Source organism: Humulus lupulus, chromosome 5 (genome assembly GCF_963169125.1).
Source record: "Humulus lupulus chromosome 5, drHumLupu1.1, whole genome shotgun sequence".
NCBI lineage: Eukaryota > Viridiplantae > Streptophyta > Magnoliopsida > Rosales > Cannabaceae > Humulus > Humulus lupulus.
The window spans coordinates 26,124,868-26,196,956 of NC_084797.1; the positions used below are offsets into that span (position 1 = coordinate 26,124,868).

At 36.1% G+C, this 72,089-nt stretch overlaps 4 protein-coding genes across 6 annotated transcripts; 1 reads left to right on the plus strand and 3 right to left on the minus strand.

Moving 5' to 3' along the window:
• Positions 1-35,670: 35,670 nt before the first annotated feature.
• On the minus strand, positions 35,671-37,845 carry LOC133834655 (pentatricopeptide repeat-containing protein At4g21190). 2 transcript variants are annotated; one of them, XM_062264329.1, is made up of 6 exons: positions 37,634-37,845; positions 37,301-37,408; positions 37,093-37,191; positions 36,766-36,909; positions 36,465-36,677; positions 35,671-36,209 (listed from the first exon to the last, which is right to left on the minus strand). In XM_062264329.1, exons 2-6 carry the CDS (start codon positions 37,406-37,408, stop codon positions 35,841-35,843), a joined length of 933 nt encoding a protein of 310 aa, XP_062120313.1. In that variant the 5' UTR covers positions 37,634-37,845; the 3' UTR covers positions 35,671-35,840. The 2 variants fall into 2 exon arrangements, with proteins under 2 accessions (XP_062120313.1, XP_062120312.1); XM_062264328.1 differs by having other exon boundaries at positions 37,301-37,434.
• Positions 37,846-40,189: 2,344 nt separating this feature from the next.
• On the plus strand, positions 40,190-44,285 carry LOC133834659 (uncharacterized protein At3g49140-like). Its single transcript, XM_062264332.1, has 11 exons — positions 40,190-40,433; positions 40,526-40,619; positions 41,069-41,288; positions 41,573-41,675; positions 41,790-41,857; positions 41,983-42,141; positions 42,262-42,384; positions 42,668-43,009; positions 43,402-43,554; positions 43,698-43,793; positions 43,975-44,285. Exons 1-11 carry the CDS (start codon positions 40,379-40,381, stop codon positions 44,077-44,079), a joined length of 1,518 nt encoding a protein of 505 aa, XP_062120316.1. The 5' UTR covers positions 40,190-40,378; the 3' UTR covers positions 44,080-44,285.
• A 133-nt stretch (positions 44,286-44,418) lies between these two features.
• On the minus strand, positions 44,419-45,773 carry LOC133834660 (protein SAR DEFICIENT 4). Its single transcript, XM_062264334.1, has one exon. It carries the CDS (start codon positions 45,570-45,572, stop codon positions 44,571-44,573), a length of 1,002 nt encoding a protein of 333 aa, XP_062120318.1. The 5' UTR covers positions 45,573-45,773; the 3' UTR covers positions 44,419-44,570.
• A 5-nt stretch (positions 45,774-45,778) lies between these two features.
• Positions 45,779-50,093, minus strand: LOC133834658 (uncharacterized). 2 transcript variants are annotated; one of them, XM_062264331.1, is made up of 14 exons: positions 49,988-50,093; positions 49,694-49,836; positions 49,441-49,595; positions 49,181-49,324; positions 49,016-49,067; positions 48,732-48,906; positions 48,445-48,527; positions 47,861-48,073; positions 47,277-47,393; positions 47,017-47,173; positions 46,788-46,895; positions 46,606-46,671; positions 46,338-46,512; positions 45,779-46,204 (listed from the first exon to the last, which is right to left on the minus strand). In XM_062264331.1, the coding sequence occupies exons 1-14, from the start codon at positions 50,040-50,042 to the stop codon at positions 46,150-46,152; spliced, it is 1,698 nt and encodes a 565-aa protein (XP_062120315.1). In that variant the 5' UTR covers positions 50,043-50,093; the 3' UTR covers positions 45,779-46,149. The 2 variants fall into 2 exon arrangements, with proteins under 2 accessions (XP_062120315.1, XP_062120314.1); XM_062264330.1 differs by having other exon boundaries at positions 49,181-49,327.
• Between the last annotated feature and the right edge of the window lie 21,996 nt (positions 50,094-72,089).

The window sequence follows — 72,089 nt, forward strand, 5'->3', positions numbered from 1 at the left end:
TTCCTAAATTCTTGGACATGCAGTATAAACGTGCGTGTTCAGACATCTCACGCCTGATTTGGGCCATGCGGCCCATTACCCATCCTTACCTATTGATTAGACCTCACTTCACTGTAAGGTTCAGGAATTAATCATCAGTGTCACAGAGATGACGTGAAGGATAAAGAGGTCACGGGATGACCCCATTACCAACCCAGATATCATCTTCCTATATATACCAAGACCCTGGGTAGTGCAAGGGGTTGGCATATTTTTGTAAAGAAGCACTTTGTAAGAAATAGTCAAGAGATATCAATAATATCGACTGGTGGACTAGAGGGATTTTAACCTTCGAACCACCTAAAAAAAAAGAGGAGTGACCATCTTCCCATGCTATTAGTTTCCCAAGTCTAGATTGCAATTCTTTTCATATTACGGTTTACCAATTTGCACTAATCCATCCTACTTATTCGTATAATTATCTGTTGGCGAAAAACCGCGTCAACATTACCCTAATAGGTGTAATGACCCGACTAATTCTAGACTTCGGACCATTAAAAACTACTAAACATAACTACTCATTTGAATACATATATAAAAATTAACATAACTTTATTTAAAACCCAAAATATTGTGCCAAATACAAAGTAAAATATGGGTACCCATTGTTATAAAACATAAAATATAAACTTTAATTGTTTAAATACTAAATGTGAAAATACATCAAAACATAATTTAAAAGACTTTAAACAACGTCATCCTCGATCTTCACGAAGTCCATTCAATCCATTTATCCTCAACACACATGCCAAGATGCCATGAATCCTTCCCTCCTTCCATGTTCATTTTCCTGCATCATTCTAAAAAGAAAGGAATGAGCCTAATGCCCAGCAAGGAAAAATCTACTAACAACATATATCATAAATCATAAACATAAGACTATATCATAAACATATACTATAAAACATATGACTATAAAAAACGTATATCATATAGGACTACAATATTAATGGCCATTAACTCATTAACATGGTATGTGATAAAACCATCTAGGTCCTCTGTCTACTAATCGAGGTAGGTTAGATCACAACTATAGTATATGATAACCCATCTAGGTCCTCTGTCTACTAATCGAGGTAGGGAAAATCATAACTCTAAACCATGAAAATGATAAAAATTATTGGGGTTTGCTAACTAAGCAAGTCATATGCCCAAGTGACTACAGCATAAATTCTTGGGGCTTGCTATCTAAGCAAGTCATATGCCCAAGCGACTACAAAACATATATATACATATACATATCATAGCTTAAAACATATCATAACATAAACATATAAACACATATAAACTAACATATTTTCCTTACCAAGAACCGGGATATGGAGACAAGAACAGGATTTGGAAAATTCCTAAAATCAACAGTAAACCATGAGTTTCTAAAGAAAAAGGAGATGAAAAAGAGAACTAAACCATCCAAGTTGAAACTTACCAAAAAGAACCTTAAGTTTCAAGAAACTTAAACATCTAACCAAGAATCATAAACAAGAGTTAGGATCTTAAAGAAAATAAAAGAAAACTAAAGAACCATGAAGAACAAAACTTAAGGATAAGAATACCTTGGATGAACTATGACTTTGATCTACACCTTGATACCAAAATAACACTATATCTTACTTCCCAAGTGTTTAGAAAAGCTTAGATTGGAAAAGCTTTTAACCCAAAACCCAAGTGTTTCTCTTTATAGTAAACATAGCAGCTTGGAGGCTCTAAACAAAGCTTGAATGATGAATGAAATGGCTGAGTACTAAGTCCTATTTATAGAGTTCAAGGAGTGAAACTAACCCTTTTTAACTTGAATAAATAAAAGAATATAAAATAAAAAAGATTTGAATTTTCGTTCAACAGATGCCCATAACTCGGTCAAAATCATTCAATGGAAGGTCCAAGTGGTTAAGGCTGTTTTTAAATTTAAATCCTCAAGATTCCAAAAATCACTCCCAGGGGCAATATATCACCTACCTTGGGCAATATATCGCCTAGACCTATATCCCGAGCCCCGTTCATTCGTTCGTGCGAAGTCGACATGTTTTCCGTATCTCCCGTAGGCGATATATCGGCCTCTATAGCAGATATATCAAACATGTATTTGCACTTTTTCAGCATATTTTTAATTGATTAAACAACTTTGACTGAGTAAAAATGTGATCCTAACCGCTGCTGGAAGGTTCTAGAGCTTCTAGATCTTTCTTTTCATTAAACTATTCATCAAAAATACTTAATTCCTTAATAAACATGCTTGTGACAAGTGTCATGCTCTTATTAATTCTATCTAAACCTTAGGTTATAATAAACAATATTTCTAGGACCAACAATATTAATCAAACCTTATGTTATAATTAATATTTCTAAACTATAGGTTAAACTTATAAAATCCATAACTGTTGCTATGAGTTTCCAACTAAGTCCCGGCTTGAACCAAAATCCACGGAAACTATCATACTGCAAACTACTACTAACAAATATCTAGCTCAGTAAAATTATGGGACACTACAATAGGTTCTAAGGCAAAACTTAGTCTAATAAAACATAACTCGGACCTATCAGTTATGATTTCTTATGAAAAATTATATAAGCCTTCTTTTATAATTAAGGTGTGTTTCTATACTTAGAAAATTTAGCCATCTTTATTATTTTCTAAGTCTGTTTCTAATCATCCTATATGACTTAATTCTTAGGCTCGAAACTCATCGTTGTTCCAAAGTTAACCATATTGAGGGAGGGCTAGGATCAGTAAAATCGTTCCCACTACTACGGCCTCCTAAACTCTCAATACAGAACTCGATCCACTGATTTGTATCCACCCTCACTGAACTTAGTCATTATTAATTGAATTTATTATTTATTATGATTGTAAAAACAAATCAAACTCATACATGTCATTCAAAAAATAACAATTTATTCATTTGGAAAAAGGTTTTCACTAAGTGCAATCATAAATGCAAAAATAAATAAAGAAATAAGTTAAACTAAAAAAAATATAAAAAACTATGGTAGATCTAAAAATAAGGATCTTCTACATCTGACCCTTCATCTAGCATATCATCATCTATTTCTTCATAATCATCATTATCTTGAGCCTCAAAACTACCTCGGGGAATATTCATCAAGATATTATGCTTTTGTTCATTTGTGGATTGAAATTCAAACTTATAGGTGAACCTTAGTATAAGAAAATAATATCTCATGGCTACCGGTAAATCATCCTCATCATCTATAGTCTCCCATATTTCTTCTAATGTTGAAACTACAAAAGGAAAATCTTTAAAAAGCTTAATTACTAGGACATATTGTTTTTTAGCTCTCATCATAATTTTCCTATTGATTTGAAGGTGAACTATCTCTTTGTGAAACAAGATCAATCTTTGAGTGATTCTTTCTAGCACTCATATTGTATTCCTTGGCTCTCTAATCCTTTTCAATGCCTTAATGGCTCGAATATCTTGATAGGTCAAAGCCCCATTCATTCTTAACTAAAAACATAATGACCAAAACGTTAACTATAAACATAAGCATACTATTCATAACATAAACACTTACATTGGCGGTTAGATCCAGAGCTTGTGCGTGTGTATCAAGGAGAACTTCATGCATATGAATTGTGGCTCTAATACCAACTGTAATGCCCCAACTAATTCTAGACCCCGGACCATTAAAAACTACTAAACATAACTACTATTTTGGAATACATACATACATAAAATATTAGAACTTTATTAAAAATCCAAAATACGGTACGAAATAAAAAATAAGGTATGGGTACCCATTGTTTAGTACATAAAACATAAAAACATAAACTTTAATCAATCGTTTAAATACTAAGTGCAGAAATACATAAACATAAATTAAAAGACTTTAAACAAAGTCATCCTCGATCTTCCCGCAGTCCATTCAATCCATCCATCCCCAATACACATGCCAAGCTGCCACGAATCTGTCCCGCCATCCAAGTTCATTTTCCTGCACCATCTAAAATAAAAGGAATGAGCCTAATGCCCAGCAAGGAAAATCTACTAAAAACATATATCATAAATCATAAGACTATATCATAAAACATATACTATAAAACATATGACGTAAAAACGTATATCATATAGGACTACAATATTAATGGTCATTAACTCATTACCGTGGTATGTGATAAAACCATCTAGGTCCTCAGTCTACTAATCGAGGTAGGGTAAATCATAACTCTAATCCACGATAATGATAAAAATATTGGGGTTTGCTATCTAAGCAACTATAAGCCCCAAGTGACTACAAAACATATTTATGCATATATACATATCACATATCATAGCATATAAACATATCATAACACATCATATCAATACATATAATCTAACTTATTTTCCTTACCAAAAACTGAGCTATTGGATATAAGAACGAGATTGGAACACTCCTAAAACCAACAATAAAAACCATGAAAAGAAAAGGAGATGAAAAAGAGAACTAAACCATCAAAGTATAAAATTACCGAAAACCTTAAGTTTCAAGAAACTTAAACACCTAACCAAAAAGTCATAACAATAAGTTAGGATCTGAAAGAAAATGGAAGGAAATAAAAGAACTATGATGGATTAAACCTGAGGATAAAAATACCTTGAATGGACTATGACTTTGATCTACACCTCGATACCGAAATAACACTCTATCTTACTTCCCAAGTGTTTAGAAAAGCTTAGATTGGAAAAGCTTTTATTCCAAAACCCAAGTGTTTTCTCTCTAGAGTAATCTTAGCAGCTTGGAGGCTCTGAAGAATGCTTGAATGATGAGTGAAATGGCTGAGTACTAGGTCTTATTTACAGAGTTAAAGGAGTGAAACTAACCCCTTTTAAAATGAATAAATAAATGAATAATAATTGAAAAGATTTGAATTTTCGTTTCAACAGATGCACAGAACTCGGTCAAAAAAGTTCAAGAGCAAGTCCAAGTGGTTGGGGGCTGTTTCTAATTTAAATCCACAAAGATTAGCCGATATATCGCCTACCCTAGGTGATATATCGCCCCTACCTATGTTCCATGCTTTCGTTCGTGCGAAGTCAACGTGTTTTCCGTATCTCCCGTAGGTGATATATCGGCCCCTATAGCTGCGATATATCAGCATACGTTGATATATCAAACATGTTTTTGCACACTTTCAGCATATTTGAAGTTTGCTAATGTTAGAGAATATATGTTATTGCTCAATGGAAAAGTGGAAAAACCAAAATACAACTCTATGCAAAAAATACAATAGACAAGGTAATTGATTAAATAAATATTACAACTCAATTGCTCAAAATACAAGTAAATAGAAATAAGAGAAGGAAAAGAATTATAAGAACTAAAACCCTAAAACAAAAGATACCAATGAATATGTAAATAGAAATATAAGTACAGGATTACAAACTCAATACACTAATAATACAAGAAGAACAATAGAATGAAAATATAAATGAAAAACAAACTCTCACACAACCAAAGTGTAGAGTAGTGGGGATCACCAACTTGAACAAGGTTCAAAAACTTTGTCCAAAAGCTTATTTCCCCTATTCTCTAAGCACTAAGGAATCTCTCTAGGAAATAGCTCTCTGGAATTATCAAGCCTCTATGGTGTATTTTCCAGCCAAGTGCTTTGTGGATGGAAAATGGTGTGTCTTACAAGTGAGCATCTGGCTCCTATTTATAGAGTTTGAGATACCCCTTTGAATTTCAAATTCCACCAACCCCCATGGCTGTTACCAATGTTTAATTAGATGTTTATGGAATTATAATGGAGATTTGAGAGTTATTTGGGATGTTGGAATCGTTAAATTTGGAAAAAACTAAAAAACCAAATAGGCTGTCAGCCTCACTGGCCGCGGCCAGGACTTTTCAGTGGTCGCGGCCACTGGCTTTTGTCCCCCAGGCCGTGGCCACAGGCCATTTTCAGCACAAAAAAGTCATTTTTCCAAAACGTTCCAAAACGTCCCAAATCTTTTCCCACATGATTTTGTAACCTCCAAACTCCTATTGGGAGTTAAAAACATGTCTCCAACAGCCATATTTCATCATGGCTTTGTGAAATCAAATCTCAAATGTGTAACATATAATATACACATTATTGGGTAATATTTAGGAGTTATAAATTTGTAACACCAAATATGTTGCATATTTGGATATATCTCATATATCTATATATTGTAACTCTATATTATATGTTACAATATGTGACACTTTTGTCACATTTATTTAATCTAAAATAATATAACAGTTAAAACAACCTTGACTGAGTAAAACGTGATCCTAACAGCTGCTGGAAGGTTCTAGAGCTTCTAGATTTATCTTTTATTAAATTATTCATCTAATGCTTAAATCCTTAATAAACATGCTTGTGCAAGTGTCAGGTTCTTATTAATTCCATATATACCTTAGGTTATAAATAATATTTCTAGGACCAGCTATATTAATCAAACCTTATGTTATAATTAATATTTCTGAACTATAGGTTAAACTTATAAAATTTATAACTGTTTCTATGAGTTTCCAACTAATTCCTGGCTTGAACTAATATCCACAAAAACTAAAATACTACTGCTACTACTATCTAGCTAAGTAAAATTCCAAGACACTACAATAGAGGCATTGACACAAGAGCCTATAGAAGTGCCTATGGCAAGATTGTTGAAGTGTTTGGTGAAGTTTATTGATCGATGGAAAAGTGACCATGTGGTAGAAATTTCAATTATAGAAAGGGTATTTGGATTCTCATACATGCTTCGTTTGGGAAAGATCATAACCTCCACTTTTGCAACTATGAGATGATTGAACAGAGTGAGCTAGCATTATATATGAGGTACCATGGTGTTTATAATTTTTTAGTTTAATTAGTGTAACTTGAAGCAAGAGCTAAAAATCTCTTCGATCGGTTTCTACAGATGGAGCTAGAGACAGTTTCTAATTTGTCCTTGGAACAACAAGTAAGTCAACTTAATTTTATATTCATATATTTTGATTATTGATAAATATCTTACACAAGTTTTTTTGGTTGTAGCTATCATTGGATGTTAGTATTAATTCAACCACACAATCATTCGGTAGCTATTTTAGATAATGTAAACTCACATTTTCGTCCGGAAATCAAGGAGATAATTATCATGTAAGTTATACGTATTACTTAATTAGTTTATGATTTCATTCGAAACTCATATTTGGGTAAATATTTATATTTTGTGCAGGGCATTGGATCAATATGATACACTCCGAAGACAAAAAGAGTCCATCAAACTAAAAGTTTGTGTTCCTAAAGTAAGTAAATTATTACTTATCGTATTAAAGTTTTTGACATATTTTTATTATAATAACTTGCTAAATATAATACTGACATTTGGATAACTATGTTGTAATAATATCGAAACCAAACTGGGCTAGTGGCTTTTACACTATGAAGTTTGTTAGATAGCTGATTTCACTGTAACATCCCGTATTTTGAACACCGTTAGTAGCCGGTTGGAGCTGGTGAAGTATTTTGTGAAATATTATTTCGATAAAAAATATTATGTAAAATTGTATTATTTTGTGAATTTTATAGCCATTGTGCTAATTTGATAAAGGGTTTATGCCTATGCAAAGAAAATTGGTCTTGGATCGAGAGGCGAACCCTAATAATGGAAAAATCTCAAATTAGGTAAAATGAGGAATAATGTGGCATAAAAATATTTGGCAACTGGGACTGTATAGTCGAGCTAGTAAATTTAAGAAAAATTGATTGAGGATTTAATTCCAATCTACCGGGCTTAAGAATGGAAATTCTTTCCCGAGCCTCTAAGGGCATTTTGGTCAATTTGAGTAAATTACCAAAATTATGTGTTATGTGACAAAATTTATTTTTGGTCACATATTTTTTAGCTTGGAGATATTTAAAAACTATAGGGTAAAAATTTGGTTAAATTTGGAGAGTGAAATTACCAAAGGGCCCTTTAGTGCATTAGAAGTGTGTTAAAAAGGGCAGGGCATTTTAGTCATTTCCAAAGGTGGAGAGAGGGTGTGATGGACAGCTAGGCTATGCCCTAGTGTACTCAAGTGTCTATGACACCTACCCTAGAAGAGTAAGAGGCTACCTCACCTATTGGCTAAACCTCCAATCATTTCCCTCTTACACATCCAATCATTATATCTTTTAATTTATTTTTTCCTCAAGAAAACAAAATAGCTCTCTCCCTTCTTCTCCCCAAAACCGAGAGCTCCCCAAGCTCCATGGCCGCCATTTTCTCTCCTCTAGCTTAGGCACTCACTCTCCATTGAAGGAAGGGGAGAGGCTCAAGAGCACACCAAGGAAGAGTAAGTTCGAACCCTACTCCATTTTTTCTTCTCTCTTCTTCTTCAGATCTAAAATCCTAAGGGGTGAATATGCATTCATGTGATTCTAATGGTCATGCATGGCATGGATCTTGTATTCTAGGGTTCAAGAGAGGTGGTTCTATTAGAATCTCAAAGTTGAAGCTTTTTGGTGATCTAGGGAAAACAAAGGTAAGGGTTCTAGAGTTTTTATGTTTTTCCGCTCATCTCCATCTTCTACCCTAACACTCTTTTATAAAAAAAAATCTACATGTGGAACCTTGGTGCTCGGTTTGAGTGTATAGAACATAAGGAGGAAGTTTGAAATGCTAAGGGAACCTCATCTCCAAGCTAGAACCATCAAAGGTAGATTTTGGTTGGTTTCTGAGTTTTTTTTGGTTATTGATGTTAGATCTGTTTGTATAGGTTGTTTTGTTGGTTTTGAAGTTTATTTTATGCTTGAGAGTTAGCTTGGTTGATTTTTTGATTTGCATGCATGCATGTGGCTAGGGTTTTGCTAGTTGTATTTATTATGCTAGAATGTGTAAAAATGCATGCTGACAGGTTTTCGTGGTCTGACTTCCAACGGGTCAGATCATACCCTAATACCTCTTTTTATGGAAATAATTTTTATGGTTTCATACTTCTAGATGAGTACTTGAGTTTAGATTCTCTGGCCAAATTTTGGCATCAAATTTGCCCAGATTCTCACGATCTCTAAGAATATAACACAGACACCCAAATACATGACAATAATTTACATTGGGTTTTCTACCTTTCCAGATTTCATATGGAGTTTTATTTGTACTTGGACGCAGAAAAACATGATTAATTGTGTAACAAGCAGTGTTAATTACTTCAACCCACAATTTCTTTGTGAGTTTTTTTCTATTTAGCATAACTCTGGCTATTTCCTGCAAAGTACAATTTTTCCATTCCACTACCCCATTTTGTTATGGGGTTTTGGGAGTAGAAAATTCATGCAAAATTCCAAAATATTTACAATATTCATCATAAACATAATTTTCAAACTCCTTACCATGATCACTTCGTATTCTTACAATCTTTCCAATGTTACAATTTTTTTCAACTCTTAGTCTTGTACATAGAGTTTGAAAAGCTTCAAATGTATCTGGTTTTGCTCTTAAAAAATCTACCCAAGTAAATCTAGAAAAATCATCCACACATACAAAAATGTATCTCATACCATTAATACTTTCAACCTGTATAGGACCCATGAGATCCATATGCAATAATTCTAACACATTTGAAGTATAGTGCTTAATGGGAAATTTTCAACTGTTTTCCCAATTGACATGATTCACACTTACCAAGTGATTCTTTACCCAGCTTGGGTATACTACGGATGAGACCTGCATTAGCAATCTTTTTCAAGTTTTTGAAATTTATATGGCCAAGCTTTTCATGCCACAAATCAGTATTATTACAACTTGATGATGATGCATGACATGTAAATTTTTGTGTGAGTATGTAACTATTATCCAAAGAACGAGAACCTTTAAGAACAATGTCACCACTTTGATTTACAACATTACACTCATCATGCGAAAAATTAACAAGAAAACCTCGGTCACAAATTTGGCTTATGCTAATTAAGTTGGCTTTCAGCCCATCAACAAAAAACACATTTTTCAGTTTTGGTAACCCTTCAATGCTTAGAGTACCTTTACCTAAAATATTTCATGTCATTCCATCCCCGAATGTTACTACTCCACACTTCAAGGATTTGAAGTTGGTGAGTATGTTGGCATTACCTGTCATATGTCTTGAACAACCGCTATCAAAGTACCATGAACTAGATGCATGCATTTTATGCAGGTAAAGGTAGCCAAGCAAACAGAGTTATCTTTCTTGACCCATATTGTTTTTTATTTTGAATTTCTTTTGGTCAAGAATTGATTCATGCTACCAATGTGTTTATCATACTTCTTTTTAAAAAAAATTAACAGAGAAAAACACTTAGGTCTTATGTGTCCTTTCATCCCACAAAAATGACAAAATGATACAAATTGTCCAATGCTTCTTTTTGGAGAAATTTTCTTTAGTTGTAGATCTGTTGGAACAGATGACAACTTCGTGGTCTCTAAAGAGTTACTTGTTCCTACAAAACGGTTAGTTAGCACAACAGTCGGATAATTCATGGATTTTACAAAAACTGTTTTTCTTGAGGATTCAGATCCATTAGATCATAATCCACTATAATCACCAGCCTTTTTTCCTACAAAGAGAATATCATCCAAAATTCCAGATCTTGGATTAAGAATTTTGACACCTTTTTGCGAAAGATCAATTTCTTTACTCAAAGAATTAACTTCATCATTTTTGGAAGCAATAAACATCTCAAGTTCTTTAATTTTTTTTCAACAGATTTTTTATTATTACTAGCCATTAATCGATTCTCAGAGCAAACTTTCAGCCATTGATCATACATTATTTTATAAGACTCTTTCAATGACTCCTCATCTAAGTCAGAATCATCAGAGTCAATGTCAGAATTCTCATTATTCAGAATATAATTATTAAAGCATAACAAATCATTGTAATCGACTGAAGAAAAAACCATACATTTGTGAACAGAGGTTAAGGCAACACTGTTTTCTTCCTCATCACTCTGTTCAGAGTCTTGATCACTCCACGTGGCTGTCATGACTTTCTTTTTCTTTAAGGTATTTGCACACTCAAATTGAATGTGTCCAAATCATTCACATTCCCTGCACTGAATACCCTTTTTATTAGTCTCAAAGGATTTAGAAAAATTACCTTTTGGGTTTTTGGATATGGCCTTTTTGTTTCCCAATTTCTTTATGTACTTTTGAAAAATTTTTGTTAACAAAGTCATCTCATCATCCGAACTCTCCTTCTTTTCTCTGGAAGATTTCAAGGCAATAAATTTTTTCTTGATTTCTTCTGTTTTACCTTTTTGTCTAATTTGTTGGTTTAGTTCAAAAGTTCGGAGTGAACCTATCAATTCTTCTACTTTTATTTTTTCCAAATCTTTTGCTTCTTCAATTGCAGTTAGCTTAGTTTGAAACCTGTCAGGAAGAACTCTAACAATTTTTCGAACCAAAACATTCTCTTCAAGTTTCTCACCAAGAGCAAAATATTCATTAGCAATATCTGACAATTTCTCATAAAATTAAGTGAGGGTTTCATTTTCATTCATTTTCAAATTTTGTTGTGAGCATAACAAGCCTAGAACGCTTGACATCAGCAACTCCTCCAAATTGAGTTTGAAGGATTTTTCAAGCATCTTTGAGCGAAACACATGAAGAAATCAATTTAATATAACATTCACCAACACCATTAAAAATAGCAAGTAATGTTTTATTATTGTAATTGGACAGTTTATCTTCAGCATCAGTCCAATCAAGTTCAGATTTTACCTTAGTTACATCATTGCTTTCTGCTAGAGGAGTCCAACCACTCAAAACAGCTCTCCAAGCCTTTTCATCTTGAGATTTGATGAAGGTTCTCATTCTAACTTTCCAGTATGGATAGTTCAAATCATTGAGTAAAGGGGGCGAGTTATGGAGCCTCCTTCTGTGAAAAAAGACATTGCAAGAACAAGAACAACAAACTGAATAAACCAAGATCACACTCAAAAGTGAGTGACCTGCTCTGATACCAATTGAAATTCCATTTTTAGTAATTACCAACTTAATTAAACCATGTGAATTAATTAAAGTGCGGAATGGTAATTAAATATTTAAACAGGTGTCTGTTTTGTCGAGACAGAATCCAAACTTGACACAACAAAAACTAAACACAATAAAAAGACAGTGCAAAAATAATTAAAGAACACAACCAATTTTTACAAGGTTCAGAAACTCTTTCAGATAACCTACTCCTTGGGGCCACGCCCAGAGAATAAAATTAATTAATAAAGAATCACAAGTACAAAATATTGACTTATACAAAACAAGATTCCCTCTTAAGATTTGCCGCAACTTTGTTGTACTTCTCTTCACCAATCTGATTTTGATTGAAACGCTCAACCACTTGAACTCCCTTCAATGGCCAGCGAGTGCTTGCATCCTCCCAATGCAAGGCTTGTAAAAATCCTCTCCCGAATATTATAAAAGTTGTGTTCAAATTACAAAGTGTATTCACTCATGAACGTGGTATAAACTCACCACAAATACTAGACACTCATTTTTTCACAAGATCACATAAATACTATGATCTTGAATACAAAGAAAGAAATCTCACAAATACTACAATACACTCACAAATTATGCATCTAAGAGTTCACTTTTTCTCAATGCCTTTAGAGACCTATTTATAGAGTCAATTTCGTGCTCATAAAGGGTGAGAAGAATCTCCTAATAAAAGCAAGAATATTTGAAGATATTCTTGATTGATGAAGAATTTCCTTTTTTAGAAGATTCAAATCCGATAGATACGATTTTGGTCGAGACAACTAATACCTATGTCGGATCAAAATGCTCAAGATAGAAATAACAATTAATGAAATCAAAGATCCAATTTCCTGAATTTTATAATCTTGAGCTGCACGAAAATTTAAAGTCAAATATTCCTGAAATGACTTTGAGTAAGTATTGAATATTTGCTTTAAATAAACAAGATATAACTTCCCTTTATAATCAAATTGTGATCAAATTAAGCTAAATAAGGAAGCTAAATAATCCAAAAACACAAGAAGGGGAAAGTGAATTCCGAAAATCACACTAAAGGGAAACAAAAATTGATCTTTTAATTAAAAAGATATTTCTATAAAATATGCCAATTTTAGGATTTACAAAAGGTGTTTTCAAACCTAAGTTATGAACTTTTTGGCATCTTGATGCAATCTGGAAAATTTATGGGCAGCATGCACTGCCCAGATTATTTTGAATATTGAACACGTTTTACTAAGCCCAAAGCCATGAAATTTGGTAAACTATTAGTTTAAATATGTATAAGTATCACAGAAAATTTTTAGAGGAAAAAGAAAAATGGTTAAAGAGTAATGGTTTTTCAAAGTTTCCCCTAATAATCTGAAATCAAAATTTCTGGGCAGCAAACACTGCCCAGATTGTCTTACATTTTTTAATAGGTTTCCCTATCCTAAAAATTATGAAATTTTGAGTGAAACTAAATTAGATATGATTAAAGGTCCTGGTAAAATTTTAGTAAAAAATGGGCTACGGTGTAAGAGAAATAATTTTTCAAAGAACCCTAAAAATCTGAGAAAAACTCGCTGCCCATATTTCTTTAAATGGTTTAATGAGTTTTGCCATCCTAAAAATTATGAAACTTGGTGAGAAAATTCTGAAGATATGTATCAAGGCCCTGGTAAAATTTTAGATTAAAATATATCATGATTTAAGAGTAGTAATTTTTCTAAGTTGCCCTAAAAATGGGGGAAATTAGTAATTTCGAACCTTAACAAAAAATGAGTTTTGGGAGGTTAATTCTCCTAACCTAAATTGAATTTTTGACGTGATTTTTCGCCTAGTTCCTGTCATTGGGATGCATAATACATGAACGGGATTTTAAAGGGTTGTGGTTAGAGAACCTAACATAGAATATGAGCTTAAAGTGGGATTTTTATCACGCTAAAATTAATAGAGAAAAAGTTAGGTTCAAAATTGGAAATGAATTTGTTTTAAAAAATAGCTAAAGTTTTGGATCTCTAACCAATCCTAAATTAACTTAAGGTTATTTAGAATTCATTTTTACCATAATCTAAACACGGGGTCCAATTGCCCATTCTTTTCGAAAATGACATAATAAATATCCTAGGTTATGGATTAAAGATGTTAAAAAAGGGAGTTTGGTTTTATAAAACCGTAAATATAAAAGTATTGCCGTTAACAAATAATAAATTGTGAAAGGTTGAAACGCGGTATTTTTGGGTAAAGAATGGAAAACGGTAAACTCCGTACTTAAGTAAAAAGTGGGTAATTTTCTAAGACTAAGAGTTGTTTAAAACTCCTTCTATAAGTAACCAAAATACGCGTAATACAATTGAGAGAGTCATCTAGAGATAGAATATTAAAATGCACAGCGCGGAGAGCATGTTGCGATAAGGACGATTTTATCAGAAAGTCATAAATTGATTAAAGCATAATCTGGTCTTATACACTTTAAAGTGTATAAGAGAAATTTTTAGTATAGAGTCTCTAAGAGAACTTTATTGAATGTAGCTATCATAGAATATTAGCTATACGAGTATGCCATAGTTTAATATGAGTACACTATATTAATTACAGTAACCTCGAAGGGAAAAGTGGATAGTGGAGTTAAAATATCCAGCTGGGAACTAAGGACTCCAAGTAAGTTAGCCTTTCTCTTTCTTGGCTACAACATGAATATACTAGTGTGTGCTTGTAGTAGTAGATTACACTAGTTTTGTTTGGGTCATTAAGACCAAGGTATGTTTAATGCCTACTCTTGCAATGCTTTGGCATTCTGCGGATAAATGGTAAGTAGGTTTGGGGTGAAGCCAGAACCTTAGCATAATATCGTCTGGGTTGGAGCCAGGACAATGGTAATATAGTTCGGGTTGGAGCCAAGACAATGGTAATATGGTCCGGGATGAAGCCAGGACAATGGTAATATGGTCCGGGTTGAAGCCAGGACATGGTAAGTATATAGTCCGGGTTGAAGCTAGGACAATGGTAATATTGTTAGGAACGAGTTTCCTAATACGCAGCAGAAAGGTGGTTTTGTTGGCCCAGTGTACAACAAAAATTTTGTAACATATTTAAACTACCTTTAAATATGCGGATCCATTAATATACATACATTAATCATAAACAAGATACTAATAGAAATCATACCTCTTGAAGTGTATCAAGTGTCCTTGCTATCTTTTCGTATTTAGAACGATCTTCCTATCCAAGCCGCTCCACGTACTCACACCAAGATCTTCCAAAGCGTTCTCTACACCTCAAGAAATGTGTGGGCACTTAGAGAATAAAGGATAGTTTATTTGTGATTCTTCTTGATGTACTCAACTCATGAGATCAAGAGAATAGGCCTGAGAATTGGTTCTTTATTTTCAGGGAGAGAGAAAACTATCGTTCTATTTTTCACAGAGCGAATGTTCAGAGTAGTCTCACTCTCTTCACTTATCTTATCTGAATAATTTTCTGATCAGTCATCCTTAACAGAAAAAATTCAAAATTTAAAAATTAAATCTGTAACAATTTTACAATTTAATTTTTAATTAATTAATTATTCCATTAATGAAAAAATCCAAAAACCAATTTTTGAATTATCCATTAATTAATTAAATAAATAAAATTGAAAATCTCATCCCTGAAAAACACTGGTCTACACGCCACACATAGTGTATAGACTGTGTGTGAACGTGTAGCTTCCTAATTTCTAGGGATATTAGTTTTTCAAATTTTATTTAATTATTTATTCAAATTTCTTTGTCAGATAAGATCTAACAACCTGATAGCTAATTCAAATTAACTATCTTTTTAATTAATTATCAAATATAATTAATTATTTGAATAAATATCAATCTTTTAAATTCAAATCCAATTTGAACTTATCAGATTATCATCTCCCACTCAAATAAAGATATTTAATTAATTCTACTAATTAATTAAACCCAAATTTTCGAAATTAAATATTTAATTTATTATAATTTCAAAAAATTATAATTAATTAATTATTTAATTAAATTTCGAAAATTAATTTAATTATTTAATATAATTTAAAAAATTATATAATAATTAAATATTAATTAATTTGGTTAACTACAACTAATTTGTAATTAATTAATTAATCACCATTATCATATAATTGCATATTTGGCCTGAAGAACAAATTTCTTCTTAAATATGTCTTTAAACTATTTTCCCTTCATATCAACTCTTACCTTGAACAGTGTTGATAGAGCCGCTATGGGGATCTATGGACCTATAATTCCAAGCTCCAATAAATTTGAGATTATTAATTAAACTCTTTAATTAAATAATCTTAATTTATTAATCTCATGATTATTCCACTATAAATATGAGATTGAACTCTTGTAATTATAGACATTTCATTTACTGAGTACTTTATAATCATAAAGCGTCCATTGATTTAATCATTGCATACAACTTGACCCTCTAATAATGGTTCATAATTAATCGGGAATAAAATTACTGTTTTACCCTTTTAATTATGTCTTGTTTCCTTAAGTACCATTGACTCTACTAGTGAAGGTTAATTCATAACTAAATTATGAATTTGAGCTCAATAACCTTTCAGTCCCAAAATTCAACCCTTAAGAGAACCATCATTCAATCTCTTGCGAGAAGGTATAGATTCCATATCTGTACACTATGTCCCCAGCCATCTATATTAATGAGTTCCCAAAACAAAAGTTTTTAGCCTAATCATTCTGACAGACCCTAACAAGTGAATCAAAGAACTCATATAACATAAACAGGAGTTCATAGTAACCTCAGGATTAAGATCTATTTGTATATGATCATCAGTTGATATATTTAATTAATAATTCGAAACGGTATTTAACTAAGTATTAATAAACATATCTGGTCCAGTTCTATATATTCTCTAATATATAAAGTACCTCCACTAAAGTGTCCTACTACAATAGTGAACTAGATCTAGATCACATGTATTCATAATACTAGTGGACCGTACTTGCAGTAATTAATCTAAAGATTCCATAACTTTATTTTACTGCGAACTATTCAAGTTCATTTATCTCAAACACAATCCTCTCGTACTAATACGTGTTTGAGATTACATTCATGAACTTAGGAATTTTCCTGATATTTACATGATATTATCATAGAATAATATAGTCCATAAAATATATGCATAACAAATTCAATTTATTTATTTATTTCATAAAAACAATGTCTACTACATATGCTTTCAGGACACATCTCCAACAAATATAGTTCGGGTTGGAGCTAGGATATGGTAAGTATATAGTCTAGGTTGAAGCCAAGATAATAGTAATATAGTCCGAGTTGGAGCCAGGACAATGGTAATAAAGTCCGGGTGGGAGCCAGGACATTAACGATGGAACCAGATGAGGCCCGGATCCCTTGCTGATAATTTAATTGCTTAGTCATGATGTGTGTTAAATATATTTGAATATTTTGAGAATCTTTTGAGTGCATGGTATTATGATATGAGTGATATATTGTATGTTCTGGGAATTTTCTGAGTGCAGGTTATCGTGCTATGGGTGAACTTGGTTGTTAGAAACAACCAGAGATTTATTTCGGATATGGTTATATATCTTGAATGTGTGGAAATTTATAAATGCATGTTGTTTTAATATGTATGAACATTGGTTGTTGGGCACAACCAATGTGCTTGATTTTCTGCTAGGACTATTATTGAGAATTGTATGATAGGGTTGGAAATTATCCAATACCCTATGACCGGTAATGGTAACTACTCTAGGGCAACTCATTACCAGGTTTAGTATACTTGTGTGCAAGGCTATTCTTACTAAGCGTTTTCGCTTACCTAGTTGTTTCATTTTGTAGGTAAGTGCAAAAGCAAAGTGGAGAAGTCAGCACCGTAGTGTGCTTGTGAATATGTACATGTGGCCCGGCCTGGGGAGGTTTTGATGGAACGCCATTTTGAAAAGAAATGTTGGGAACTTGTTATTTCTTTTATAACATTTGTTTTGCTTTAACTCTGTGAAAAAGTAGTTGTAATTCTGTTTGCTAAAACTAAAAGTGTGTGCACACGATCTTTTAAAAGTTTTTTTATATGGATTTTTGGTACAATGAGTTAAAAGTAATTTTTTTTTAAATTTCCGCATGTTTTGGTCTTGTATGTTTTGAGGATTGTTACATTCATAGCCTAGACCAAATACCTACTTGAAAAATGAGGTATTGTTTTACCTTTTAATTTTAATTTAAACTATCGCTCGTGATTTTATTTGGATGATTTCTAACTTATTGTTTTAAATATTTCATAATTAGTTTACGAATACGACACCATATTTGGCTGACGAAATCAACGAGATATGGGATGAGTGGACTGAATCAATTATGGAGTATCTCAGTTAGCAAATGAGCAAGTTGGTGAGGAAACTTTACTTTAAATAATGTTTAATACTACCCGGTTTAGTAGAATTCAACGTCTCGGAGGGTAGGACTCGGTCCAGAAGCCTTTATTCGCTTGTTTTTTATGAGATTCTATATTGGTTGAGACTAGGTTATCGCTAGGGGCTCGGAACCGGGATCGTGCTTGAGGGTCGTTCTTATATACATTGCACTTGGACCTAAGGTAATAAAATTGCATCCAATACGTGATATATGTGATTAAGGCTTGGCCTGGTTATTGGTTATAACTATGAATAGGGTTCGGCCCCTGAGAATGAACGTGATTAAGTAATGTTTGTGCTTGTTGATTAAACACACTTGAATGCTCCGTGTCTGACTAGTTGTTTATTGATCATATGCATTGTCTGGGTAGTTAGGGCTCAGCCCCATTAAGGAACATAGTTATTACTATGGTTGTATTTAATTGGCTGAGATGTATGATTACTATGTATGCATACTTGTATTATCTGAAGTATGTTTATATGTATCTGTATCTGTTTGTCTGGTTATCTGAATATCTGGTTAAGGCCTTGACTTATTAGTCAAGGGCGGCAATAGCACGTTGTGTGCTGGTCGAGAGGCTTAGGCCCAATCAGGGACGTACTATTATGTGGCCGACCCAATGGTCATTGGAAAACAAAGCGCTTGGCAAGCTCTATGGCTAGTTACTCAGAGCTAAGGGCAAGGGCCCCAGGTGACTCTATGGTCACATAACTAGGGCATAGGGCCCCAGGTTGGCTCTATGGTCATCTGTTCAGGGCAGCGGGCCCCAGAATGATCCAATGATCATTTATTTGTAATTATATGCATGCATGCAAGATATGTATTTGGAATCTGTATTTACTATTTATGCACATGTTTAAGTTTTTTTGCTGAGCCTTGGCTCACGGGTGCTATGTGGTGCAGGTAAAGGGAAAGGAAAGCTAGACCAGCCATGAGTTGGAGAGCTTCGGTGGCGACGTGTACATATGCGGCTGCTCGACCACCACGGCCAATGATATCTTAGAGGAACTAGGGTTGTATCCCTTATTTTGCCGCTTAGGCCGGCTGGTTGTACTTTTGATTTTTATATACCCCTTTAAACATTTGTCTATAACATTTTGGTATCCCATGTATGTATTAAACTTTTAAATGAAAAGTCAATGTTTCCTTTGACCAAAATTGTTAACCCCAACCCTTGACATTAACCTTAGTTACACAGTTATAACCAAATGACTTGATTAGCAAGTCTAGCACTATTTAAAGTACACAGTGTAACGGTCCTGGATTAGGAGGACATTACAGTTTCAGATATAGATGCTCTGGAAGTATGTGTCAGATGCAACTCATTGTTAGGAGTATGTCCTAAAAGCATGTAAAAGACATTTATTATTTCAATGAATAAATAAATACAATGGTCTATTATTGTTATATTTAGATTATTAAATTATTGTTTGAATAATTTTTGCAAATATCAGAAAAATTCCATATTCATTATTAAGGATGTGATCTTGTATTAGTACGAGAGAATTAAGATCACATGAATTAATAAAAATAGGCAACAACAAATTGAAGTTGTGGAATTATTTAATTGGGGTTGTAAGAACGGTTTACTGAGTATCATGTTGATACAAATAATCTAGAATCAGATTATTGATGTGGTAAGACATCTCGGTAAATGTGCTTTATATAATATGATTATATATGACAGGGACCGATATGAATAAAAGTCTTTATCCAAAAACCATTTAATAATAAAGATTTGTAATTCATATCATAACTGATGATCATTTATAGATCAACCTAAATCCTGAGTGTTCATGAACTCCTGTTTATGTTTATTAAATCTTTTAATTCATTTGTTAAGGCTAATGAGGCTAATGACTTTTGTTTTGGAGATTTAATATTATGAATGACTGGGAACATGTATCAACAATACGGAATCTAATCTTTCCTAACGGGTCGTATATTGGTTCCCTTAAGGGTTAATTCTGGAACTGAATGATTTTGAGATCAAATCTATAATTAGATTATAAATTAATTGTTCACTAGTGAATTAATGGTACTTAAGGAATAAGAAGTAAATTAAAAAGGTAAAATGGTAATTCTTCCATTCTAATTTATGAACTAATTAATTAGAGGATTGAACTATTGTAAGATGGTTATATCAATGGACAGCTTAAAATAAGATTTCTGTAAAAGTATATCTATAACATAAAGAGTTCAATTCTGAATTTATAATGGAGAAATATCATAATTAATAAATTAACTATAATGATTAAAGAGTATAATTATTTAGTTTTAATTTATTGGAGCTTAATGTTTGTAACGCCCTACTCCCTTAGAGCCGTTACTAAGTGAATTTTTAAGACAAAACAGTGCAATGAACTCGCTAACCGAGGTTTTGAGGCAAAAGTGTGACTAATAAAAGTTAAGGCTGTAATCCTTGAAAATGCGTTGACTCAATAAAAACTTCTAGTTTTAAACAATTGGGATCCCAAAAATAAGGTTTGAAAACCATTTTCATCTTGAAGTAAGTTTACAGTTGATCAGTTATAAAATCATAGATTATTACAGCCAATTTCAAATAAACCCCCAACCAAAGCAGTCGGGCAGGCCAAACATGTACGCGTCGCATCACGCTCTCCGTACTCATGGTTGGTTGACTCAGTCTTTGCCCTACCTGCAACACGGAGCACCCGTGAGCCGAAGCCCAGCAAGAAAACTCATGCAGAACATAACATATGCAGTTAATACAGTTTATCATAACAGATAATCCACAGATAAACAAGTCAATCAATAGACTAAGCAAACACGGCCATGCCGCCCCAGAGCCTTACCAAAGCCCTGGGGTATCGGTTCTCACCACGAGGATAACTCATGTATCCCTTGGGTCCCACCCTGAATATAGCATCCCATGTGCTAGGTGTTACTTTCGGCCCACGGCCGCCCCGGCCTACGCCGTTCTCGGCACTTGCCGTTCATTTCATCATAATCACACATATAGTACATTCAAAATAATCATTCACACATCATGATTCATTTAAGGTTAAACATTTGCACACAACACAATCTGGGGCCATGCCCTGCAATCATCTCATCATGCAACATGCAATATAGGGCCATGCCCGGAAATCACACTATGGGCCCATGCCCTATCCTACGGGTGTTATAGTTTTCTTACCTTAGTTCCAAATGCTTTAAATAGAAAATGACGGCCCCCGAGCACGATCCACTTCCCGAGCACTAGCTTAACACCTAGTCACAACCAAGATAATGGATACCAATAAGATTAATCTCAAATGAGTTTCTAAACCAAGTTCTAGTACTCGGAACGTTGAAATTCACCAAACATTGTAAAAGACTCAACCCCGAGCACCCTAGGTTAAATTCCCAAGCCCAAATTCTCAAAATCCCAAAATTCCTTAAGCGCCGCGGCATGGCCTAACCATGCCGCGGCATGGCTCCCAAACAGAGCCACAAAATGCCCAGAAACAGGTAAGGGCCGCGGCCCTACATGGACCATGCCGCGGCCCGCCCTCCATCCTCAGCACAACTAAGCCTTCAAGGGCCGCGGCCCTCCAAGAACCATGCCGCGGCCCGACCCTTCGAACCCAGAAAAACCCACCATTTTCAAGCTTAAAACCTCACCTTAAGCCATCCCAAAGCTCCCAAATCAAAACCAATTAATAATCACAACATTAGGATGGTTTAAACAACACAATTCCACCAAAAATCCAACCTAACACTCACCAAGATCCCAATTCCAAATTTCTGAAATTTCAAACCTAAAACTCAAAACCAACCATGGAAATTCTCAATTTCAACCATCAAACTTTAATTTAAACCTTACCTCAGTTGTAGAATCATTTCCCAAAGGATCCCATGACCTATCTTCAAAGTTTCAAGCCTCAAACTCCACCTTGAACATCAAAATCCATAAACATTCACAACCCAACAAAATCTCAGAAATTTAACTTGAGAAAAAGAATTAATTGCTTACCTTTACCCTGATTTGTTCTTGATTAACTCTTGAGCTAAACCTCCAAATCCCACAATCAATTTTCAGAAATTCAAGCTTGATTTCTCCTAAGATTTCTGTGGATTCATGAAAGAAAGAGGAAAGAAAGAAGAAGAAGAGAGGGTGGAGGCTGGGTCGGTTTCTCTAAGTCTCCAAATGGTTTATTTGTTTTGTTTTTTATAACTTAAGCTGGTTACCTCAAGGTTCGGGGTACCAAAATATCCCCGAGGCAAAAATGGTAAAATCCCCCAGTATTCCCGCCTAGACATCCTAACCTCAAATATATCTCCAATTATTTATTTTCATAACCCAACATCAAAATACTCCTTGACTCGCTCAAAGTCAAACGTAATGCCCCGTTGTGACTTTTCCCCGCTATCCAGCTCTAGGATCGCCTCGTGCCGAAAGTTACACATCACGGATATACCCACATACCACTGTGGTCTCAACAATCATCACATATTAATACAGTTATGCCCAACATGGCCAAAATTACAATTATGCCCTTCTAACACAATCCGGGCCTACATGCATACTAATATACATAGTCATGCATCTCAAATAATCAAATAGTCACATAACACGCTTTAAATCATAACCATGCATTTAACTCATAAAATCACACATAAATCCCAACATGCCCTCCTGGCACACTAATCAAGGCCCTTAAGCCTTATTAGCGAATTTGGGTTGTTACAATGTTATAGGTCAATGGTCCCTGAAATGGCTCAAACAAACACTGACAAAGATAAATACAAAAATGGGTAAAAGGACTTATTTGATAAGTAAAATATTTTTCTATGCACTAAACATAATTATTGTATGATTATGTGTAATTAATTAATTGAGAATTAATTAATTATTTTGATTTAGCAAAAATATAATTAATTTTGAATTAATTTATTTTGGGATTTTTTGGTATTTAAATAATGATGAAAATTGGGAAAAATCACATGCTTTCCCTGGTATGAGGTGGGCGTGTAGCACAGTGCACAGTCACTGTGCTACACGCACAAGAAGGTTCTAGAATGATTTTGGTTCAACAATTTTAGTTATTATTATTTAAACAAAAATATAATAACTGATTAGTTATTTTTAAATGGTTTAAAATAACTAATATTATTCCTGTTTAATATATTGGATATATTAAATATAGGAGATCAGTTTTTCAGAGCGAGACTTTTTCAGTGATAGAAAACATATCGTGAAATCTCCCTGAAAGAAAGAGAACAGTGCTACAAGTTAGGTCCAAACATTATCAGATCTAATGTGTTGAGAACATCATATAAATAGATTTTATCTATTTTTGTATAACGAGCCCACACTCGTTCTTTGTGTGTTGAGAACATTTTGGAAGATCCTGGTATGAGATCTCAAGGATTTTTACCGTACAAAAAGATAGCAGTAAGGAAGGACTTGAGGTAATTTTCTATGGGAAATTTGATAAATCATGCTTACATTAGCTTAATAATTAAAATTTGAACCAAAGTTAACCACCCTATGATACAAATGCTTATCTTTCATTTAATACCAAAAATACCCCTCTCATAACAAAATCTCATACCTTTCCTCTCTAAAATCTTGCAAAAAAGATACACATGGGTAAGTAATTTTCTTTGATTCTTGTTGTTGTTGGTTGTTTTTATGATTTAGATTGCTGTTTAGATGTTGGATCTGTAGTTTGTTGGTATTTTTTGCTGTTTTTTGGGTGAAAATCGTGGTCTGTGAAAATCTGCGTTTTTTTGGGTTCCTTGAATTTTTTTCTAAATGCCCGATAGTGTCCGATATAGGCCCGATGCAGGGACGATATTTGTTGGGTTTCAAGGTTAGTGATGAGGTCCGATGGCCACCCGATGCTTGCCCGATATGTTTTGGTTACCCGATGGTCATTAAGGTTCGATGGCTACCCGATGGTTGCCCGATATTTATTTTCATTCTACAAACCCTTTAAGTACGATAATGGATCGATACGAGTCCGATGCATGCCCGATAGTTGTTATTAAGTTAATGCAGACCTATTAGTACGATTGTACACGATGGTACCCGATAAGTGCCCGATGCTTGCCCAATAGTACGATGGTACACGATTTTACCCGATGGTACACGATAGTGATAAAAAAACTTGATAAAAACCGTACCTTTCGGCTTTTCCCCTGCCCATTTCCCGTTCCCTCCCAAATCCCAACTCTTCACTCCCACAAAACCATCGAGCAACATAAGTACTCACACCCGACGCTTCTCTCTCCCTCACCCACCATCACCCGACGCTGCTCTCTCCCTCACCCGACGGTCGGAAAAACCCCCACCGGAGACGTAGAAAAACCAAGCCCCAACCCCCACTGGAGACGAAGAAAAACCAAGCCCCAACCCCCACCGGAGACGAAGAAAAACCAAGCTCCAACCCCTCACCGGAGAAGAAAAACCGACACCCCATTGCGCAAAAATGTCTAGGGTATGTGTTTTTTTTAATCTCTTCTCCATTAAAAAATGTTATAGTATGTATTGTTGAATTTGACTGTGTTAAATCTGACTGTGTGACATCTGATAAACCGTAAAATTTTGAAAAAAATTTCTGGGTTTTTTTAGAGGTACGATAAGGTACGATAGTGGGTCGATATGGGTACGATAGTATTTGTGTTTCTCATAACTTCAGGTTGAAGATGAGTGTACGATAGGGGTACGATAGTGGTTCGATGGTGGTACGATAGGTTGTGTTTTCTGATAACTTGAGGTTGAAGATGGAGGTACGATAGGGTACGATGTTGGGTACGATGTGTGCCCGATAGTGGGAACAAATTGTTGTGTATGTTATAATACGATGGTGTACGATGTGAGGTACGATTGTGCATGATAATGTTATAGTTCCAGTTTTCCATTGGTGTCCGATATGGTGCGATAGATTCTGATAGTTGCTCGATAGTATATTGCAGAATATAAAATTTGATGTTTTTTTTTGTTATTCTATTTAATTGGGTATTTATTTGTTTTATGCAGAACTTAAGACCTCCACAACTGATAGTTCCAGTAGAGGAACATTTTACGGGACGTATCACTTGGCGCGGCAGTTGGTACTTTCCAAAGATTAAAGCAAAATTTATACAGTGTGGTTTATTGGATAGGGTGAAGGAATCCCCTTTCAAACAGTTCTTCATGGCGGAACCATTAAATTTTTCTGGTGCCTTAGTCCATCAATTGTTGTTGCACAAATTCAGAGGGGAGAAGACTGACGAAGTCCAGTTTTATATTGGGAAAAAAAGATGTAGATTTAGCCAATTGGAGTTCGCTTTAGTTACTGGTTTAAATTTTGAGGCCGGACCGTCTGAAGCTGAGATTAAAGCGAAGACCACTTCGGATCGGTTAATTCTTGAGTACTTCAATGGTCATTCCCAAGTGAGCATAGGGCAACTGCGCAGAACTTTTGAGAGTTGTCAAATAGTTTATGATGTGTACAAGATGGGTTTGTGCTTATTAGTTGAGGGTGTTTTGAAAGGTCATGAGGAGAAGTTGATGGTTTGGACTGACATGCTGAAGATGGTAGACGACGTTGACTTCTTTTTCCAGTACCCGTGGGGGAAGATATCATACCAGAAGTTGTTACAAACTTGTCAAAAAGACTTTGTTGAAATGAAGAAGCATTTACAGAAGAAGATTGAGAAAGGAAAGACTCAAAAGGAGGCCAAGTACTCTATTTATGGGTATGCTGCAGCATTGCAGTATTGGGCTTTTGAGTCCATCATTGAGTTGGGTCAGGATCATGCTGTGAGATTGGGCCAAGGCATACCAAGAATGATCAACTGGCAGAGCAAGGAGAAAGTAGAGATACACAAAGAGCAACTTATTAAGTTGTTTGCCAAAAAGGTGAGCTTTTACTTTACTTTTGAATGTTCTATATTTTTTTCTAGATATGCAATTTTATGGGTACTGCACGATAGGAATACGATAGAGTACGATTTGAGTACGATTATGGGGTTATTTTGTGGTTTTTTGTCAACTGTTTGAAAACTGACTAAGTGGTACGATTTGGTACGATGATGGTCCGATGGGGGTACGATATGTATTCTTTGTTAATGTAGTAGTAGTGGTACGATATTGGTACGATGTTGTACGATGATGGTACGATAGTTAGCAAGCAATTCTCACTTACGGGTACGATATTGTTATGTTATGGGTACGATATGGGTACGATAATTGCATGATATGGGTACGATATGGGTACGATTGGGGTACGATAGTTTACCAATTGACATGATATATTGTTTTACTTTCCAATCTAAATATGCATTGTTTTTTGTGGCAGTTGACAGTATACCCCTACCTGTGTGCCCGACCTGCTGAAGAACAGTATGTGAGGACCCTTACAGACAATGAAGCCCCATTGTATGTGGACATGGGGTTAGAGGAACTAGAGGTGGGTCCCGATGGACAGCCTACACAGGAAGCCTTACAGAGCCAGGCTGAAAAGCTTGCTGAAAAGTTAGCTGAGCAAGCAGAAGCAGCAAATATTTTTAAGGAGGTTCCACCAGCTCAACCTGAGGCACCTGAGGTTCCCCCATCAACACCTCATGCCAGCACCTCCTCCCAAGCTGAGCAACCAGGCTACTCTATGATTTTGGCCAGGTTGGAAAAGGTTGAAGGGCAACAAAGTGCCCTTATTAAAGGTCAGTCCGAGATCTTGGGTCAATTGCAGAAGCTTATGACAATGATGGAAGATCTTAGTAGGCCAGTTCCAGATCCACACCCTCAGTCCACTGAAGAAGGCCCTCAGTCTCCTGTAGATGAAGACATTCTCCCTAACGATTACAGACCTGATGATGTAGATGATCACATTTTTCGCACACCAGAGGATATGCAAATTACTGTAATCGGAGATACTGAAGATTCTGAAGTACAATTCTTAAACATAGCTCCACCAGCACCGGAGAAGAGGAGAGAAAGAAAGAGGCCTAGGTGGTTCGATGAGTACACTGCAATGAGGAAAAGGAATAAGAAATCGAAGACAGCAGTGAATGTGGATCCATTGAGGGTTGTTGATGGTAAATTACTTATGACCTTTCACAAGTGGTTGCTTGGCACCATTGGGAATAAATATCCGAGGGAATGCTTCTCAGGGATACACGATGCTGCTTGGTTCCTGAAACTGCATACTCCGAGGACATGGCTTTCTGACTCTGTAAGTTTTCTATAACTTCATAATTAAATAATGTTGAAAATTTATTTAAATGTTTCTATATATAGTGGTACGATATGGGTACGATATGGTACGAAAGTAGTACGATAATTATAAGTGTCAAATTATAAACTGTTTATGTCAATAGTACGATGGTGGTACGACATTAGCACGATAGTGGTACGATATAATTTGTTAAGTAGTTACTATTACCATCATAATTTTAGAATTTGTAGTGGGACAATTTAGGTACGATGGTAGTACGATAATGTACGATGATGGTACGACAGTGGGACGCTAGTGGGTACGATGGTGTATAATACTAGTTTTTGCCATAAAGGTACGATGATGGTACGACATTAACACGATATTGGTACGATAGAAGGTTTTATTGTTACTATATTCATGTACGATTGGGGTACGATAATGGTACGATTGGGGTACGATAGTTACTATATTCATGTCTGATAGTTTTTTGTTTGTTTATTTTGGTACGATATTGTGGTTACTGACTTAATTTTCCTTTAATGTAGCATTTAGATGCAGCATTCCATCTCATGAGGAGGCGTCTAGAATTTTATCCTAACGTGTACCCTCAGAAATGTGTTGTTATGCCTACAATTTTTCCCGAATCATTGAAGGGTCGGTGGGACGCTTTTCCAGGTTCTGACTACTCTAGATTTAGTTGGGATGACAGTATATTGGACCTGGTTAGGGGTGATGCAGTCCAGTTCTTACCGAGTTGGCAGAACAAGGAGTTCATTTATTTTGCCCTCTTCTTGAAAGACCAAATGCATTGGGTAGCTGTAGAGGCAGACCTGAATGGGTGGATGCTCAACATCTTTGACTCCAGTATTGGATCAATTTCCGAAAACGATTTGATCAGCTTGATGGTTGACTGGTGTACCATTTTCCCGTCGGTCTTGCGACAGTCCGGTTTATTTGAGAACCATGACGTTATACTCGCGCCTCAGTTGACAGCATCAGAGAGTCAGGTCAGACCCTTCGATTGGAAACTCATTCCACGTGAATTCGTACCGCAAACAAAATCCAGGTGAACTTTATTAAATATCACATATTAATTATTATTTCTTAATTACAAAACTTTATTAAATTATTGTTTATTTTCTAATGCAGTGGCGATTGCGGATGTTACGTAATTGAGCATATTGAACATAAGCTTCTACAACTACCATTTGATGATGTAACTGACAATAATATGAAACTTTTTAGGCAAAGGTGGTGTGTAGACTTATTTTACCAAAACTTATGTTGAACGGTCTTAATTTTTTTGAATTGTATAATTTTTTTTATTGCTCTTTTTGTAATTACTACATTTTAATGTGCTTAATCTTTGCATCGTACTATCATCGATCACTATCGTACTCTATCGTACCCTCACTTGCCTCACAAATTTCACGAACAGTCCTGAAACCATACCATCGTACCATTATCGGACCAATATCGTACATTATCGTACCATAATGTCGTACATTAACTATCGTACTACATCGAGCAACGTCGTACCATATTGTAAGATACATTTAAATAATCCTACAACAAACAATATCGTGCATTGTCGTACCGGCATCGTGCACTATCGAACCAACACTGGATTATTACATATTTAAGAGTTTCATAATGGAGAAAAAAACAGAAAAAAACTATATTTAAGATGCTAATATTTCGTTCTTGAGCAGCAGCACATGCATGTGGACAAGGAATCTTCATGATTTGGAATAGGCCGCAACTGCATTGTCGTGCCTCCAAATCAACTATACCACCGCTCTGAACTGTTCCTCCGGGGTGGACATTAAATGTATAAGGTCCAGCTCTGTCGACGCTTAAGAACCGAGATTTCTCAAATTGACATGACAAGTCCCCCTCCATAACTGGTGATAGAGTCGTGCTACACTTTTCAGCGTTTTCCTTTCGAGTAGCAAACCATGTTTGAATAGTAAACCTGATGAATTCAACAAAAGCAGTGATCGGGAAGGCTCTTGCGTCCTTAGTTTTGCTGTTGAAACTTTCAGCCCAATTACTTGTCATTACATTGTAACGGTCCCCTGGAAAGTACGCACGAACCCATCTTTCAAATCCAATGCCCTCAAGATATAGTGCAACTCGAACATCCATTGCTTTTATCTTTTCAAATTCTCTTTCAAAATCTGTCTTCTTATACGAGTATGCACAACTGTAAATATGATCCGTGAAGCAATCAGTCTTGAACTTGCTAGCCACGTTCATAATAATGTGGTGGTAGCATGCGCCATGGGGTGCATCAGGGAAGACAAGTTCCAAAGCATGAACAATGCTTTGATGCCTATCCGATACGAATGCTAAGTTCTCAACATCACCAATCGCTTGTTTCAACTTCCTCATGAAATAGGTCCAAGAGTCGTGGTTCTCACTGTCAACCATTGCGAAAGCAATCGGAAATATGTGGCTGTCTGAATCCAATGCCACGGCACACAACATTTGGCCACCATACCTAGTTTTCAAGAAGGACCCATCAATACATATAACAGGTCGACAAAACTTGAATCCCCGCCTACAAGCACCCAGAGAAAAAAAGCAATACTTGAAGCGACCCTCGTCTACCTTGAAATCAGTAATGGAATCGGGATTGTTCAACCGCAGCATGTGCAAGTACCCAGGTAACTTCGAATATGAAGCTTCAGGCGTACCCCTAACTATGTGGAGTGCTTTCTCTCTGCATCTCCAAGCCTTCTCATAACTCATTTCGATCCCGAAAGAATTCTTCATATCTTCTCTTATTTTGGAGGCTAAATAATCTGAACTGTTAACTGAGAATTTATCCTTGATCAGTTCGGCAACTACCAAAGGTGATGCTTGACGGTTATCTTTTTTTCGAACATCGAGGGAACATGTGTGTACATTTTCAAATGCTGTCACCTCGAACATGTTAGAAAGTTGCTTCTTCTTCCCTCTTAACCTCCACCCACAATCAGGATCCTTGCATGTAATATACCAAACATCAGTACCAGACTTCTTAACTATAAAGTTGAATCCCTTCTTCATTGCAAACAAGCCAGCAACCTTTTTTAAATGTTCCTTGTCTCTGAAAAACTTTCCTAAATGAATCTCCCCGCCCGATGTGCCACCCATAGATATATAGTGACTATTATCCTCAATGTCTTCTCTTGTAAACATCTGAGCTTTGAATTTACTATAATATGTCGAAGAAGAGAGTGGATCACTAAATTCTCTAGCATCATTTGTTCCGTCTGGACGACTACTACTAGTACCAGGTGTTTGGCGATCTTCTCTACGGGGTCTACTTCTACATGTTGTTTGCCTCGGTATTTGGTACGATAGTGGACTCAGGCTCAAAGCTTGAGAACGGACCTCTGTTTCTTGGTCGTCATTGCCCTCAAAATCATTTTCAGGGTCAGGACAATCAGGAAAATCATCATGAAATGGCATCTGTGCTACATGGTCAACTGTTGGTATGAAAGGGTTTGATTCAGGTATAGCAGTGGCTACCAGCACCTCCGGATTTGTTTCTGGAACATAAGTCCCAACCTCACTACGAGTATCCTTAACAGTACTTGGTGGAGGATTACGATCAACAATGATATTCTTCTCCACCAAAGTCACAAAAAGGGGAACAAATTCATCTGGCTTCTTCAAAAGCATTGACAAATATAAGCTTACACCCTTGTCATTCCTTATAAGTTCAGGCCGATACATTAACCCTTTCATGTACTTATAATTCACTTCTAATTTCAGGTCATACTGCACTTTGTCAACCTCCAGCTCTGAGTACAGAAGTTCAACAAGTTGTGAGTAAGTTATGTCCTTCTCCAACTCGAACGTTAAATTTTCGGCTCCATTAAAAACCCAATCTCTACCTTCACGCTCCCAAACACCATTATACATTAAGTACGCGAACAAAGTTGACCCTATCATGTACAAAGAAAAAAAATCAGTAAATGGCAACAAAATGTCGAAATTTAGTTCAAATGTTTGGGAATCGTACCAGTATCGGGCCATATCGGGCGGTATCGGGCAAAGTTTTATTTATGTTTTTTGATCTTAAAACACTAATATCGGGCAAGTATCGGGTAACATCGAGTACCATCGTACTATTAGGTCAGCAGTAACTTAATAATAACTATCGGGCATATATCGGACTACTATCGATCCATTATCGTACTTAAAAGGATGTGTAGATTTAAAATAATAATCGGGGCAACCATCGGGTAGCCATCGTACCCTTATAACCATCGGGTAACCAAACTATCGGGCAACCATCGGGTTGCCATCGGACCTTCATCCCTAACCTTGAAACTCAACAACTATCGTGCCTGTATCGGGTCTCTATCGGACACTATCGGGCATTTAGAAAAAAACTCAGGGAACCCAAGAAAACGCAGATTTTCACATAACACGATTTTCACCCAAAAAAACAGCAAAAAATACCAACAAACTATAGATCCAACATATAAACAGCATTATGAATCATAAAAGCAACCAACAACAACAAGAATCAAAGAAAATCACTTACCCATTTAATATCTTCACTATGAGCAAAAATAACACAAAGCTTGGTGTTTCTCCTCAAACAATCCACAATGTCTGAATGTGTATCTTTCTTGCAAGATTTTAGTATAAAAATCTTGTGTGTAAAACGTATGGTGAAGAGAGAGTGAGAGAGAATGTATGGTGAAGAGAGGTATGGTGAAGAGAGGTAGAGAGGAAGAGGGAGAATAGAGAGGAAAGGTGTTATGAGAGGGGTATTTTTGGTATTAAATGAAAGATGAGCATTGATATCATATGGTGGTTAACTTTGGTTCAAATTTTAATTATTAAGCTAATGTAAGTATGATTAATCAAATTTCCCTTTTCTATTTATCTCCTTGATTCAATATATATATATATATGAAGAAGTAGATCTAGAAATCTTTTGGGGTTAAATTAACAATTTTGATTGTTGTTCCGCTGCGTGTAATCTCTGATTAGATCTATAAAAACCAACACTCATATATTGAGTTATGAGGATCTTGTGCTAGATAGATTTGTCCTATGAGGAGCGTCTAGTACAAATCATACATAGAAAGGATAAAGTCTTGAGGAACAAGACTATATACTTTGTTAAAGTGTTATAGAGGAACAACAAGGTCGATGAGACAATGTGGGAATTAGAGCATATTGAACCCAGTCTTTCACTCAAGGATCAAACATATCAAAATAGATGTTCATTATGTTCATGATCTCGTCACTTCTAAGCGGCTTGATGTTTGTTACATACCTACTGAAATCCAATCTGCAAACACTTTTACTAAGGCTCTTACACTACCAAAATTTTAGTATTTGTCACAAGCTATCCTTAGAACCTTCCCAGTCCAGCTTGAAGATGGATATTGAGTATTCTCTCGAAGACAACACTTAGTCATCACTTTACTGTTTGTTAGAATTGTTAGTTCTGTTAGTATTACCGTTTGGTCTGTTAATATAGTCTCTTACTGTAACTAATTGTAGTTAGTCTACTGTGGTTAGTTGTTGGTCTAATTCTAACCTGTGTAGCTTTCTTGTATAAATTTCCCTCTTTCAATAACGAAGATACAAAGTTCATTTTTTGCATTTCATTCTCAGAAATACTCTTTATCGTGTTTCATTTTTCTCTAGTTTTCTTTTCATTTTTTCTGACCTGAAACAATTCTCAAGTTCATCGGTAGAAGTACAAGATATTGAACTGGTTTTAGAAATGATGCCTTGTATAACAGTTAAAGTTTACTGTGAGACTGAAGGTGAAGATGGTATTCAAGAAGGTGACATTGTCATAACCTAGGCTAAATGGCATGATTGGTACCCTTTCACATGCACCGTACTTTCCATTTAACAAGAAAGTTTCTGGTGTTTGCTAGTTTACACAAGTATCCAATAATGTATAGTTTTTTTCCTAAAAGGTTAGTTTCATGGATGAAGCAGCAACAATTACAGGTACTTTTAAGGCCATTGGGATGATAATAAAGGTTTGTTAGGATACGTTAGGGAGACTAGTGCTGCAGTTAGAAATGCAGTTGAGAAGGTGAAAGATGGGTCGAGATTGGTAATGGACAAGTTCCACGCACCAGCTACAAGAAAATTTTAACTCGACTTGTTATTGCTTGTGCGATTCTTGGATTGGTTGTGATAAAAAGATAACCTTGAAAGTAAAGGTTTTCAAGCACACTCGAGTTGGCCCTCGGAGCAGCATTGTAGTAGAAGAGAGGCCAGTTACTAAAGATGGAATTGAAGGGGAGGAAAACAATGACTATGAGAGCAAGTACAGTGAAGATGAGGAAGGTGAGCAACAAGATACGAACAAGAGAGAGGCCTTGTTGCCAATGGAACTTCACATGAACAAGGGTCAAGCTCAAAAAGTTCAGGTACATTTGAGCAATGATGAACTCATTAGGAAACAATAACCTCTTTGTATTTCTTCTTTTATCCTTATTTGGTGAAAAGAACTTGACCAACGCACCACAATAGCGATACTAAACTTTTTTTGCCCCACTTATTTATCATAGACCTTCATAGTTTCCAATTTGTTTTGAGCCCTTTGGAGATCCTACCCAAATTCTTATGTTTGGAATTATTAGCCACAATAATGCGGGACATCATAGCATTTCTTTCAAAGAAGTAACCGTAAAAAATGGAAAGAATCTGGTCAAATTCAAACCTAAAGAGAAAATGCACTTAATTCATGATATTCTAACCTAGCTTTACTTGTAAGATGATATCATTAAGTTGTGAGCATTACATTTTAATGGGATAACTTGAAAAATACCCCGTGTTAGGATTAGTTAACTAAAAATAGCTACTAATAATATTTAGTTGAATATTACCCACTTTTTTAAGCACATTTTCCATATTATCCTTAAAACACTACTAAAAGTCTAATATAAAAATCTCAATATTTGCATCTGTCGTGTCATTTACTTTCTACTAGACCACTGTATAATGGGTAGAGTCATTAATAATTTGGGTATTAATCAAAGAATTTTAAAAAGTGAGTAAAAATTAAAAATGTTAACTTAAATTGGGTACTAGGTGTAATTTTCACCATTTTAATTCTTCCAACCATAACTAGTGGCTGGCCCATCTAGAGTAGCCTAGGCCAAGCGAGGGAAATTAATCAAATATGTCCTCCAACATAAGATACATATACCACTTTTGATAATGAGAACTAAAAATTATTTTTTTAAAATAAGTAGGGATGATCCCCTCAAAGAAGACAAAGAAAGGAGGTAGATCTCGTTGAGCTCTTAATAATTATAATTTTTTATTTGTCTAAATGTTGAAAAAAAGATTTTTTTTTTTTCCTGATGTTTCAAAAAACTCTATTTTTGTTTTTTATGATATTTTTAGAAAATTAACTTAAATTAGTTTATTCAAAACATCTGTTCCTCGATAATATCCGTCCATACTTTAATTTATTCCATAAATCTAAAAAAAGATTATAATAAACCTAAAAAAATGAAAACTATGGAATGAATATGAATCTTTAACGAACGGAATCAAGAATGATTATTATTTCGACACAAGAAAGAGTTGTGAAAAATTCATTTTCTTGTGTCAAAGACTAGGCATAATTTTAGGGAAACAATTTTTTAAAACACAGTTACAAAAAATATAAAATTTTAAGAACAAAAAATTGTGTTTAGTTATTCTCAAAAAAAAAATTTGTCAATATTTTTTGTCATATAATATTTTAATTATTATTATTATTATTTCACATCACTTTCTCATTAATTTATCTCTCCTCATTTTCTATCACATCACTTTTGATCTTTTTATTTTCTCTTTCATAACTTATCTCATTATTTTATCGTGGTCATTTTATTTTCTCTCTCATAACTTATCTCATTATTTTATCTCTCGCCATTTTCTCATCAATTTCTCTCTTCTCAATTTATCTTCCTCAAAATTTATCTTCTTATTTTTCATCACTTTTTCTTTCACATTACTTTATCATTATTTATTACAAACTTTTAAAAGATATTTGTCCTTGTAAATATATTTATTAATTTTTTATTTAAGTTTTTTTTTTAAAAAATAAAACTAAAAAATTATTTTTCGAAAACAAAAAACAGTAGAAAAGTGCCAAACAAGCCCTACATTTTTTTATCTTACCGGCCATATGTCCTACAAGATTAATAAACTTTGTTGCCTTGCACAACCTCCACTCTAAAGACCAAAACCGAGATTATAGATTTGAGTACCTCAGTATGACAATCCAAGATCTGATTGGCTTAAGTAAATCTTAGGAATTCAAAGCTTCATTTGTCCTTGTTTCAGCTTCCTCTAACATATCACTTGAGTCATCGTTTACATCCTCAGATTCTAGTACAACACCATGTTCATCTGCACTTGATTCGTTTATTTCACCATGGACAACATTCTCGTCATCACTTAAACCTTGATCAGCATAATCATCATATTTATGAAAATCTTTTGCTTGAACCCTGATGCGCCTTCCTCGGATATATCGGTACTGCCATTTAGGTGGTGGATACTTCCTGTTTAATTTTTCATATTTGTCCAACATACCTAGCTGCTGAAAGACTTTTCCCATCATCGAAACAATTGCAACATTTGGTCGAATGCCAAGCTCCTCCATGTCAGCAAATATCTACGAAGGAAAGAATTTAAGATGTCAAATTAACATGTGAGCATATGCATAGAACTCGTAATAACCAACACAAGCCATAAGCTAAATGAGAAAGCTTTCAGAGACACATGTTTAGTCAAAGCTCCCCATAGCTCCATTGGGACAAGTCTGAACTATAGTTTTGCACACCAAATGACATAAAAGATTGTGGCTCAAGTGGCAGCAAAAAAAGGAACAAACATCAATGAATAAACACAAGGCATTAAATTACAATACCTCAAACATCTTGTCATGTAATCCCCTGTGGTAATAGATAGCAAGCATTTTGTTAAAGAACATTCGAGGTGTGCTTTCCAAGTTCTCTGAAAATAATTTTTCCCAAAGCTCCTCCGCCTCTTCAAGTCTTCCATCCTCTGCTAAAGCATTCAAGAGTCTGAAATAGGTTCCCATTGTTCTTCCTTGACCTTTGCTTAACATCCACTTTGTCATCTACAATTCCACAGTTAACTGCTACAATAAATTGGAAAGACTTCAAAAGAAAAAAAAGATGAACGAGAAAATTGGGATTGAATTTTACCTGAATTATTCTCTTCCATTCTTTTTGATCCTCAAGGGTTTTAATTGCCTTCTTTACTGTAATTAAAGGGAATTCTAATTCCCAAGCAATAAATGAATCGAGAGCCCCATAAACTTCCTCTTTGACATTTGACACTTCCTTAATCTAATTAAAAAAAACAACTCAAAAATTATGAATTTCCAATCATTATTTAAGAGAATATCATCCAATGTTCCAAATCAAGTATACAACTTCTAATTTCTCAAAAATGTAAGCACAAAGTAATTCAAATAGCATAGAAAAAGGGGGATAATAGAAGAAGAGGAAAGAGTAATTCAAATAGCTTACACTCTTAACAAGTTTTGCCGATTTGGAAATGGTCCCAATCCTTTTGTTGGTTTTCCAGACTCGAGCATATCTTGGTCTGGGGCCCTTTGCACCACAGACCTTCATTAAAATTAAAAATGGGAAATAAACATCAAGTTCTGCTCTTCTTTTTTCTTTTTTCTTTTTTTTTTTATTTGGTTCTTTTCCAAATTCATTTCATGAAGCTTACCACTACACTGCTTCTGCTACTTGTTGATGTTGATGTTATTGTACTCCAGGAAATTTTGACTGATTCAAGACCTCTAATGACAGGAGGAAAACATCTCAATGCAAGCATCTGAAAACAATTGTTTGAAATTGAATCTTCACATGCAGGAGCGGAGCCAAGGAATTGTGATTTGAGAACACATAGATAAGCTTATCAGTTCTTTGGGAAATCAACTCTACCAAAAATTGACTTCTATAGATAATCATTTCACTTCCACTGCTCAGTACTGCAACCCTAAAATTTGTAATTAAAACTTACATAGAAATGGAAAATAGAGAGTAACTAACACAATACCTGATAGCGATGAAGGGTAGAGAACCGGCAAAGTGGGTTGGCCGGAGTACCCAACTGTAGCGGCGGAAGAGACAGAATTTAGGGTTGGGCTTTTGTGTGAATTTGAGAAAGAAACAATAGGTTTGCCGGAGGAAGCACTAGCCGTTGATGGAATTGAAGAGAAGGAGAAGAAGATAATTGAAGATTTTTAGTTATATTTTCCGTGGAGATTGTGATAATTGATATATTTATTTGTGAGGCATATTTAATAGAAATATATTTTTACACAAACTTTTATATTATAATTAGTATTTTTAAATTAAAATAATTTAATTTTTTGTCAAAAAAATAAAATAATTTAATGGGTAAAATTTAAAGTCCCATATATATCACAATTTGTATTTATTTTTTTAATATTATTTATTATAATATAAAAAACTTTGTGTTAAAATAAATAAATCTATATTAAATTTTTTTTTATTTATATAAATAAATTAATTGCACATAGATAAAATTCTTAATTTTGTACCAAACATTCTTAATTTATTTATGTTGTTATTTATGGACTCCTTAAGTTTTGGTTTATAAATAAGTTGTTAAGGTCTTGCACGTGCTAATCTATATATTCATTCCGACATAATTTAGCTTTAAAAGATAATCTAGATTGATGAATATTGCTTAATACTTTTTTTTGTATTGATATATATTATACAACTTAAGTTTAAAATATTTATTTTTTTCTTTTTACCAATTTACTATTTCATTTCTTACATTTTGTTTAACTAGATACTATGATGTTTTTTTAAAGAAAAAACTAGATACTGTACTGAAAATAATATTCCAAATAATATTCTCAACCGTTTCTTTATTATCTCAACAATTAAATTTATTTCACAAATAATTTAAATATATATAAAAATATTTATATTATTAAAACAACTCATTTAATAAGTTAATTAAAAATAATAAATTTAACTAAGCAATTCCTGAAAACAAACACTACATATAATATATATATAAAAAAAAAGTGGTCGTATTATGATGTTAATATGAATAACTAATTAAGTAATTATATATCAATTAAAAAGTAATAGTATTAAGAAAATTAAATAGATAAAATTAAACAATATACAATTCATGCAACAAAAAAAGAGAGTAGTCACAAATAAAATATGTTTTCATGGTTTGTATTGTTTCAAAATTGTATTTAGCCTTTATTAAATAATGATATTTATTAGTTTGATTGAAATTATATGACTTATTTTATATTAAATGATATTTATTAGTTTCTTTAGTTAATTTAGTTTGATTGAAGTTACATTAAATATTCATGTGTAAAAAAATAAAAATGAATTAATATGAGAAAACTCATCATTCAAGCTCAACAAAATTAAAAAGAAAAATAAACATGTATAAATCCCATTCCAAACTATGATTATCTCCCTGTATTCCCTCCATTTCCAATTCCATAATAATTAAAATAAGAATAAATTATTTTTAAATATATTCATAGTTTTTAAACAGCAACTGGATTAATGAGAGGGATAGAGAAGAAATGTTGATAGTTTTGTGATTAAGAGATGTATAATGTATTAGTCCACCATATATGCTTATTTTTTGGAATGGAAAATACTATTTGACTCTATATGTATTTTAATGAATATGCAATTGATTCTATATGTATAATTATGCAAAATGGATTAAAATTGTACACTAAACTTGATTTTTGTTAAAATATTTTTAATTACAAGATCAATTCTTAGTTTATCGGAGATGAGATAAATTTATAGTAGCGGAAAAAGTAGGAGAAGAGCTAAGAATAAAATATTATATTTGAAAATACTTTGACCAAAATAGGGTGCAATTTCGATCCACTTTGTAAAAATACAGGGCCTAAATTATCATTTAACAAAACATATGGATCAATTGCATATGATTAATGATATGTACACCCAAAATATACATCCAAACATTACACACAGTGATGTGGTAGTTTAGCCAATTATATTTATTAAAACCGGGACCCGCTGTTTTAAAAAGGAGTGACATGTCACTGTATAATGTTTTGGTGTATATTTTAGGTGCACATATCATTACTCATTGCGTATTTAGGAAAAATACAGGATTAATCCCTATTATGAATAATATTTTTTTTAGATCATGTGTTTTGCCCAATTATTTGTTTAGACTTTGTGTTTTGATAAATTATTTTTTGAACCTTGTGTTTTGTAAAATAGTTCGAATAGCTCTTGAAATGTGATTTTAATTAACAAAAAATTGAATATAACAACACAGCTATTAAGTAGAATAATTGTGATTTTGCTCTAAGTTGTTAGTTTGATAAATTATTTATAATTTTAGTTCAAAATATTTTGATCAAAATCATATTTAAATATCTATTTGAAATATTTTCCAAAATATAGTACTCAAGAATAATTTATTAAAAGACGTATTCCAAACACTTAATATGATGGGCAAAATGTATAAACCCTTAATTATAAATAATAATGTAAAAAAATAAATATCTGAATAGGAATTGTAATGTAATAAAGTGAAATATGATTGGACCAACATATCCGGGTGGTTTTGTAAGAAATGGATTGAGGATAATCGGAGGGAATCCAAACCATATGCAGCCAAAGCCAAACACATACTACCTCATCCCATCTTCTTTCTATACTCATGTTCTTCATCTATTACACATATTAATATCTATCTAATAAATATATATACATACATATAATATATTCACTGCTCCTTATTATAATGATTGAGTCAGCCATGACCTTCCGATTCTCCGCCGCCATCGCCGCCGCACCTTGTAACTCCTCTCTCCACTTTTGGTTTCCGTTTCTATTTGTTTTGCTGTTTACCAATCAAAGCTTTTACTTTTTTGGTTTGAAATTGGTGTAGATTATCGGCCTATGTTGAGCTCCGACGATGTCAATGGACTTGTCCATGTAACCTCTTGCCGCGTTTCTCACGCCTCTGTATTCGACGTGCCGTGGTACTGAATCAATAACTCTCACTTACATATTTGAGTTTGTAGACCTAGGTTCCATTCAACTTTTGCTTGCTCCATGTTATTTTGACAAATTTGGGTTTTGTGGACTTCTTCATTTAGGTTTTGGAAGAAAAAAGAGAACAACTTTGCTTTAGGTAGTATACTTCGTATAAAGTTTACAATAGTGTGGTGACATTGTGGCTAAAGCTGAATGTTTTGAGTTTTTCTTTTTCATTCCGAGAGACGTTATTTGCGAATCAATGAAAATAATGTAGAGAAGCTGTGATTATTATGATAAAAGTAGGATGTTCTTTAACGAAATTCAATGGAACTTTACTAGGTGATGAACAAACTTATTAGCTTTTTCCTTTTCCTCCCCATTATACATAAAGAATCGGGAACTGTCTTATATTAAGGATTAATAAGTGGAATAGATTGTTCTGAATATGCAGGAGTAGATATCGAAGAACGAACAGTGCTTCTCCTAGAAAATGCCATATTATTAAGAACAGGATTCATGCTTCAACAAAGCATTTAGGGCCAGGTTCAGATCCTATAAAGCAGAATGGGAGGCCACAATATCACCCATTTGAGGACATTGCTAAATTAACACCAGAGAATGGTGCAGGTGCTCGACTTACATCTGCAGAAACCGCCAGGACAATAATTGAGGTATGAAATTCCATTCATTTTGTGATCAGTATATGTGATTCCCAGAAAGAACGAGTTAGAATGCCCATAATTGCATAACCAGTATTTAAATATCAATTTCTATGTAATCATGTAAAACTTGATCTCTTCAATTCTGCCTTTACTTCTCGCATGTGAACATTTTGGATAAGCTGTTAGGAAGTATTAGACTCAGGGGTACCTTGCAAAGTCTCTTCGTGGATACTATTAGATGTGATGCTATCAGATTTTGTATAGTTAATATTGGTCGTAGTTTGATTATTCAGGTAAACAGCAAGGCAACACTTATGTTTTCAAATTTGATGAATGATGAAATCAGTGAGAGTATGTTCTGGCCAGAGTTGCCTTATGTAACTGATGAGCGTGGAAGTAAGTGAAGACTTTCGAGTTTGTTTTATTAGTACTAGTGTCTGTTGAATTAAAGTGGGGCTTGGTAGCCTTGTCTTTCTTAGTGAAATGTTAATTTGTTATAGTGAATTGCAGATATATATTTTCATGTAAAGGAGGGTGGAGATACTATGCAATCCCTGACCTCAGAAGATAACTTCGTGGTATGGAATTTAATTTGATACTCAACTCAACAAGAAGTCTTTACTTATTGAATTTTTGTCACGAGTGCATTCAAATAGCCCTTGTTCTTAAATATTTATGGCTTTGGTCCTGTTTATGTATGCAGCAAGTTATTATAGGCTTGGACACTATGGAAATGATCAGTGAAATGGAATTATCAGGTCCATCAGAAATTGATTTTGGAATTGACGAGATTGAAGATGAAGATAGTGATGATGAAGATGAGGAGGATGAGGAAGATGAAGAGACTGATGATTATGATTCGGTCTGACTTCATTTGTTTATTTTTATTTTTTGGGTGGGAGTTGTCTCTCTATAAGATTACTTCATGATTATGATTTGACCATCAATCAATTCCATGACTTAATAGACATTCATTTTACAGGACTGGGTTGCTATTCTTGAGGATGATGATCCGGATGATTCTGATGAGGCGCTTGGAGACTGGGCAAAGTTGGAGACTATGCGTGCCTCCCACCCTATGTTTTTTGCCAAAACACTTGCAGAGGTATTTGTTTAGTGTAATATTTTTTGTTGTATAATGGAGTAACATGCAGGAGTTATTGGAATATTTTACATGATATTATTAGGTAGTTTATATTGTTGCATGATTGAACTATTATTAACTCTTGAGAACCAAACATTCTTCAGTTATACATGCTCAATTCAGATCTTCCCTTTAGAGTTGGTACTTTTTTCTGTTCATAGACAGATTTGTGGCCCTGTAATTTAGGTCGTGGGAACTTATTATTTATTTTGTTAATTTTTACTTTTTCTCCCCTGTAATTTAGGTTGTTTCAGATGGCTCCAAAGATTGGATGGAGCAGCCACCGGCTAGTCTAGCTATTCAAGGCCTTATAAGACCTGCCTTGATTGAGGAACATTCGGTCATTCGAAAACATCTATCCAACCTACATGGCAACGATGCTGCACCGGATAATAAGGATGGAGAATCTGTAGAACATAATTCAGAAGATGTTAGAATTAATGGTCATCGACATGAATCTGAATCTTCCAAGGATAATTCAACTGGGGCAGAAGAATCGGAGAAGGATGACATCACAACAAATGGGGCTACATTTTACAAGCTGGAGATGATAAAAATTCAGTTATTTTCAGCCAATGGACATCAGGTACATTTTTAGTGGTTTAAGGGAGTGTCATTTGACTATTTTGGCTTCTAGGAAAATTTCATTGGACTTGTTGCTTTGATTTTCATGATTTATGAAAACAAAGCAGAATGTATGCTCTTAAACTCTGATTTTAGTACTTAGTAAAATCAGTTGCAAGATAATTCTTGGAAAATATAGTAAAGATTGTTCGATAAAGAAGGGGACATTCTCTTCTACAGACTTGAACAGATTCTTTGATCAAGATAGTTTTTTTTTAATCGACTTTTGATATTGCATACAATATGATCATTACAAAGATTCAGCAATTAATGATAAGTTAGGTATAGCTTCTCATAGTAAACTCGTAAGTTCCATGGGTTTTAGTTTCAATAATTTTACCCTTTTTCTGACAGACGGTTGTTGAAGTAGAAGACTTTATGGAAGCTCAGCCTGATGCGATAGCACACTCAGCCGCTAAAATTATATCTCGCCTGAAAGATGGTGGAGAAAAGACTACACAAGCCCTCAAGTCTCTATGCTGGAGAGTAATGGGTATTCAAGTGGATGTAGGCATACTGTGCTTAATCAATTCCAATACGTTTTCAACTTTTGATCTACGATGGCTAAATTTATACTTAAGGAAATATGCTTAATACCTATATATAAACACCACTTGTAATTAATTATATGCCATGTATGGTAATTGCAGGAGGCTGTGATTATTGGTGTAGATTCCCTTGGTTTTGATATGAGAATTTGCTCAGAGAAACAAGTCCAAACATTGCGGTTTGCATTTGATACTAGGGTATGCTTACATATATATTCTTACTCTGCAATTTAATATATAGAATTCACACTAACAACCTAGCACCTTCTCCTAAATATTCACTTTCTTTTGTGTTTTTTCCATGTTCTATTGAACCATATCATGTAATAAGTGATAATCCCAATTGAGATTATTTTTTCTAATAAATGTTCTTTTCCAGGCAACTTCCGAGTACGGCGCTGAGAGGCAACTAAATGATTTATTATTTCCAAGGGTGCAACACAAGTCACAAAAGATGAAACAAACACAGCAAAATGAATGCTAATATAAACATTGTCCAGCGTTACTGTTGTGTATTGGTTCTACTAGATGGATTGTTTGGCCCTTTAAGCACCAATATGAATGTAAGTTGTAGGTAACTTAATTGGAAAGGGTTGCAAGGGAAGAGGGTTGGTTGGGTCATGAAGGGTCCTCAAGCTCACGTATCTGTTAGTTGCAATCAATGATCATGACAATTCATTCTTTTTCAAACTTCCCTTTGCTCTTTAACCATTTACATAGCAATACTGAAATTTTAGCTATCGAAGTAACACTCGTAGACACTAACCAACTAACTAAATAGGTGCCTCAGTTGCCAAAGAAACTCACTGTAAAAACTGAAACATTGTCCCAAGGGAAAAAATATGTCTTCATGAGAAGACGATATGTTATTAAGAGCTGCATTTATATGCCAGGAGATTAAAACGCAAGCTCATATTGGGGACGCTAAAAGATTAAAAAGATATCAAGAAATAGCAACAAAACAAATGATGTTATCTACTTGTGTTGCTGCATATAGGTCTCATAAGCCAATTGAGCTGCTAGAATATCAACCACAGCTGATCCAACAGACTTAAAAACAGTAATCTCTTCAGAACTGCTTCTCCCAATCTTCTCTCCTGTTATGAGTTCTACCAAGTCTCCTCCAATGTCTTTTTTCTCAATCACACCTCTCTCAAAAGCACCCACCAACTCACCTGCCTCCACTAAAGCAGCCTCATTGTCCACAAAGACTCGTCCTCTCTTTATAGCCTCATCATCACACTCCCTCATAGAGTGTTTGAATGAGCCAACCAAGTCAAGATGAGCCCCTGGTTTCAGCTTCTGGCCCTTCACAAGCGGAACCTCTGAGTTTGTTGCGCAGCTCACAATATCTCCCATCTCAATCACTTCATCCAAACACCCACTGCTCTCGAAACAAACCCCATCAAGTCCCACACTTTCTTTCATTTTCTCGGCCAATTTTCTTGCCTTTTCCACCGTACGGTTCCAGATTACAACTTTCTTCAAACTGGGTCTTGCCACGAGATGGGATCTAATCAGATGTGGTGCCATAGCCCCAGCACCGATCATCACCAGGACTTGGCTATCGCTTCTGGCCAAAATCCTCGAAGCTAAGCCTGAAACACATGAAGTTCTGATAAGGGTTAGTTCGGTTCCGTCCATGGAGGCCAAGGGTTGCCCATTTGTGGAGCTGAAGAGCACGTAACTGGCGTGTACTCCGGGTAAGTTCAGTGCAGAGTTATCTGGGAAGAAAGTCACTAGCTTGACCCCTATGTAAGGCAGAGAAGGAGAAGTGGACCAAGATGGCATGAGGAGGAGAGATGAAGTGGGTGAAACGTCATGGCTTTGGCGAATTGGGTTACAGAGGGAAGATGAGGCTTTGGGCAGAGAGCAATGAAAATGATCGATCAGACTGCGATGAGAGATGAGGGAGCGCAAGGAATCAGTGTTGATGAAAGTTGGGGCTGATACGGTCGACATGGATATGGAAGCCATTGACGAGGTCCAGTAAGAGAGGTCCTGGACTCCGGGTTATGGTTGGTGTGGATTGTGGAAATAATAGTGAGATGACAAAGACCTCTCTCTTATATCAAAGTTACAAAAGTAGACTTAAGTTAATATGGCGACAGGTGTCGTCCCAAAGTCATTATTTTTTTTAGATCGACTCTTATTGGTACAAATATTTTATTACATGAGTACTATTTGGCAACAGTCATCAGAACATGACCAACAAAATCGATTATATTAAATTTTATGGACGTTTATTTGTATATTTACATTCCTGTAATGTCAATACAAAGAACCTTGTTGGCAGTCTCAATCGGAGGCCTCACCCTCTTCTGTTATGCCCTTTTACAGTTGACCACAATGCCCTGGCATAAAATAGCACGAGTTGCTGCTTTACATGAGAAGATACGAATTCCCCAATTTCAGCAGCTGTACTTTACTCTGCGTTCCAAGAAAAGAGAATGCTGAACTAGAACTGTACTTTTTTTCTTAAGCATCTATGTTCTTTCTAGGCACTGACTGAGTAAGTATCCTCGAGCCAAAGCTGGAGTAAAGATTTAAACTATTAAGTGAGAAAGTTCGGTGCTTTCCACAGAATTCCACCAGTTGTCAAAACTTTCCTGTAACAAGATGGAATTGCATTATAACAAAATGAAGAACGACTTGTACTAGAGCCAAAGGATATCTGACAGTGACTTGGCCAGAGTAGAGTGGAGTCAACTAACCATCATACTCAGGTCTGACAGAGCCTACCTTTTTTCAACATTATCTGCAAGTCTCATGGCTTCAAGCCACCATGAATCTGGGGTGGAATTGGGGGCCATGGTTTTATCATTCTGCCATCCCAGTTCGTAAACTTCAGAACCCCCATGATCCAAAGTATCAGGTATAATATCCAATGGAACCGGACGCAAGGGAGAACGATAACCTGGTTCCAACAATGAGCTGAGAGTAAAGTTACCGTACAGTACATAGCTTTCGAGAAAAAAAACTTTAAAAACGAGACTATATTTCCCATCACCTCTGCAATCAGGATCATGACATTTCTGATAATAATCACCTCGTCTCAGGTCGACAACGTACATCACTAAGCAATAGAATAGTAATGCAGAGGAAAAAGATGACATCAGATGAAGAGTAAACGAAAAACATTACTGAATATGGACTCTCATGATCAATATATATACATAAATATTAGCTTACCATGATTACTTTTATGCTCTCTACCAATTCGCTCACAGTATCTGTTTCTTGACATGCTGTAGACCATCAGCGCGAACTCTGAAAACAAGTACCAAGAACGAATTTTGCCTGAAATTGCTATAAGTTAGCACAACTATGGAAAATGTCGTTGAAGGTTAGTGTAGTCATAAAGTAGCTAATAAATCAAAACAAAGCTAAGTAGAGTGAAAAAGAAAAGAAAAAAAACCACCTGATAAGTTTCCAGTAGTGGCAATAGATTCTATAAATGCATCCAAAGCAGGGAGCGGAGATTTTCCCATTAAGAATGTTGCTGAAGCATTAATTCCACAACCATTCAGTGTGTGTTCTTGAGGGCAACTGTAACGTTGTTCCATACTATGATTTACCTGTGTTAGGAAAGCATTGGCTAATGTTAAAAGATTTGTGACACAAAATGCATTTCTACTCCTACGAAGAGCGGGTTAATAGAATAATTCAAGAACACATTACCTCCGTATTAAATTGAAGGGTTTTCATACAGAGATGATCCATTTTGCAGACCAAAAACTTCTCACAATCAACATCCATATTGCAGATCAAGGATGCCATGAACATATCCTCTTCACTCTATAAGAGAAAACATGCAAAATACCTTTTCATAAAAAAGAAAATAGAATAGTTGCCACTAAAAACTAAAACTCATTATTCATCCTTCCACCTTGCAAGTTTCCAAACACATAAAAACTAACACCTCTTACAGGGTGAGAATTTCGAATTACAAACTATATGGGCCATTAGGCACGTATGATCTAAAAGATCAAAAAAGGGTACACACTAATACCCCACAAGATCGTCTCTTTTATGGTGAGAATTTGACATTTTTAACCAACTTTGCAAGAAAAAAATGGTAAATCCAAGCAAGGTCCATGCCCATGTATATGTATGGTTTAAGAGAATTCTGTAGAGCAAATAATGCCACCATATAACTTTGGTAAAGCATCTCAACAATCAAAATAACAAATCAAAATAGTTTGCTTAATAACAAATCAAAATAGTTGGACTAGTTAAAATTATTCATAGAAAGCTTATCATACCATATTCTTAGCTGTACAATGTTCTGTAGGTAAAAGCACAGAGTTCTTCCCAGCCTTTGATGATAGAGCTAGACGAAAGCAACGATTTCTGGAATAGACTGCAGTGTCCACAAACAGTTGGCTAGGAGAGTCAGCAGAATTTGACTCTTTCTTGATAAACAATTTTTCGAGTCGTCCATCCTTTTCCTTTCCACTAAATATCCGTGAGCATATCTGACAACATGTCATCAAATAATGACAACAATTGATATTTCTACAAAGGTAAGAAGAAAGAAATATGTTGCATCTTGAGCTAAATTTTGTTTGTGATGGAAAACTAAAGAGACTATACATACACATGGAAGTGTCATTTTACATGGGATTCCTGTGTGCATGGTTGGATTGAATTAATGGATTCAACCCAATTTTATGCTTAGCTTTTATCGAAAACAAAAAGGATTTATACACCATGAATTCTTTGTGTATGATATAATATAACAGCAAATTCCATTTTGTAGCTAAAGACTAATGTGGAAAATCAGTTCCCATATTATGTTCATGAAGTTACTAGCTAAAAGCTTTATTCCTTCTTCATCAATACATACCTCATTAACAAATGCACCGGCATGTGAGTTGTCTTTAAAAGCAGTCTTTGGTATGCGAATGATTAAATGCCGAGAGAACTTACCTGCAAATGCATATAAATTTATATATATATATAAATATATATATATATATAATATAGCAATCAATTCAAAGCAGGATTGATAATATTTTTTAAGAAGAAAGTGATAAGCATGTACGGAAAGTTTTGTTGCAAAATTGAAAATACTAAAGGTCCAGAATGAACAATGACCGTACATTATGCATCTTCTAGAAAAGAAAACCATACCCTCAGTAGAAGAATCAAGCTCTACTATCCATTCTTTACTTCCTTCAATTGAGAATTTATCACGTAAGGCTTCCCAGATTACAGATATCAGAAGATCAACCATTTCATCTCCGTCTTTTTCTTCATTTTCTTTCCTACTGAACTCCAAGTCAAAGTAAAGGTGGCATGGTAGACCCTGAAAGCAACACATATTCAAGCTTTAGCATACCAAAACCAAGGGGCGTCAGTGTTTTTCACAGTCCTACTTCTTTTTGGTTGATTTGAGACTATCTACAGATGTTCACCTCCTGAATCACTTCATAATGGTGACGAAACCTCGAATCCATATTTTTGTATCTGAAATTTGTAAATACACCGAAGCACGTTACGAAACCTAAATATATCATAACAACTTTTAATTTTTTTTTTTTTTTGATTTTGTTTAAATCATAACCTGGATAAAAGACAACCTTTTCCAGAACTCCTTGTAAGTTGAAACAAGGAACCTTCTTTGCCCATTAAAATGATCTTGGTAACTGAAAACACGAGCATGGTCATGGGCCTTGGCAAACTTCATTGCTTCCTCCTGCCTCGGAAATGTAGACCATATTTCTCTACTAAACATACAAAGAAAGACCCAAGTTACATCTCATTGGAATGCAACTATACAGAACTAGAGAAAGCAGTAGCAATAAAACTTAAAAGGAGAATATAAAAATAAAACAAACACCTTGAGCTCGATTTACTGTGTTCAAAAAGATCCACACGAATTTCATTCAACAGTCGCAATAACCACCGTGTTGGTCGTTTTGGAGGTACACCATGTGGTGAGCCATAGAATACGACAGGTGAAATCTGCTTCCCCTTGCCTGTCATCGAACCACACTGTCAAAAAGAAAAAAGAGAAAAAAAATGTAAATCAGTGGATTCCAGGAATGAATAGAGCATAAACAAATGTATTGAGAAGTGTTAAAAGTAAATACGTTGTCAATGGAAGACTGTATTTTGGGTCGTTTCTTGGGTTTTTGAGATTGTGATTCTGGAGAAAGAATAGCTGGGTGTGTAGAATTAGAAACCCCATGTCTCAATTTTCTTTTACTTCTCTTTCTTTCTACTGCAGCAGAATCTGAAATTGAAAGCACAAAGAGAAAACCACAGAAACGAGAATGAATTTGGAATACCCTTTTGACCTAACAATCTGAAGCTAAAGCCGTTGATGATTGAAGATGAAAAATATATTGAATAGTTTGAATGTAAGGATAATATAAAGAACTTACGAGGAGGAGAAATGCCGCACTTGAAGCACTGGAACAACCGATCAACGTAGTCCATGGAAAATACCTAATTCAATTTCAATTTCTCACTGTGAAAGGAATGAATAATATTATGCTTGTTTTATTTCTTATATATGAATAAATAAATAAAAACGGGTAGCGCGAAATTAAATTATTTGAATATTTGAAGGGAGGGAGCCAACGGTAATAGTAAAACCAGAGCCACCTTTCTAAAGAGTACTTACCACACTACGCCACAGCTTCAATTTCTCACTTAAATTTTTTTTGTTTATTTTTTTATATTTTTTAAAGTGATTTTGCAATCTAGTTTAATTTTAATAATTCTTTGCAAAATAGTCTATCATAAACGGTCAGTTGAAAATTTTAGATAATTGGTCAAAAAATTTAGATAACTAGTCGAATTTTAAACACAGACTATTTTACAAAAAAAATTATCAAAAGTAGGTCAGAGTGCTAAATCACTTAAAAAAAATTGTCATTTTCACCAATTTTATATTTTTTAAAGTCATTTTGCACTCTATCTTAGTTTTAATAATTCTTTGCAAAATGGTCTATCATAATTTAGATAGCTAGTCGAAAATTTAGACAGGTGGTCGAAAAATTCAAACAATCGGTCAAAAATTTTAGGCAGTTGGTCAAAAAATTTAGATAACTGGTCGAATTTTAGACACAGATTATTTTGCAAAAAATAAAGGTAAAATTACAAATAACACGATGATTTAAAAAAAAGTTTGATTTATACGGTAATCTAAAATATTTACTAAAATACGTTCTGTATGCAAACAGTGATACTAGTTTTCCAAGCAACTATAAATCTTTTTTTCTCATTTTTTTTATATTGTGATAGAATTAAATTAAATTATTTATATGAGATATATTAATTGAATATAAATACATCTTGATGGGGTTTTATTAATTTTCAATATTTGGATATTAGTATTCATATATATATATATATAATATTCACATATTTCTTTTTTATTTTATAACTTTCATATTATATATACAACATAAATTTATTTATTAATATTAAAAGAAATATTTATATAAATTATTATAGTTTATACGTTACAATATATAGTTAATTGAAATTAATATTAATAACTATATATTACAATATGCAGATAAGATAAGGATAATTACAATATCATTATTCTTTGAATATTTTTAAAAATGTTAGCTACAAAATAAATTTCTTACTTTCTAGTTTTAAAAACTTTTGTTACAAAAATGATTTTTTTTAGTTATAAAGTAGTCTATAATATTTTTTGTTGACAAAAAGCCATTGTTTTTTCTATAAATTGTTCACAAAAATCTAAAAGTTATTTTACTAAAATGTAACATATGTTTACTTGTTATAATGTAGTAACATTAGTTATTGGTTTAATAATTGTGTGTTACAATATAGTTGTTAATAGTCGGTATTTTAAATTTGAATATTTTTAGATTAGATTTGTAAATCTTTGTTACCATCATTTTGATGTTACAATTATAAATTATTTTTGTAAATGTTAGGTACAAAAATATATTTTTTAGTTATAAAACTAATTTTGTTAAATTTTGTTAATAACTGATCTTTGTAACAGATATTTACAAAAATGTAACATCTATTTACAATTGTAACAAATGTTTACAAGTTTGTAAACATTGTTCACAAAAACACTATATATAACTAGTTTTTGTTTACAGTTTTACTACTCCGTATTTACACTTTTGCCCTTCCATGTTTTTGTACAAAAGTTTTGTATTTTTGTAATGCACTGTATTTTTCATATATTTTTTAAGTTTTAGTGCATTTTTGTAAATTTCCAAAAAAAAAATTATCAAAAGTAACTTAAAGTGCAAAATCACTTAAAAAAAAATATCATTTTCACAAATCTCTCTTGATAAATACTAGTAAAGAATGTCACGTGCAAGGCACCTGCTAAGTATAGTTTCTAATTATAGTAGAAATATTGTAATAAAAAAAATATACAAATTGGCCAAAAAAATTATTAATCCGTATGGTGAGTTATTTGACAATATTTTTTTTCATTTAAATTTGACAATTTTTTTAATAGCTAAGAAAGTATCTAAATATTACTCTCAACTAAATTTTTGTTGTAATAATACAAAATTGTACATATCAGCAATCTTCAATCAAACCTATAATTTATAGAAAATATTTTAATGAGTTTAAAATATTAGATATTTTATCATCTTGTTTAAATATAAATTACATATTTTTCCATTATTAATTATTATCATCTCTTATTTTGTTAATTGTATTGGATCATGCTAATTTGAAAATTGTCTTTAAAAATATAAATATTACTGCCCATATGTCAATGTTAATTTTTGTATAATAATGTTTTTGATGTATTCTTGAATTTTTTTTCTAATATAATATTTCAAGATTTCTTATTTCAATTTTTGTAATACACTTTGTTATATATACTGTTGACATAGTTTTTCGCCAACAGTAGATTGAGATTTCAAACAAAAAATATATTAGTGTTTATTTGTAAACCATAATGAACTATGTGAACAACTTCTCACACGCACGATTTTATGTAGTTCAATGGTTAAAATCCACCCAGTCCACGAGATAATATTATTACTCACTCACAATTTCTTCAGAGTTTATGTATTACAAAAAGGCAATTTATTTTCCTGTACATTATCCCTGGTATTTATAATGGAGTTTATTGGACAGGTTTGGGTAACCGTGTGCATAAATATGGTAAACAATCAATCAAGATAATTTTCATTTACATAGGGATACGATTGCCTATCGAAATGACTCACGTTATCTCGAACAATAAATGTGTAATGCAGCCTGGACATTAATGAGCGTATAAAGAGTCTCCAAGTCTTTCGGGATCCTTCACTATGTGCCATGACCAGGTTTCCACAAGCTGGTGATTGAAGAGTATCTGAACCTTAGTTCGGACTAAGTTCAGAGCTCCCTGAAAGGGGATCTGGCCACTACATGTCTCGAACTGGATCATCATCCTGTGAGGCGATCTGATAATTATCTGCATGGCGTACTGCCAAGTCCTAACTTGAGTTGCTCACATCATCATTAGTTAGATGTTCTACTCACCTGCTTTTTTCGCATGTTTATCTGCCAACTGTACCCCTAGCTGAGTGGTTGAATCCATGCTAACTTTTAGGGTACAACATTTTCCCCCCAAGCTCATGCTCGTGCTTGACGTCATCATTTTATGACACACACAGTAGGGGCTTCTAGGCTTCTGTCATGTGAAATCGTGCCTACCCACTACTCGAGTGTTGAACACGTGGCCGCATGTAATTGGCATTTGTTCGGGTTTCGAGGATTGTGACAACTGTCTTGTCAACTTTTTGTTGCCGCATAGGTCATTCAATCTTGGCATTTGGATCCCGAGCTGACCCAATCGTATGGCCCAAATTGATTCCCAAAGCTTACGTATAAATATGAAGATCAGACCTGAACCTTACAACTTTCGCATTCAAAAACTTTCCTTTCAGAAACAAAAATTCCATTTTTCTCTCAAACTTTTTACAAAAACCTTCATCACCCTTCAGTCTCTCAGAAGCTCTCAAGCTCTTGCATGTGGAAGCATCAGTATTATCATCGAGCAAACATATAAACTGTAATTATTTCCTCATATGGTTTGAATCTTTCACTTTTTTTTTCAACGAGTTCTTTTTTCTTTGAAAAGTATTTTTTTTCATTACCGTTTCGTATTCTAGTCATGTCTAAGTTCAAATAGGGATCAGTTTAGGCTAAAAGAACAATATTAGACCTATTTAGAAATAAGGTGCTTGAAAACTAGGCAAATTTTATGGGTTTTGTAAGGAAAGTTTTGTTGATGAATCAATTAGGATGCTTGTTTGGACATAGAAGTTGAGAGGATTTTAGGTTTGGCTCTGGGTAGCTTAAGGGTCACAATTCCTTAAGCGGTTTTGCATTAAACTGCTTTCAAAAGAAAAGTAGTAGGTCTAACTGGTCTGACACGCAAATCTCGAAGTATCGGGGAATTTTCTTATTCTATAGCGTGTGGCCTAGGACTGCGCGTGGAAACACGCGTTGATACTAGGAAATTCTTAGCTCGTGTAATTTTTGAATCACCAAAAATAAAACCACACTCAAACCCTTGGTTTACCGTACCTTTATCGCCATAGCTAGTCATTATTTTAGGTCGTCACTAATAGGTCGCTTTGTCATCTGGCGAGCTAGATCATGGCCCCACCAAAGAAAACACTGCAAGCTCCTCTACCCAAAACAAGAATAAGAGCAAATAGATTGCGTACAAATCTCTTATTCCTCACTTTGGCCCAGTGGTGGAAATGGAGATTGTTGTCGACCCTGACACCTTTTTTGAGGCCTAGCACATCGTGTCCCGAATAACGACACAGGGGAAAGTGAAAAAGATACTGCTAAGCCATGAGATCAAGATGGGGATTGACGACCTTATTGCCCGACCTCCGTTGGAAGGAGAGCGGAGCTGCGCCCACTTCAAGATGACTTTGGGGCTTGGAGTGATGAGCACCTGAAGGCAGGTGCTTTCCTCCCCAGACCAGTACTTTGTAGATTTCTTGAACTACGTCAAACTGGCTTCGTTCCAGCTCCCCCCAAACTCGTATCGACTTTTGGGCGGGTGAAAATATTTATTCTTAAGGCATGAGTAGGAGCTAATATTATGTACTTCTTCTACCTCAAGGCCAGTTTGATCGAGAGGGGCGAGGTGACGGTGTAACGCCCTACTACCCAGGGACCATTACACTGTGTATTTTAAATAGTGCTAAACTCGCTAAACGAGTCATTTGGCCATAATCGTGTAGCTAAACATGATTAACGGTTTAGGGTTAAAAATTTTGGTCAAAGATCCAAATGTTTCACTAAAACGTTTACTGTACACATGGGATCCCAAAATACATTTAAAAGGTTAATTACAATAAAAGAGATACAACCTGCCAACCTAAGCGGGAAAATAGAGTTTGACCCTAGTTCCTCTTTAAACCCTCAGTCGTGGTGGTTGAGCAGCTGCATATGTCCACATCGTCACCTAAGCTCTCCAAATCAAGGATGGTCTAGCTTTCTTTTCCCTTTATCTGCACCACATAGCACCCATGAGCCGAGGCTCGGCAAGAAAACTTAAACATGCTCATAAGCAGTTAATAACATGTTACCAAATCATACTAAGCATGCCAAGCAGTAATAACCAACTCATGCATGCATACAGGTACAAATAAATGATTATGGAATCATTTTGGGGCTTGCAGCCCTAGTAAGATGACCATAGAATCAACCCGGGGTCCTCTACCCTGAATAGTTGACCATAGAGTCAACCTGGGGTCCTTTGCCCTGTCCTCTGTATAACCAGCTTTGGAGCTGATCTAGCATGCTCGACGCTAAGTTTTCTCCGACCAATAGATCGATCAAGCGTATGATGCGCTCCTGGTTAGGCTAAACCATATGGATCAGCGTTCTGCGCTATTTCCATGTTTGACTAATAAGTCAATGCCTTACGACTAGCACTCAACGTGCCAATGCCATCATTGACTAATAAGTCAATGCTTTACGACCAGCACTCACCGTGCTAATGTCGTCCTTGACTAATAAGTCAATGCTTTACAACCTGCACTCACCGTGCTAATTTTGTCCTTGACTAATAAGTCAGTGCTAGGATATGGGACTTATAAGTCTCCCCGGGTCCCTTAGCCTTATCCTCTGTATAAGCGCACCTGGCGCTAACCAGCACTCCACGTGTTAATGTTGTCCTTGACTAATAAGTTAATGCTTTACAACCAGCACTCAACATGCTAAGGCCGTCCTTGACTAATAAGTCAATGCTGGGGCCCATCCCTAGGATATGGGACTAATGAGACACCCCGGGGCCCATTGCCCTATCCTCTGTATAACCAGCTTTGGAGCTTATCCAGCATACGTGGCGCTGAGTTTTCCTCGACCAATAGGTTGGTCAAGCGTATGATGCGCTTAATGCGCTTCTAGTTAAGCATAACCATAACGACCAGCGCTCACCGTGCTATGTCGTCCTTGACTAATAAATCAAGTCTTTCTCAATAAGATAATGCAAACATGCATATATCATATGTCAAATATCCAGATACAAATCATTCAGCATGCTTAATCAATAATCATAAGCATGCACATACTCAGGCGTTCATGCCCTATTCATGTTCTTGATCAACAATTCAGAATCACAAGCATAATAATAATCATGCACATTTACAGAGACTCAGGCTCTAATCAATTCTATATTCAACATTTAGGTCATGCCATAATCACAAGTATCACATACTAGGTGCAGTTTTCTTACCTTTGGTCCAAGCACTGGTTACCAGTAAACGACCCTTGAGCACGATCCTCACTCTGAACCCCTAGCGATAACCTAGTCACAACCATAATATAGAATCCCATAAAAAATGAGTAAACACAAGCTTCCTGATCGAGTCCTAGCCTCCAGGATGTTGAATTCTACCAAACCGAGTAGTATGATCAATCTCGAGCTCTTAAGTTTAAGTTCCCATGACTAAAAACCCATTTTGGCCATTTTCTGCCCTTTTGGGTCACGGCCCCAAAAACCTGAGTTGCAGCCTACTAAAGAACATGAGCTAACCCCTTTCTCTGTCTGAGCCGTGGGCCGCGGCTTGCCAAAAAGGGGTCGCAGCCCAAGGTGCCCCCAACAGCAAAAAACCACCTTTTTTTCAAGCCTGGGTCACAGCCCAACCACAAACATAGCCCAAAAACTTCAATTTTCCCACTTTAAATCCTTCCAAAAACCTATCCAAACACACCCAAATCTCAAAAAACAAAGTTCCCAATCATCTCAATAGCACAAAATCCTCAAAACCCAATCTTCAAATCATTAAAAAACTCTTCAAAACGTATAATCCAAATTCAAAACTTAAGAAATTTCACGAAGTGGAAACTCAGAAATTCAAAGCTTAAATTACCTCTGATTATGTTGTTTCTCGCTAAATCCTCCGGCTAATAAGCTTCTAATCTTTCCTAGAATCGTTATGACTCAATCCTTGCTTGAATCCAAGTCCTAATACTCAAGTTTCCTTTGAAAATGCAACGAACGGTAAAAAAGGATAACGGAAGAGAGAGAACGTACTAAACGTTCTTTTTATGTTTCTAAACTCAAGCAAATCTCAATCCCAAAAATGTCCCCAGGGGCCAAATAGTCAAAACTCCCATAATTCCCTCCTAATCTCACTAAATCCCAATATATCATCAAATAATCATTCTCATTACCCAATATCCTGGTAATGTACTAAATACCCAAAATACCTCTTGACTCACACCGAGTAAAGTATGGGTCCCGTTATGAATTTCCCACTAGCTTGCTCCTTAGGATCTTCTCGTGCTGAGTAACCCAAATATATCCACATAATAATGTGGTCCCACACATATATCACATATATGTCAAATATACCCATAACGGGCCAAATTACTAAAATTACCCTTTTAATCAGATATGGGCCCACATGCATATTTAATACACCAAACACATGCATATCAAGTCATATTATAATATAACTCACATAATCACATATTGATATACATATATATCACATAATTTCCATAATTTTCTATCCTGACCTCCTAATCAAGGCCATAAGCCTTATTAGGTAATTTGGGTTACAACTATCCCCTCCTTACAGAAATTTCATCCTCAAAATTTTACCTAAATAGCTCGGGATATAGATCCCGCATATTTGATTCTAGTTCCTAGGCCGCTCCCTCGACCTTACTATTTTTGTATAATACCTTAACCAAAGGTATAGCTTTGTTCCTCAGAACCTTGTTCTTTTTGTCTCATAACTGGATTGGTTGTTCCTCACAGGATAACTCAGCCTCCAATTCCAGATCCTCATAACTCAACACATGAGTCTCGTCTAACACATGTTTCCTCATCCTGAAAACATGAAATACATTGCGTACGCCCGACAGTGCCAAAGATAAGGCCAATCTATAGGCCACCTGACCGATCTTATCCAGGATTTCAAATGGTCCTAAAAATCTAGGGCTCAACCTGCCCTTTTTCCAACTCTCCTCACCCCTTACCATGATGAAACTCTAAGGAAGACATATTCTTCCACTTGGAACTCCACGTTCCTACATTTCAAATTAACATAACTTTTCTGTCTATTCTTAGAAGCAAGCATCCAAGCTTCAATCTTTTTAACAACCTCAATGGTCCTCTGAACTACCTAATGACCCAATTAATTTTTCTCCCACCCATCTCATCCCAATGAATGGGCGATCTATACTTCCTACCCTACAACATCTTATAAGGTGCCCCTCCAATAACTGGATAACTCTCTCTAGTTTACCATCAGTCTGAGGATAATAAGATGTACTGAACTTTAGTTGTATGCTCATCGCCTTCTGTAACCTTCCCCAAAACTTGGAAGTAAAGATAGGGTCCCTATCCATCAGGATAGACCTCAAAGTCCCAAGAAGGTGTGTTATCTCTCTCTCACAGAGATCTGCATAGTGGTCAACTGTATTATGCATCCTCACTGATAAAAAGAGAGCTGAGTTCAAATACCTCTCCATAATAACCCGAACTGAATCACACTGGTCGATTAACATGGGCAACCCCATCACGAAATCCATCGTGATGTCCTCTCACTTCCATTTTAGGATACACAAAGGCTATAATGGCCTTGCTGATTTCTGATACTCTGTCTTGACCTGCTAACAGGTCAGGCACTTTGTCACGTATTCAATTACGTCTCTCTCCATCCTAGGCCACCACTATAAAGCTTTCAAATCCTGGTACATCTTTATGGTGCCTGGATAAAGAGAACAAGGGTAGTATGAGATTCATCTAGAACCTTCCATTCAACCCCAGTGTCCATCGGATCCCAAGTTTGATCCTTATACCTTACTAAACTCATGACTGACACTGCATAATCCTTAGCTAATCCAACTAAGATATTTCCCTCAATCCTTCCCATATGTGGATCACTCAACTGTTTTTCCTTTGATCCCCTCTAAAATAGTACACTCAAGCATAATGTTGGCTAACTGGCCAACCAGTAACTCTATTCCAGCTCTGGTCATATCTTTCAACTGTAATGATGCATAGGCAATCACCTTTTCTATCAACGAGGTACCAATTCTAAAAAACTCTTCCACAAAACACTTGTAATACCTTGCCAATCCAAAGTAACTCCTAACCTCAGAGGCGTTCCTTGGCCTTGGCCAATATCTGACTGAGAGTATACTAGAATATCATCGGTCAAGATGATCACAAACCAATTCAAATAATCCTTAAACACATTGTTCATCTGATCCATCAAAACAACTGGGGTATTAGTCAAATCCAAAAGACATGACTCAGTACTCCTAGTGCCTATATATGATGTAAAAGGCAATCTTCTGCTTATCCTTCTCCCTGATCTTCAGCTGGTAATAACTCGATCAAAGATCCACCTTGGGGAGTACCGTCTTACTCAATAACTGAACCTTTAATTTCCATAATTTGCCATTTTGGCCCCTTAATCAAGGCCCTAACCCTTATTAGGTAATTTGGGATGTTATGAAAGCTTTTATTACCTCACTCGTTTCTCCAGCACGACCTCCATCATTGACCTCCCCAGCCTCCCAAATGACTGTAAAGATCAGTTATTTATGTTGAATGGGTTTAAGAACTACAATCACTGATACGTCAACCGCCCTCATAAGTCTCCTAAATTTATGAACACAATACGTGAATTCCTTTATCATTTTTTTTTATTGAGTTTGTTTACCAAAAAATGGCTCCTGATGACGTGGCAAGATTGACCTACACGTGGCAGACACGTGGTGGCTTTAAGTGAATAATATCCTGATCGACCATCTACCAGAAACTTATTGGTTTATCAAGCATCATACTTATGTGCGACCAGCCTGGTCGCATACTTTCATTTACTTCCTTTATTCATGCAAATCTATAATTATGCATTAATTGTAATTTCTTTTATTACCTAGATACGCAAGTCTTAATTGTAATTAAGGCCCATTGGCCCATGTAACTTCCTGGAGCCTATAAATAAGAATAAAAGGGATCTAGGGAAGGGGATTTTTTCGAGCTTTGAATCCGAAGAGAAAATTGTAGTGTGATTATTCACCGAAGTGGTAATTCTCCCAAAGCTTGTGAAACTCATAAACCCTAGTTCATTGATCATAGTATTGGGACTCTACATCAATAAGAACACTAAGTGGACGTAGGTCATTACCATCTAATTAGGGCCGAACCACTATAAATCATTTGTGTCATTTACTTTTCCATTTGAATTTCTTCTTGTTTTCATCTCATTTTATATCGTTTATCTGACTTCGTGTCGTTGACCAATTTGAGGGTCAACAGAGTTTAATCCTCCTAGCTGAGTTTGTTCTTTGTGCAGCTATATTTAAAAGGACAGGCCGATCTAAGACCCTTAGAGGTCAATATGAGACGTTGTCCCGTCTTCCTTTGAAGGAGAAGTAATTCTGACAGGTAGTGAATGATGCTACCATGGTGGCCTGCAACCTGATACGCAAAGATTAGACACTAGCTATCAGGATCTGAAGTCCACCTCCCGTACTTCCCAAGCTTCCTCCTCCCCAAGAAGTCCTGTCCGTCATCGAAGACACCGAGGAGGAAGAGGATGTGGCATCGCTGGCGCGTAAGAGGAGAGTTCCTAAGGATGGGCAGGATCCTGACCAGAGCGAGTTGAGTCCGGGGTAGCAGCCAGCACTTCTGACCAAGGTAACCCATATAGAGAACTAGATTAGGTTGCTGCTAGTTTTAGGCTGATTCGTTCAACCCCCATCAGCTTGTGAGTTGACATCCTGTTGACCCGGACCTGAACACAACACTTCTCCAGTGCGTGGATCATCTGGTGGTACGCTATGACCATAGCTACCCTAGATGCACCATTGTGGTAGACAATATCCTCCACTTTAGGTCCACAATTTTTTAGGAATATGACACTAATTATTGTACATGGCCTTCCTTGTGTCGGGGTGTATTCTCCAGTAACGCCCTACTTCCTTAGAGTCGTTACTAAGTGAGTTTCAAAAAAACGTGCTTTCAACTCGCTAATCGAGGTTTTAGATCAAACCGTGTGATTAAGCTATAAAAAAAAGAAAAACTTTAGAAAATAATAATTTCCATAGAAAATCATAAAAGCTTTACACTTGGGATCCCAAAATATAGTTTAGAAATATTTACAACATATAAATTGAACCAAGTCGACTAAACGACAAAATCTAGGTTTACAAGCATCTCCCAAAACTCTCTGGCTGTGGCAGCCAGGCTGGCCAAACATGTACACGCCGCCTCACGCCTGCTGTACTCAAGGTTGGTTGACCTTCTCTTTACCCTTACCTGCACCACAGAGCATCTGTGAGCCGAAGCCCAGCAAGAAAACCCACAAACAGATAGCATATGCAACACATATATCAAGCATATAAACAGGCCACCAATGGGCTAAACACATACGACCTAGCCGTCCCAGGCATTTACCAAGCCATGAGTTCGCGGACCACGCCGTGAGGATATCCCAGGTATCCTTTTAGGGACTCGCCCTGGCAACTCGCACTCCACGTGCTCAACGCTGCTCCCGGCCCCTTGCCGTTCTCGGCCTTGCACTCAACGTGCCTAACGCCGTTCCCGACCCTTCGCTGTTCTTGGTCTACACCGTTCCCGGCTCTTGCCGATCATTCACATCATAAAATACATAGCATAGCAAACAAATACGGAATTCTAGCATATTTAGCTAAAGGGCTACGCCCCGCAGTTCTAACATATTGGGCTCAACCCTGCATACCAATTCTATTCAAGCACATTGGGCTCAGCCCTGCACACAAGCTCTATGGGAACAAGGGTTTTCTTACCTGAGTTCCGAGCTTTCTGAGCACCGAAGCCCCGAGCACAGTCCTCTAACGCGAGCCTCGCCGAAACCCTAGTCACAACACATTAACAATATCCATCTATCAAATTCTATTCCAATAAATAACTCCGATCCATAACCCTAACCTTCGGAACCTTGAATTCTATCAATCTGGGTGATAGAATCCATCCCGAGCCTTACCCACTGAGTTCCCAAGCCTAAATACCCTTAAAAACACAAATTGGCACCAAGAGCCGCGGCCCTACCCACAAGCGCCGCGGCTAGCCTCAAAACAGAGGCTAGCTTCCCACTGACACCCACACGGGCCGTGGCGCGCCCACCAAGCACCGTGGCGCGCTTGAATCTTCTCGGCCTCCCATGGCCGCGCGCGCACGGGCCGCGGCGCGCCCCTCCTAGGGTCGCGACCCTCACCTCCAAACCCAGATTTTTCACCATTCTTCCTGCGTTTTCTTCAAGCCAATCCTCACCAAAACCAAGCTAACAATCCTAGATAATTAACAACATCATTCCAGCTCAGTATCAACATCAAAACCCATCAAAGTCTACCCCAAAACTCAACTAGATCACTCATGAACAGTTCAAACTTGCTAACATGCACACTCTAACAACTAGCTGCAACTTTAAACATATTCTTATAATTAAAGCTTACCCCTTGCTGAATTCAATCCCAGAAGTTGATCTTCAATCCTCAAGCTCCAAGCTCCCCAAGATTTCTCAGCTGAAATCCTTCTAGTTTCTAGCCAATTCTTCCAAGTTCTCCTTAAGTCTCCAAAGAGAAAAACATCCTCTTGCTTAGAGAGAAAATGATTCGGTTCCTCAAGTGTTCTGATTAATTCTAAGATTTGTCTTATTCCACTTATATCTATATGGTCACCTCAAGGCTCGGGGTACCAAAACGTCCCCGAGGGCAAAATGGTAAATTTCCCCAATACTCCCGCCTAGACATTCTATCCTCAAATATATCTCCAAATATTTATTTTCATGTCCCGATAATCCCATAACACCTAGTACCCAAATTACCCCTCGACTCGCCCCGAGTCGGATTCTCAACCCCGTTGTGACTTCCTGGCTAACCGCTCCCCAGGACTGTCTCGGATCGTGCTGCACAGACATATCACATATATATAACATTTAACACATTTATCACACCCATGCCTCTAATACACAGACGGGGCCCACATGCACATTTAACTCATCTAAACATGCATCATTATCATATATACACATAAATCCACATATTAGCATATTAAATCACTTATTGCCCTCCAGGCACACTAATCAAGGCCCCTAAGCCCGATTAGCAAATTTGGATCGTTACATCTCCCCTGGTTTTAGGCAATCCGTAGATGAATCTAGCTAGGAAGAAGAACCTGAACCCCTTAGGACCCAAGATGTAATAATTCTAGATTCCCCCCCCCCCCCCCCCACCTCTGGTAGTCTAGGAGCTAGAGGTTATACCCAGTCTTGTTCATAACCCCGAGCTGATCGTAGTAGATTCCTCCACTAGCTCGGAGGGTAGGATTCTTGCTCTGTTCTTTTTTTTTTTTTTTTTTTGCATTATTTTGACTAACTATTCCTTGTATCTGAATCTTCTGCTCATTCCTTTTCAGGTGAAGAAATGGATTTGCCAAATGCCTCGAGTTTAAGGGGCGCCTTGAAGGCTGGCGGGGTCGGAGTTGGGCCCGTGGTAAAAAGGCCTAGATTTTCAAAGAAACATGCCTCTAAGACTGGGACTTCCACCGAGTCTTCGATCAAAGACAAAGGTGCCAGCTCCACTCGAGTGCAAGGACAACAAACTCAACCCCAACCCCAATATCAGCAGTCACCGTCCTCGAGGCTCCTCCTCCTCTTCCTCGACGTGTACCTCCCTTGGTTCCTCAAGTGATTCAAGGCAAAGCTCCCTCCACTCAGGTCTCATCTGTCCAGATCCTAGTAAATCCACACGAGCTGGCGAGGATCCCCGAAGCATTTCGAGGGATTGTATACGAGATGGCGAGCCATATGGCAGGCCATGCGTACAGAGCCAATGTCAAGGATTTGAGGGCCATGGATGAGCGTACTTCCGAAGATGTTCTTGAGTCTGCCATGGGGATGAAACTTACTGTGAGCCACCATCATTTCTCCTATAATACTTCTTTTTCTTTTTCCTCTCTTTGTTTTTCTTTACCTTGTCTTGCATTTTCCCTTTGCAGTCTATTATGGCTCAACTCCACAGTATTGCTCGAGTTCGAGTTAGAAGTGATGAGCTCCAAACTGTTCTGACTACTTCCCAAAAGGGTGAACGATCTGCCAAGGCTGCCCTGGCTACCTCCCAGGAGAGCGAGCGGTCTATCATGGCTGCTTCCCAGGAGAGCGAGCAGAATGCTAAAGACTAGGTCATGGAAGTGAGCCGACGATTGGACCAGCTGTAAGGTGAGAATGATAGCCTTAAAAAAAAGCTTGACAAGGTCGAGACCAAAGCCAAGGAGGAGGCCGAGAGGGCGAGGTTGGAGATCGCAGAGTCGACGACTTCTATGGAGGAGATACTCTACCAGTGCTGGGCTTTCAACCAGAACGAGGATTTCTCCTTCATGCAACCAGGGTTTTGGGAGCCTTATCTTACCAAATTCAAGATTTGATTATCACAAGAACCCTCTGAGATCATCGAGGCTTCTGATGCTGCTGAGGAGGTGACATCCTCTGAGCAAGTCGACAGATCTTAATGATGCATTTTCTTTTTTTTTTTGTAACTAAGTCCGTAGGGATTGAAACAATCGCCTTCGGGCTCAGATCGAGGTTTTTCCTCCTTGATATAACTATATACTTTAGAATACATGTTTGTTAATTTGTGATCTATATGTGCTCCCCTTAATCTATTGTTTTCTCATGTTTGTGAATCTTGAATTCTTGTACACTTGAAATCTTAAGGGTTGTCTTTAGATCGAGATAGGTTTTTTATGGCTCGACTAACTAATTTAGTCGATATCTTAGTTGTATCCAAGATTTTTCCCGCCTAATTGCGTTATACCTGTTAGGAATTAGGCCTCGGACCTGGTCGTATCCAGGGTTTTTCGTCTTCTTAATAGCATTGTACTTGTTAGGAATCAGGCGTCGGACCTGGTTATATCCAGGGTTTCCTAGTTGTCTTCTAGTTTTGTTTTGTATTAGAAGTTTCTCAACTTAATTCATCTTTGGAATTATTTTGAAAATCTACACTTTAAAAAGTCGTTGAATAATCATTTTTTGCAAATTCTACAGATGAAAAACTCTTGGTTATGTCGTATTTTTCACAAAATTTTGTGAAGAGATTACTATCGAAATGAGTTCCGTTGTCAAACATGATCTTATTTGGGAGCCCAAATCGACATATGATATTTTTTATGACAAAATCCAGGACTCTCTTCGAGGTGATGGTTGCCAGAGGCTCGGCCTCCACCCACTTCGTAAAGTAATCGATGGTGACAACAGCATAACGAACTCCTATTTTTCATGTTGGAAAAGAACAATCAAGTCGATTCCACATACTGCAAATGACCAAGGGGACGAGATCATGGTTTACTCAACGGGAGCTGCTCGGGAAATTATAGCGAAACGTTGGCATTTGTCACATTTATGCACGTACGAGATCGAGTCCTTTGTGAGTGTGGGTCAAAAATAGCCCTGTCTCAATACCTTCAGAGTCAGGTTTCGCCCCCTAGCATGGTCTCCACAGAAGCCTTTGTGTATTTCTTGCAAGATAGTCAACGCTTCCTCGGGCAAAACACACTGTAGGAGGGTTAGCGAATGCCCTCGTCGGTATAGAGTCCCTTTAACCATAACATACCACAGGGCTTGATATAACAACTTTCTTGCACTCTTTCGATCGTCAGGTATTTTACCGGTTGTGAGGTACTCCATTATGGGGGTCATCCATGTCGATTTTATGTCAATCATTCCCACCTCAACCGATTCTACTACTATGCTTGGTATTTCAAAGAACTCCACCGGAACTACGAAGTGTATCCGCCTCTTTGGTGGTAGCTAGTCGAGCCAAAGCATCAGCATTGGAATTCTATTCACGGGGTACTTGTTCCACAGAGATGAACTCGAATTCAGACAACTCGCCATTAACCTTAGCTAAGTGAGCCACCATCTTGATACCGCGAGCTTGATGCTCCCCCAATATTTGATTGACCACTAGCTGGGAGTCACTATAACATTGGATCTCCTTGACCTTTAGCTCTTTCGCCACCCTTAGCCCTGCCAATAGGGCCTCATACTCGATCTCATTTTTGGATGGTTCAAATCTGAACCTGAGAGTTGTATGGAATCGATGCCCTTCAGGTGAGATTAAAATTATCCCAGCTCCTGATCTATTTTCGTTAGAGGATCCATCAACGAAGATTTTCCAAAAATCCTGCACAGGTCCGCTCATCGGCTCGTCCTGAAAACCCGTGCACTCGGACACAAATTCAGCGAGGGTTTGACTCTTGATTGTTGTGTGTGGCATATATAATATCTCAAACTGGCTGAGTTCGATGGCCTACTTTAGTAAATGTCCCGACGTTTCAGGCTTTTGCAAAATCTACCTTAAAGGTTGGTCAGTTAAGATGTGGATTGTGTGGGACTAAAAGTATAAGCTTCCTTGAAGCCAAAATAAGATAGAACACGAGCTTTTCTATTAATGGATATCGGGACTCAGCTCCGAGAAGTCTTTTACTTACATTGGATTTTGTGCCTGATTTCCTTCTCGAACTAACACAGCATTGACCACATTTTTCGTCACGGCCAGATACAGAAACAAACATTCTCTAGATGCCGGTTTTGATAGTACCGGGGGTTCAGCTAGGTGAGCTTTCAAGTCGTGAAATATATGTTCGTATTCTTCGGTCTACTCAAACTTCTTGTTTCCTCTGAGAAATTTGTAAAATGGGAGGCACTTGTTAGTTGATTTTGAAACGAAGCGGTTTAGGGCCGCCACCTTTCCAGTTGTACTTCATTACGTGACTTAGGCGAAGGCATTTCTAACAATGATATGATTTTCACTGGATTTGCCTCTATCCCCCTTATGTTGACTATAAACCCCATAAACTTTCCTGACAAAACTCAGAAAGTGCACTTTTGTGGATTTAGCTTCATGTCGTACCTCCTTAGTACGCAAAAACACTCTTCTAGGTCGGACACATGGTTACTAGTAGTATTTGATTTAACAAGCATATCATCGACATAGACCTCCATGTTTTTCCCAATCAGGTTAACGGACATTTGTTGACTAATCGTTGGTATGTTGCACCGGCATTCTTAAGCCCAAATGGCATAACTTTGTAGCAATATACGTTATGCTCAATCATGAACCTAGTATGTCCTTGGTATGTAGGGTTCATTGCGATCTGGTTATATCCAAAATATGCATCCATGAAAGACATGAGCTCGTGACCGGCGGTGGCGTCTACCAACTGATCAATTCTAGGTAATGGGAAACAGTCCTTAGGACAGGACTTATTGACATCAGAGAAGTCAATGCAAGTTCTCCACTTCCCGTTTGGCTTCGGGAATAGAACAAGGTTAGCAATCCAGATCGGGTATTTTGCTTCCCTGATAAATCTGCATTTAAGTAGGCGAGTTACTTCTTCATCTATTGCTTTCGACCGTACTCTCCCTGTTGCGATATTTTTTTTCTATGCAAGTGCACACAGTCGCAATTTGTAATAAAATGGCAAAACCAAGTATCGTCCTCAAGGACTGATTTATCAATTACCAATCAATTAATTTATTGTTCTATTTGATAAATTAAAATTCTTGATTTTTATAAACACAGCAAAAGAAACTATAAAGTTCAGAAACAATAATTGAAAAGTAAATGGAATAACAACTAATAGTAAAACTTTTAATTTAACCACTGAATAAACAAATAGGATATTTAATCTCATCAACAATTCTCCCTATTATTCCCTAATGCAAAGTATGAGTTCTTCTTCTTTTTACCTAATTCAATTAACAAGTTGATACAACAGCCTATAATCATACTATGAATTATAAACTCAACCTAAGTGACAATTTCCTATATTTCTATGGTAAATTGAACCACAAAGGTAGCATTAATCTCGACAACTTAATAAACAGTTACGCAATTAATTCAGATACTTTCGTTCTAAATTAGAATTATGTCCAATATAACCACAGCAGATTTAAATCTCACTTCTCAGATTTTGACTTAAAAACATATGTATATGACTATAGATGGCCAATCAATAATCAATCTATAAGAACAGGTTATATGGAATTGAAGAAGATTGAAGAAGAAGAAAATTGAAATTGCATTAGTTCATAACAGGGGTTCAAGTGATTCAATTAAACATCCTAAACAGAAAATTAGTTCATAATCATAATGCTAATCACAACAAAAATTAAAGATAACATCAAGAAGAAGAAGAAAAACATGTAAAATACTCCAAGCCTCAACCTTCAAAACCAGAGCTCATCCACTGTCTGTACGCCCCCTTTTCTCTTCTCTTTTTCGCCATATTAAAACCTAGGATTGAATTTTTAAAAGAGGCGGGCCGCGGCTCTACATGCACCATGCTGCGGCCCGTGTCAAAATTTATGGGCGAAATGCTCTTTCCATGCTGCGGCCCGTGTTGCCGAATTCTGGGTTGATGCCCATCTATGCCGCGGCCCTCTCGAGCCATGCCGCGGCCCGAGGATCTCCTTCAAAACAGTGGTTCTGTTTCACCACCTAGCCGCGGCTCTAGTTTGCTCATGCCGTGGCTTTTAAGGGATTTCTCAAATTTTCAAGTTTTCATCCCAAAAATTCACCAATACTTCCAAATTATGTTGAGATCCATTATTTCTCAAAATATGTTGAAAAACTTGGTTATTTCTTCCCTTTCTTTGTCATTTTCCTCCAAGTGCTCAATTCTTCCTGATATTCACAAAGACAAAGAAACAAAGCATAAACCCGCACTAAATGAAAGAAAAACGAAATAAAAGACTACTTAAAACATCACCTAAACATGACAAAAACTAGACTCAAAACTCCCTAAAAGCCTTCGTTTATGGGACTTTGCAGGCACATTCTTGTCCAAAGTTCAAAGTATGCCTTATTATTCTTAGACTGATTTCCACCATATCTTCATGCGACCAGGCAAAGACGTCCAAGTTCTGCCTCAAGAATTCGACCAACTTCTTCTTCCTTTAAGCTCCAAGATTTTTCCAACTTTTACAACTCTTGAAGGTGTTTCTGGGTCGATACTGATTTCCTCGAGCTCAGATCTACCTTTGCCTATTCGCAGATCAATGTCGTCCTGTTGGGAGACCTCATTATCTCCTTCTCAAGGTTCTTCCGTCCCATGGGTAACTTCCATTATCTTGGACTCCTCTCCTTCTTCGACTATGACCATTGCCTGCTGCCCGGGTTATGACTTTCCCTTCATGGCAATGTTGTAGCATTCTTGGTCAGCGAGCTGGTCTCCTCTTACTGTGCATATACCCAAAGTTGAGGGGAACTTAAGTATTTTGGTAACAGTTTGTGTATCATCCCCTAGCGTGACCACCAGTCTGACTGTCCCTATGGCTGTTGTTCTGTAACGACCCAAATTCGCTAATAAGGCTTAAGGGCCTTGATTAGTGTGGCAGGAGGGCATTAATGGAATAATTGTGATTTAATGAGTGATTATATGTTTAATAATGTTTATATGATAGCTGAGTATACTATGTGGTAATATGATATGTGATATATGTGAGAACCACATTATTATGTGGACAGGTTTGTTGAGCACGACTCAAGACGATTCTGGGGTCAGATAGCGGGATAAGCCACAACGGGGTTTAAGATACGACTTTGGAGAAGTCGGGGATACTTTTAGATAGCGGATAGTGATTTGGGTTATCGGGACATTAAAATAAATATATGGAGATATATTTGAGGTTAGAATGTCTAGGCGAGAATATTGGGGGATTTTACCATTTTGGCCTCGGGGGCGGTTTCGGCACCCCGAACCTCGGGATTAACTTAACAGATAAGTTAGACTTGAGGAAGCCTTTAGAAAAACATAAACCGACTAACACTTAGGCTCTCTCTTTCTCTCTCACGCTCAAGGAAACACAAAAGAAACACACAGAAAATCAAAGGGGAAACAAGCTGGAATTCTGAGATTTGAGATGAGGAATTGAAGGTCTAGCTCAGGGATTTATCAAGCATTAGAACAGGGATTAAGGTAAGTATTTAATTCTGTTTTCTGTGGTTGAATTAAGAGTTTAAGCTGGGTTTTAGTTAAGTGCTGAAACAAGTTTGGTTGTGATATTCTAAGGCAGAATTAAGAGGGGAATTTAGGAGCTTAGCTTGGCCACAGCTTGGTGAAGTGATTCAACAGCAAAGGTGAGTCTCTACTCCTGGTTTAGAGGTTTTTCATTGAGTTTGATGGCTGGTTTGTGTGTGTTTTAACACTTGGGTTTCAGAAATTGAAAAGAAGAGATTGAAGTGTGTTGGGCTGTGTTTTGTTGGGAATTAATTGGTTAAGAAAACTTTTAAGAAAAAATGGTGTTTGATAATTCTCAGCTCAAAAGATTCAGAGTTGTAGCATTCCATTTATATTGAAAAGCAAAGGCAGTACATCCTCTTACATTTTGCCATCTGGCATTACACAAAAAGCAATATAACAAACTCTAACAAATTCGTACACCACTACCATTACACAGCAAAAAATCCTTAGCACTAATAACAACCCAATAACAAATCAGAAAACAACAAAGGAGGCTAAGATGTTATTCTCTGTATTGCAGAGTACTGTAGCGTGTATGTGGGAGCTAGGAAATATTCAGGTTCTTAACACCACCCCTCAAACGAGAGGGTGACATTCTCACACCGAGTTTGTCAATTAGAACCTGAAATCTTGACTGAGAAATACTTTTTGTTAAACAATCTGCAACTTGATCTGAACTTGGAATGTACTTGACTTTGAGCTCCCCTTTCAGCACCTTATCTCTCACAAAATGAATGTCAATCTCAATGTGTTTAGTCCTGGCATGATACACAGGATTAGAGGCAAGTGCACTAGCACTAACATTGTCACACCAAGTCACTGGTTTTTCTGGTAAAACAAATTGGAATTCTTTCAGCAATGATTCGACCCATGCAATTTCTGAAGCAACATGAGCAAGGGCTCTATATTCGGACTCAGTACTAGACCTTGACACCACAGCCTGTTTCTTGGAGGACCAAGAAATGAGTGAATCACCCAAATAAACACAATATCCAGCTATTGAGCGTCTGTCATCTGGGCAACAAGCCCAGTCGGCGTCCGAGTATCCCACAAGATTCAGTCTCTCACTGTAACTGATGTGCAATCCATGATGTAGTGTACCCTTTAGGTATCTCAGTACTCTTTTCACTCCACTCCAGTGACTAGTAGTCGGATGTTGCAAGAACTGGCTGAGTTTATTGATTGAGTAGGCAATGTCCGGTCGAGTATTACATAAGTACTGTAGAGCCCCAATTGCACTTCTATAAACTGTTGGATTTGGAAGTGGCTCACCATCATCTTTTGACAACATTTTCCTTGTAACCATTGGGGTTGGACATGGTTTGACATTCAGCATATCATATTTCTCCAAAATTTCGATAATGAATTTTGTTTGAGTCAAGTAAAGTCCTGTGTTATCTCGGTGAGCTTCGATACCCAAGAAGTAATGGAGTGAGCCGAGGTCTTTTAGAGAGAACAGCTTGTTTAACTTGACAATAAACCTGTTCAATTCATCCACATCATTGCCAGTGATTATTATATCATCTACGTAGATTAGAACAAAAATAATATCTGTATCTGTCATGTGAAAGAACAGAGAAGTATCGGCCTTGGAGTTTCTGAAATTCCACTGTTGCAGAGTAGTTTTCAGTCTATCAAACCAAGCCCGAGGGGCTTGTTTCAATCCATAGAGTGAACGGTGAAGTTTGCAAACATGTTCTAGTTTTTGAGAATCTTCAAATCCTGGTGGCTGAATCATGTATACATCCTCCTTTAAATAGCCATTCAAGAAGGCATTGTTTATGTCCAATTGCCTTATGCTCCAATTTCGTGAAACAGCGATTGTCAGAATTATTCTCATCGTTGGAGCCTTTATTACTGGGCTGTATGTCTCGTTGAAATCAAGACCTGGTCGTTGATGAAAGCCCTTCGCGACCAGTCTTGCTTTTAGTCTTTCCACGGTGCCATCTGCTTTCAACTTGGTCTTGTAAACCCATCTGCAA

What these genes read in the sequence shown, in the direction of transcription:
- LOC133834655 (XM_062264329.1), bottom strand. Translation starts at nt 37,408, where the DNA reads ATGCTTGCATTGAGATGTTTTCCTCCTGTCATTAGAGGTCTTGAATCA. An exon ending in AATGGAAGAGAATAATTCAG is followed by an intron (nt 36,678 to 36,765) that starts GTAAAATTCAAT and finishes GTGGAATTGTAG; the next exon opens with ATGACAAAGTGGATGTTAAG. An exon ending in TACATGACAAGATGTTTGAG is followed by an intron (nt 36,210 to 36,464) that starts GTATTGTAATTT and finishes TTTCCTTCGTAG; the next exon opens with ATATTTGCTGACATGGAGGA.
- LOC133834659 (XM_062264332.1), top strand. Translation starts at nt 40,379, where the DNA reads ATGATTGAGTCAGCCATGACCTTCCGATTCTCCGCCGCCATCGCCGCC. An exon ending in TCTGTATTCGACGTGCCGTG is followed by an intron (nt 40,620 to 41,068) that starts GTACTGAATCAA and finishes CTGAATATGCAG; the next exon opens with GAGTAGATATCGAAGAACGA. An exon ending in CCTCAGAAGATAACTTCGTG is followed by an intron (nt 41,858 to 41,982) that starts GTATGGAATTTA and finishes TTATGTATGCAG; the next exon opens with CAAGTTATTATAGGCTTGGA.
- LOC133834660 (XM_062264334.1), bottom strand. Translation starts at nt 45,572, where the DNA reads ATGGCTTCCATATCCATGTCGACCGTATCAGCCCCAACTTTCATCAAC.
- LOC133834658 (XM_062264330.1), bottom strand. Translation starts at nt 50,042, where the DNA reads ATGGACTACGTTGATCGGTTGTTCCAGTGCTTCAAGTGCGGCATTTCT. An exon ending in TACAAGGAGTTCTGGAAAAG is followed by an intron (nt 49,068 to 49,180) that starts GTTGTCTTTTAT and finishes TACAAATTTCAG; the next exon opens with ATACAAAAATATGGATTCGA. An exon ending in ATTGTACAGCTAAGAATATG is followed by an intron (nt 47,394 to 47,860) that starts GTATGATAAGCT and finishes TTTCTCTTATAG; the next exon opens with AGTGAAGAGGATATGTTCAT.